This window comes from Brachionichthys hirsutus, unplaced genomic scaffold, assembly GCF_040956055.1.
Source record: "Brachionichthys hirsutus isolate HB-005 unplaced genomic scaffold, CSIRO-AGI_Bhir_v1 contig_202, whole genome shotgun sequence".
Classification (NCBI taxonomy): domain Eukaryota; kingdom Metazoa; phylum Chordata; class Actinopteri; order Lophiiformes; family Brachionichthyidae; genus Brachionichthys; species Brachionichthys hirsutus.
In genome coordinates this window covers 571463-632929 of record NW_027180319.1, presented here as the reverse complement: position 1 = coordinate 632929, position 61467 = coordinate 571463, and the positions used below count along the sequence as shown (strand labels likewise).

The 61467-nt window shown below is 43.3% G+C and overlaps 3 protein-coding genes across 3 annotated transcripts; 2 read left to right on the top strand and 1 right to left on the bottom strand.

The window, feature by feature from the left end:
* The first annotated feature begins 2010 nt into the window (after positions 1 to 2010).
* On the top strand, positions 2011 to 9275 carry LOC137912629 (tyrosyl-DNA phosphodiesterase 1-like). The gene is made up of 15 exons (XM_068756766.1): positions 2011 to 2605; positions 2991 to 3034; positions 3203 to 3258; positions 3869 to 3965; positions 4121 to 4155; positions 4930 to 5022; positions 5095 to 5265; positions 5392 to 5470; positions 5745 to 5921; positions 6392 to 6440; positions 6684 to 6750; positions 6877 to 6984; positions 7344 to 7446; positions 7627 to 7732; positions 9123 to 9275. The coding sequence occupies exons 1-15, from the start codon at positions 2011 to 2013 to the stop codon at positions 9194 to 9196; spliced, it is 1854 nt and encodes a 617-aa protein (XP_068612867.1). The 3' UTR covers positions 9197 to 9275.
* Positions 9276 to 13407: 4132 nt separating this feature from the next.
* LOC137912623 (homeobox-containing protein 1-like) lies at positions 13408 to 18862 on the top strand. The gene is made up of 9 exons (XM_068756760.1): positions 13408 to 13910; positions 14458 to 14543; positions 14629 to 14739; positions 16083 to 16239; positions 16325 to 16407; positions 16911 to 17006; positions 17331 to 17425; positions 18354 to 18437; positions 18554 to 18862. The coding sequence occupies exons 1-9, from the start codon at positions 13408 to 13410 to the stop codon at positions 18860 to 18862; spliced, it is 1524 nt and encodes a 507-aa protein (XP_068612861.1).
* A 10860-nt stretch (positions 18863 to 29722) lies between these two features.
* Positions 29723 to 57122, bottom strand: LOC137912612 (kinesin-like protein KIF13B). Its single transcript, XM_068756748.1, has 38 exons — positions 57053 to 57122; positions 52876 to 52969; positions 46216 to 46228; positions 45557 to 45617; positions 45263 to 45355; positions 44714 to 44894; positions 43832 to 43919; positions 43353 to 43487; positions 41299 to 41411; positions 39695 to 39806; positions 39368 to 39580; positions 39178 to 39288; positions 38894 to 39028; positions 38287 to 38417; positions 38107 to 38193; positions 37654 to 37844; positions 37283 to 37562; positions 36994 to 37156; positions 36743 to 36898; positions 36407 to 36556; positions 35625 to 35750; positions 35274 to 35447; positions 34991 to 35148; positions 34770 to 34902; positions 34511 to 34666; positions 34332 to 34431; positions 34114 to 34240; positions 33978 to 34033; positions 33767 to 33891; positions 33412 to 33687; positions 33158 to 33310; positions 32903 to 32980; positions 32771 to 32821; positions 32494 to 32650; positions 31633 to 31763; positions 31055 to 31114; positions 30144 to 30726; positions 29723 to 29922 (listed from the first exon to the last, which is right to left on the bottom strand). Exons 1-38 carry the CDS (start codon positions 57120 to 57122, stop codon positions 29723 to 29725), a joined length of 5421 nt encoding a protein of 1806 aa, XP_068612849.1.
* Between the last annotated feature and the right edge of the window lie 4345 nt (positions 57123 to 61467).

The following is a 61467-nucleotide window of genomic DNA, read 5'->3' as shown; positions in this document are numbered from 1 at the left end:
CTGTGTTGCTACACTAGTTTATTTTCACAATATATTTTAATGCATTCTTGTATTTTTATTCTCTTATTTTTTTTTGCACATGTTCCTTTACAATATATTCTTTATGCATATTTAAAAATATTTTTCTTTGCTTTTTATTTTTCATTTTGATTGTCATCATATCAGCATACGATATGTGGGATCTAGCCTTAACGCTGCTAGATTATTTTGTTCAGGGCATTGCTCAAGATCAGTTTTGTTATTCTCATATCTTGTAAACTATCTATTCTACATTTACTAATTTTACACACACACACACACACACGCACACGCGCGCGCACACACGTAAATTGGACAGGATATGTTGATGTGAGTTTTGCTCAGTCCCAGGGGGAAAATAATGTAGTCTAATTTTTCTCTTAAATGATATTGTAACGGTTCATGATTGATGACATATTGTTTAAAATAGCTTTAATGGTTAATTATTTTTCTTATCTTGTGGCTTTTTCTGTTAGTGGTTAATATAAATTACATATGCAGAATATTTTAACCAGCTAAATATTAAAATGAACAAAGTTATTAATATAGTACATATACAAAATATTTTAACTCTAAAATGAGGCAGCACAACGACTCCTTTATATCGGTCATTTTAATGTGCCCTTCTGTACATCGAACTTTCAAGGCCCATTTTTTAAGCCTCGATTTTGTGTGGCGCACCCCGTTGTGGCGGAACGATGAGAGGCCAAACCCGCAGTTTCAACCCGGACACGTGTCTCGTGCGCGCTTCCTGCGCCGAGTTGTTTAATTTCCGGTGAGATGGTGGTGATTGGGTTTTAGCGGTGGATTTATATCAGCCTCTGACTTCATACCAGCCTCACCCTGAGAGGGTGCTCACTCGGTAAAACGAATATCACCATCAATCGTTACGGTATCACATGAGCTTAGCTTTTCTGTTTGTAAGTTGTGGAAGAGGAATGATCTGTTTGTTCTTGTGTAACTGGATTTTAATATGCCATGTTTATTTGTTTAATGACATGTTTAATTCACAGTTTACATTTTTTACATACCGGTAGTCTACAATAGTTTGCTACAGATGTGTGCATTATACTTTTATTTAGGCTTCAGGCAGGTTTTATTACTTGAATAACGCAATTCTAGTAGCATTTATGAATCCAGATATTAACATACATTATTTGTGTTTATTACAATGAAGTTTCAATTTCCAGTGTATTCAAATTTCATGAACATAAATTTGCTTGGATTTTATTTATTTATTTCGGCTTATGAAAGTCACAATAACACAGTGTGTCTATCATTAATTAATTTTTAATTAATCAGTAATAACTACAAATGGACAGGAAAAAAACTACATACGCACCATTAATTTCTTGGTGACACAACTTTAGTACAGCACATTTAACACAATCAATCTGTGTTTTCATGAGCATGACAGTAGAAATTCTCCTCATGGACTGATGCAACCTCCAGATGCCATCCTGTGAAATCAATCAAGCGTGATCAAGCATTATATGTTGAAAATGAAAGTCTTCCATACATATTGATGTACAAACAGCTTTAAAAAAGAGAAAATGTTTTGTCAGATAAAGGTAAAAATAAATTACGTGTTTTTAAATGATTGTAGTGTGTAGCCCATTTTAAGTTTCAGTGGATACATTTTTTTTTCAGTATTGCCACTTGTGTTTTTCATCGAAGTATCCACATCTTACCAAGAATCTCTTTCTGTTGCAAATAATAAAGGTTTTAAATTACTTCAGAATTAGTTGAACTGGTTTATGCAAACCCACTTTTCATGGTTATTAGTTGATGTTGCGACACATATAAATAAAGATGGTAAGTTGTCAACACAGGTAAAATCTAAATCTAGATAAATTGTAAGATATATACATTTGTGTTTGTCTGTTTCTGTGCTGCAGCTCTCTCTCTCAGGTCAGACTGGTAACACCCAGAAAGACTGGCCAGCAGCTTTTCCCCAGCTGATATTAAATCTTTCTGTTTGTCTGGTCAGGCATGTCTCAAGACAGTCAACATGGCAAGTGGAACGTCTCTAGCAGTGATGATGACGACGATGTTCTTCCTCCTTCTGGGACAGCAACCTTTAAGCCTGCTTCCAATCTCAGCTCCCACCGGCCTTCCCCAAGTATACTGGAAACCGTGCCGGCCACTGTGGGAGTGAAACCAGCTGCTGCTGCTGCTCCTGCATCCTCACTTCTTATTGGTTCTGAGGCTAGACAGTTAGCAACAATGAACCAGTTAAATCCAGTCAAGTATGAAACTAATCCATCATTGGCGGGAAAGCGGAAGAAAGATGTGCCAGATGGCTCAGGCTGGGCTCTCTCAGATAGTGATGATGATGTTGACGGGAGTGCAAATGGAAAGAGTCTTACTAACGTACCAAAGAGGGCGCCTCCGAACCCCACAGCAAAGAAAGTGAAGGTTGAGAAAGGGCGACCTCCAAGTCCTCATGGCCGTCTCTATTACATGGACGAGCCGGAGGACTTCTTTGAATCCAGTGTTCCCTGTCTAAATGATGCCTACAGGTTTTACCTCACCAAAGTCACCGGACTGGACAGGAAGAACAACAGCGGGGCTCTGCACATCAGAGGTGAGTTTAGTGTGATCACTCACGACCTTTTTCACAGTATAATAAGCAGGAAAATTCAGAATAGAACATTGGCCAGTAGTAAATGGCTGTTTAGACTGAGAAGCTCCTGGAAGAGGTTTATGGACTAGAACTTTGTTGCCGTCTCTGAATAGAGGCGTTTTTCTTTTTTTGTAACAGTTAGAATGTGACTCTGCTTTAGGGTAGTTGTTTGAAGCCATGAGGGTCTTAGTTTTAGTCTCCACAAGCACAGTGTGTTTTTCTTACCCCCAACATTGAATCACTTTGCTTTTGATGCCACCTGTTTGAAAGGGTGATGTACAGCAACCTCCTCTTGCCATCAGTCTATTAATTTATCTAACAATCCTAACTGTTTTCTTCCATTCAGATATTCTCTCTCCCCTGTTTGGGACCCTGAAAGAATCGGTTCAGGTGAATACAGACCGAAATAACTGCTTTTTGTTTTTCAATAGAGAGTAAACTGAAATAACCCTTCTGATTTTAATCATTGCCACTATGAGGTTGAATCTTTAGTCAAATATTTGGGAAATATTGGATAACTGAAAATCTTGTTTTCGGTTATGCTCTCTTTCTCCATAGTTTAACTACTGCTTTGATATTGAATGGATGGTAAAGCAGTACCCATCAGAATTCAGGTACGTGCCTCTTTTTTTGCTGCTAGCATCATATTATTATGATCACTCCATTTTTCTTATTAGTGTCAATCTACTCATTTCTGCCTTATATAGATGCTAGCAACCTCAAGTGTGTTATGGCTTGTGCAATTCTATTGAGATATTTTCTTTTTGTAATATAATGCTGTAAAGTGTTGTGAAAAATTATCCATCTATCCATGATTTATTTTCCTCTAATTCACATTTGACAGAAGATAAAATGTACAAACGCATCTGGTAAACATTTAGGAGCGCTACGGCAAGCTGTAGGCCTAAATGTCACCAGCCGTGACTGACACACCCTTGGGACTTAAATAGCTTCAGCTGCAGACGACTTCCTGTGATCGGTGGATGAGGGCAGGAAGGATGACGCCAATCACAGGCTGACAATGCTGGAGCACGTTGGCGCGTAGTCCACGGTCCCTCCGGCTGGGACCGCTCACGAGCTGGAGATCACCTCCTGCAATTTACAAAAGCAACTCACACAAAATAGGGCCACACAGTGGGGGTAGTAACACAATGGTAAATAATAAATGTGAGTAGGGAAGAGCAATATCTGTCTTCAGACGTTTATTCTGAGTTGTGTTTACAGGGATCTTCCGGTTCTGATCGTCCATGGTGATAAGAGGGAGGCCAAGGCCCGACTCCTGCAGCAGGCTCAGCCTTTCCCACATGTTCGACTCTGCCAGGTACAAACTCCCCGCCACCACTCTACTGAAGTACCATTTGACTGATGTGAACCATGATCTATTGAATTAATTCATACGGCGACAGTTGAAGATTCGTCTTTAAGGACTCTGGATTTCCCCTTTAATTGGTCTAATGGTGTCAATTTCCCGGATAGGCCAAGCTGGATATTGCTTTTGGAACACACCACACGTAAGCATTTCCTTCTCTGCCAGGTATTTTCATTTTCCTGATATTACCTCTAGCTGAAACATACAAGTGGAGGTCCAGTGATTCTCACGGTGAAATACCAGGGTGGGTGCGTGTGACCCCAGGAAACATGCAAGATGAAACTACCGTCCGCTCCAGTAGGTGGCAGTGGTGCTTTCACGTCTACATACTGTCGTTAGCTTGCAGGAAGCGTTAGCTTCTCCTTTATGGTGTAGGGTTTGTTGCACCGAGCAATCACATCAGCACAATTTGTTTTATTCATTTTTGGTTTGTTGATTCAAATGTTTTATGTTTTGCTCCTGAGGTAAAGCTGCTGATCAATTTACTCTTATGTATTATAATTTTATTTATTTTCAGTATCAAATGGATCAATTAGTTGGATGGAAAAAGGTTTATAGTTTAAATAAAGATTACATTTTCTTGAATTTAAGGCAAATTTATGCACTTTGAGTCTTTTCTGGTTTAGACAAAAATTAAAAGGTTATTCTTTGTTATATGTTGATGTATATCTTTCTTTTCCATTTTTTTTTTGTTTTATTTAATGGTAATAAGGATAGAGGGTCACTTGTAACAATTTTATAGACACATTATACAATTTATAGTCGTGGCAGAAGGTGGGATGAGCAAAATGTTCTCTTCTTCCGAGGAGAGCTTAACAGAAAACAACTGAATCACTGCTCTAGTCTAAAATTTTAACCACGAGGTAACTTACAGGTGTCGGAGGATAGAATAAATTGTTTTGTGCCTTTTATGCAGGAAGATGATGTTGCTATGGTATGAGGAAGGCTTCAGAGTCGTCATTCTTACCTCCAACCTTATCAGAGCTGACTGGTACCAGAAAACACAAGGGTGAGTCTGGAGTTTTGCACAGTATAAGGTTTGATTATGGAAAATACCCTACATTTATTATTTCCAAACCAGGATGTGGATGAGCCCTTTGTTTCCACGGTTACCAGAGGGCAGCAGTGCGACTGCAGGCGAGTCCCCCACCTTCTTTAAGAGGGACCTGCTGAAATACCTGGCATCATACCGTGCACCAGAGCTGGAGGAGTGGATCCAGAGAATCAAAGACCATGACCTGTCTGAGACCAGGTACACGTTACACACATGTTCAGATGTTACAAAGACTTCACTGTTTGAAGTCTTCTGTGATTGGAGGTCCATGTTAGAAAATAACAAGAACGATGTGGTTTTCCTGCTCTTGTTATATTTCATCAGGGTTTATTTGGTGGGCTCAAGCCCTGGAAGATATGTCGGTCCAGAAATGGAGCACTGGGGCCATCTGAGGCTGAGGAAGGTAGGTTTCTGTTTGTCTCTTCTGTCCTCCTCTCCATAGCTTCTCCAACAAGTTAATATTTGAACAAGACAGGAAATAGGTTTCCAATAATTCCACTTTTTCTGTGTTAAATGTAGGTTTCTTTGTCATGGTTTCATTTCAGCGTAGTGTGGAAAAAAACAACTTATTATAGGTTTTCTGTTATCACCTAGTCTTCATATAAAATTCCTTGTTTACTTTTATGCGGTGAATGTCAGTGTACCGGTAATCTCTAACTCCTTTATTCTCTCATTAGCTGTTGTATGATCACACGGATCTTATGCCCAATGAGGAGAGGTGGCCTGTGATTGGACAGTTCTCCAGCATCGGCTCAATGGGACTGGACAAGACCAAATGGTTGGCAGGGGAATTTCAACGCACCATGACCACACTGGGGAAATCCGCTCTTCGCTCAGACCCCCCTCTGTACTTGGTGTGCTCCTCCGACACATTCCCAGTGTGATCTGTTGTTTGATTTGCGGCAGCATTCAAATGCTGTCAGAAAGACAATGTTTGAGAGAAGATTTAACCCCTTCCTTGCACTGATTCAGCGATCTCTTGAGTGTCTGGTGAATTGCAGAAAAGTGCTTTATGTCACTGACAATAAACCAGTTTCATATAGTAAATAATATTCAAGAATAAATAAAATGTTGAAATAACTTGCACAATAACTTGTGTTTCATTTTGAATGTTAAATACATTCTAAATGAAACACATCATCACTGGGTTCAATCCTCTGGACTGTTATACCCAGCTCATGAATGTATAGCTCTATGAGACTTGACTGACCTGACAACTCTTCTCTATTTGAGTGGTTTGCGTTAACTCTTGTTACCTCTGAGATGCTTTTCAAGATTTTAAATCTGAAATCCTAAAACAAATTTCTAATGCGTTCACTTGCAGGTCTATCCATCAGTCGAGGATGTGAGGACAAGTTTAGAAGGCTATCCTGGTGAGTAATGCGTATTTTGTTTCACAGTGAATTTAAGTGTCGTGTTCACACCATTAAAATCAACCTCGCCGGTAGATGGACGTTTGTCACAATGGGATTGCTGGAGCAGCAGAGCCATGTTTTTGCTGCCATATTGGCTGATTAAATTATCTGCTCCCAGCATCAGTGTTTGCTCGACGGGTGTAGCTTGTAAACGGTGTCTGCTTGTATTTGATTGTGACCCACATCTCTTTTGTCTTCCAGCGGGGGGGTCTCTTCCTTATAGCATCCAGACAGCTCAGAAACAACTGTGGCTCCACTCATACTTCCAGTAACTTAACATCCATTAACCAGAATCCATCTGTGTTGTCATGCATTTCATATTGTAAACATTGCTCACAGTTTAATTCTACTGACGAATTAAAATACTCTCGTTTGCACGTGTATCTTTGTGTAGCCGTTGGACGGCGAATTCAACAGGAAGGAGTCACGCCATGCCACACATCAAGACGTACATGAGGGCATCACCGGATTTCACCCAACTTGCCTGGTTCCTCGTCACAAGGTGTGTGTGTGTGTGAGAGTGTGTGTGGTGTGGTGTGTGTATTATCCACCATATATTCATTTTGTCATCTCTCACATCAATTCTTTGTAAGTTCCACTAAATTCTTCATCATAGATGAAAATCAAATTTCTTTGTTTACTCGTTTGTTCTTTCATTGCAGCCATAATACTTGGTGCTTTGTGTGTGTTTCATCAGCATGTTTATTACCAAATGTTGCAGATGGTTATGACCATTATCCTGATCAATATTGACAGATACCAATGTGAATTAATTGAAACGATAGTTACATTTTTGATTACCGGTATGTGCTGAGCTGTTTGATTTTTTTTTAGCATTAAAACTTTCATTGTGTATTTCAGTGCCAATTTGTCCAAAGCAGCGTGGGGAGCGCTGGAGAAGAACAACACTCAGCTGATGGTCCGATCGTACGAGCTGGGAGTTCTCTTCATTCCCTCTGCTTTTGTAAGAACACGCAGGGATAATGCACGAAATACATCCTAATACACGACTCTAAATGTTTTCCTCCTCCAAAAAAATTACAATTTATACTGAATAATCGTACAATATTAAAACTTGATAGACCTCATTATATTATTGTATGTTATTCTATTAATATTTGTTGTGATATTTGTCTCTTTCCAGAACATGAAGACTTTCCCTGTTAACAAAGATCCATTTCCTGCCTCCTCGTCCTCATCCGGTTTCCTCGTGCCCTTTGACCTCCCTCCCACATCCTATTCTCCCGAAGGTACCAAAGTCTGTGTCTATTAAATCTATTACATGATGGATTAATCAGATTTACTGTTCATCTCTTATTTAGCATTTGACAATATCTGAATGGAAGAATGTGAGTAGCTGTGGGTGAAATACGAATTTCTCGACATATCAGAGTTTGGGAAAGTATGTTCTTCATGCACTCAATATTTGGATGAAGGCGATCAGCCTCTGGTGCTGCCGAGGTGTTATAGAAGTGCTTTGATAATGGCACATAAAAACAGGATTACTGTATCATATTTCCACAATGAATGCCAATATAAAATAAAAAATAGTAATTCAAATTATGAATATAATATTCCATTGCTACACTTAAAAAAAAACTAAAACCGTACAGGATCTTTACACATGGCTTGTCAGCAAAAGCGACAGCAACAGGCCCTAAACCTTGGTGAAACTTAAAGCTAATCAGTTTCGTAATACTTTATATTGTGGAACATATTTTGATAAGCCACCCAAAGGGGCATACAAGATTACCCTCGTCTGGGCATTTAAAGGGCCTGACATAATTGAATGAAGATTCACACATGCTTTGTTCGTGCTCTGAAGGCATGCATCTTGTAATAGATTTCTTTAAATTGCTTAGTTAAATTTATTTTGCATATTTGAACTGTTTTTCCTGTCAGTTAGCTCACAGCCACCTACAGTATAGAGGTTATTTGCTATCCTATACCGGTATATTCTTTTGTACTGTATTGTATTGTATTTTCTGTAAATGAAGCAATGGCCCTATGAATGGATTTAAAATACTGGGAAGGTCATGCTGACTCGATCGGATGATATCAGACATTCTTTCTGCTGCTATCTTTTTGCAGTGCCACACATCAGCAAAATCGATCCGCTAAACTCCCATCATCAATCGATGTTTTAAAACTGACTTATCTGCTCTGGCCACCTGGGCTTTGTTCAGTGTGAATCACTGCACAGATTAAATAATTCTCTCAAGGAAGTTAAATTGATGAGTAATTGTTCTGAGGTAATTCACTATAGATTTCACTGTAGAGTTTAGCAACCACAGAAGCAGCAGTTGCAGACTGAAAATCTTTTGATCACTAGACATCTGCTGAGCTCATTTGTGAAATGCATCAAACATCATTTGGACATATTTAATTTATATCCTGTAATATTCATCATACAATTCTTTATTATAAGCATTTATAGAATTTCTTATGTAGACAATTTCTCAAGCTTTTGAATCCTGAAGTCTTCAGCAGTTCAGCTCATTTTTAATGGTTATTATTTTAATGGTTATTATTTATGTCAAGGGTCTATGAGACACCAGTTAAGCATTGCATGAAGAATGTAATATAATTAAATAATAAATACGGTAAATAAAATGTATTCATCCCTTTCTCTGTTCTCAGATCAGCCTTGGATATGGAACATCCCATACAGCCAGGCTCCAGACACACACGGCAACGTCTGGGTTCCCTCATGAACACAAACACACACACACACACACCTACACCTACACAGACACACACACATACACACACAAGTCCTCACTATTCCTCAAAAACGGCTGTTTGTAACTGTCACTACTATGTTTAGTCTTAATTGTCATTAACATTTCTTTATTTTTTATACCGTACGGTAGACTCGCTTGTTTTCTACCAATAAATTCAATAACGATTATCATTGTTGATGTCATCTGTCTCCATATATTTTGAAGGCACTGATAGGAAAGCCTTGAAGCACCTGCTAAGATGGTTTGGGAATTCCCCCAAGCCTCTCCTTAGTGGGCCTCTGCATCTGATCAGGGCAACTACAGCGTCATCAGCTGAAATACACGGCCCCATCGAGCCTCAGGGGCTCCAAGGACGTACTGGAAGAGGAGGCAGGCATCTAAACTAAACTAAATCAGGGTGCAAATTTGTAGATAAGGTAATCAGAGAATGGATGTTGATGTCCCTGAAGCTGCTGAGGTTGTCTGTTTAAATCAACATAGAACTGAACCTACATGAAATGAGGCAGAATGAACCTCTAGCTGGTTGTGGAAAAAGAAAGGAGCTGTAAACTGGAACAGATTGGCAGTGACTTGGCCGCCACCGCAGGCCCACAGACTGCAGTGTGCTGTCGTTGTGCTGTATACCAACTACTCTCCGTGATAATTGTCCATGAACGGGTGTTTTTATTCTGATTGGTGTATAATTATTTTTATTATACTGACAAACTTAAAAAAAAAAAATCCGATCTCACGATGAAAAGGTTGTCCACAATCTGTATTTGTCTTGAATCCAACTCATTTGTAAAAAAAAAATAAAAAAAATCTATAGCCTAAAAGATATCCCCGCACTGAATTTGATCAGCATGCAATGACAGGTTTTTGAGATATCTTGCAAAAAAAAACAGAAAACAAACAAACGGAAAACAACAACAACAACAACACAAATGTGAATGGAAGTCATCCCACTGGGTACCACATCTGGGACGGCAGCTCGTTTGATGAACTGCGTCTCCCATCGTGCTTTGCGTCGTCGTGTCAACATGGCGTCTGTCTACCGGACAAAAGGCGAATGTGTCTGACGGAGGGCTGAAACCCAATTACAGGGGAGACATTTTGGGAAAACTGTCAGTGTGTGTGCGTCGCGGTGGCCCGAGGCATTAGCTGTATGGTAAAAGAACCATCTGCGGAGGCTCGTCGTCTGGAATATTCAGGTAAGCTGATTCCTGCCAGCCCCGTACGTTACGTTTGCTTCTCCCTACGGAGAACTCCTTAAAGAATCCGAGGCGTTGAAGATTCACCTGAACTGATACTAATGTTCCGATATCAACATGTCAGCCTCCACATCACACGATCCGGGTTCACCGAGAAACACTTGATAGAACGCAATGACAACTTTTTCCTGCTTTCAGGCGAACCCGTAATAAAACGCGCTATTAACGTTGTAATAGACACGATCGCTTGTTTTGGGGGGGATGTGTCCCGAATGTTAGACGTTCCCCATCGGCTTGATTTGAGCAGCAACAATGAAAATCCATTATTTATTCTCGGTGTTTACGAGTCAAAGCTCTGCATCTGTGATCTATTGACGTTTGACAGAAGGACACCTTTGTCTCCGGACGCACCGCGCCTTCTCTCTCTGTGTGTGTGTGTGTGTGTGTGTGTGTGTGCGTGTGTGTGTGTTGCATTTCTGTTTTGAAGTTGTCCTCTGACTTCCAACCAGCCCACGCATGTGGTTTCCAAGCAGGACACTGACTTCACCAGGTTAGAAGCAAATGGAAGCAGCTATTTTCATTAGGTTTGTCCGGGATCCCTTATCTTTCCCCTTGTTCTTCTGTTTTAACATTTATTTTATTTCTTGTCATGATTCTCAACATTTGGACGTGACTGATTTATGACAGTAGTACGCCACATCCCAAAGAACCCAACTTTGAACTTGCTCTTCAAAGGCTGGCGCCCCGTGATGAACCGTTGGCTTGTACCAGAGCGCACCCAGTCGCCTGTATATGCTTCAGGATGATATGTGGAAGTTGTGCAGGTCCATGAGGAGGAGGATTACTGCTGCAGGACACACACCGAATGACTGTTGCTGTTTTCATTTCATCTCGTCTCATCCTGTTTAGTATCTGTCGAATCAAGATCATCACTGAAAGTTAGTAAGGAGCGACTGATCTTAATTCTTCTTCTCTTTAGGTTCTTTTCTAGGTCTCTGCTGCACGGGGAGGTCAGAGGTCGGGTCAAGTTTAGCTACAGAGCTTACGCAGTATCTTTCTCGAGAACACAGAGAGGATTATGGGAGTTTGAAGCACTTAACCTCTTGAGTATATGATGGAATGTGAGATTCACTGCCGAGTTGCAGATGGCGCTTTCTCCTCCATCGGGCATTTTTTATTTTTATAGTATTGGGTTAGCGGTCATTTGTAATTAGTCGAATAAAGGCGCGGTGGCTCAGGCTTTGGGCCGAAAACGGTTCAGAGGGTTGACCAAACCCTTGCGTGTTGAGAACAATCATAAAACCTGCTTTATATGGACAAACCAGAAAACCTTCTTTTCAATTCCGGCAAAAATAAATAAATACAATTTTATAGTCTTTCTGACTGTAATTAGTTCTTTCTGTGACGATAAAACAAAAACAAACAAGCAAAAAGTTCAAAGAGATGACTCATGCAGGATCTCTGTGAACGGATACAGAATAATCTACGTTGTGCATCACCAGGTCCTACCGTGCTGAAATATTACCGATAAATTATTAGTTAGCGACACACACACATCAGACGTATTATTATTGATTTGCTTTAAAGCGTGTGACTCATCTTCTGCAGCTGTGAGAGAAACGATGGATCTTAGCTGCTCGAGATGCAAATGTCTTTGGCAGTTTTCCTAAGATGCACGCACACACCCACACACACACACACACACACACACACACACATACACACTCACCTCCTCCTCTATAGAAGTCTTCTGACTGATTCTCTGCTCTGATTCACTTGGTGTCAGAGAGAAAAGCATTGCCACAGATGCATTAACTAATTCCTCTGTTTATTTATTTTTCCTCTCCTCCTGCTTTCATTCTCTGTTTGGTCTCGCCACTGTTATTATGACACATTTGTAGCATATCAAAATGCTAATTGAGCAGTGAAATGGCTTTTTCACTCATTGAGCATGTTCATGTTGTGGAAACGTGACGTTCGTCGCTGTGCTTGGTTTACATTATGTGTCACGTGTTGGAGCTGAAGATGTCCTCTATAATAAAAGCCTTACTCGCCGTGGAGGAATGCACCTCGTATCTGGAGAGCAGCTGCTGAGCTCTGATGACTTACTGTGCGTCTGTGTGACTGTGTGGATTGTAAATCTGCAGGAAGCAGAGAGATGTGGCGGTGCCTCCATTTTGTTCTGTAATTGTCTCATTTGTGTTTTTCTTTGAAGCTCAGTAGGGAGAGAACTGTAATGAGCTCAATCACAAGTAGGAAATGTGAATTGACATTATTTTTGACACCATTTATGGCTGGTAATGTATTTTTTGTGCAACGTTTTAGTCTATTTGCATTCTTTAATTGCCCGCCTGCGATGTGTCAAATAGTTCCTTTACTCATTGTTGGGGTTCGTCTTTCCCAAGTGACATTTAAATTGTGTTCTCATATGAGCAAGAGGTTCACAGAAGCAATGCAGGCGTGGATGTGATGCTCATGATGATCATTAAGCAACATCCACTGCACTGTGATTTTGTTTTTACACTTCCAGCCCACTTTTGGCAGCTGTTCTGTTGATCAGAATAATATTGACAACAGGATGTAAAACCGCCAGCTGGCAAATTACTGTTTTATCAGGACAACATTGGATCATCACTCCAATAACGAGTTTATTTTTGCAGGCATTTGTTTTCCCGTCCGTCCGTTAGCAAGATAACTCGAAACGTTATGGACGCATCTCGATCAAATGTTCAGGAAGTGTTGGGAATGTTCCCAGGAACAGATGATTCCATTTTGGTGCTGCTCCACAAGAGATCCTGAACTAAGGATCAGTTTGAAATTGTCATTAACATTGCAGTCGATGGAGCTTCAAAATGTGTTCCTCAATATCTCGGTTGATTATTGACTGATGTTTATGGAATTTGACAGTCACGTAGGATGAAAACGTCCTCCAATGAAGGACGATTGAACGCCATCTTACGTGTCCGTTAACGTCGGGATGTTTTCCTCAGGATGTTCCGGCAGTGTGAGGAGCCTCGTTTCACCATCGAGCAGATTGACCTCCTCCAGAGGTTAAGGAAGACGGGGATCTCTCAGGCCGAGGTCGTCCATGCCCTGGACACTCTTGACCATCTGGACCACAAGAATGGACGGAAGTTGACCCAGAAATCTCCCTACATGCCCCCCTCGTCATCCTTGACCTCTTCTAGCAACATCGCTGCCTCTTCCTTCATGGTTTCCATCGCAACTCAGACCAGCTTCCCTGACGCCCAACTCTCACTGTCCCCCAATAACAACTTTGACCCCACCTCCCCACCCTTACAGATTCCGGTAGTCTCACCTGTAACCATGGCTGCGGTAGCTCAGAACGGTCTAGTTGCCGTCACCAATGGGAAGCTTTCTCCACCTCGGTTTCCTCTTGGTGTGGTCAGCGGCGGCGTGGTGGCACCGGGCTACGGGTTTGACACAAGTGAAGAGGACATCGATGTTGACGACAAGGTGGAGGACTTGATGAGGTAAGACGTCCCATCGTTGTTGGGGTTCTGGTCCTCGGTGGACGTGGACCGGCACTTCTCCACTCTTCGAACCTTCTGGTTCCCAAAACAAGTCCCCGAGGACCCAAATGACGTTATGAAGAAATTGAATATTGGTTAAATTTATTGCAATTTCTATCATTTCTTTGCGGTTAAAAGTACATTTTCTAAACCTACCAGACAAAATATGCATTTGATTGCTGCTGTTCATGCAGCGGGCCTGGCCATGAACAAAACCTGCCTGCAGCTCAGTCTGCTTTGGAATATCATGCAAGGATCACTGCCTAGACACACTCGCGCTGCACACACACACATACACACACACATATACAACGGTGCCACTTGGGTGCAGTCTGCAGTCTGTCGGCAGCAATCAGAGTGGTATTGATTGAGGGCGTGTGAACGACAGAGCAGGACATGGATTCATGTTCAGATGGTTTATGTGCAGCGACGGCCATCTTGTGAATTCAGACTGTTGGAACATTAATGTACTTCGGGGGGAACGACAGATTCTCTGCTCTCCTTGTAGGAGGGATAGTGCTGTGACCAAAGAGGAGATCAAGTCCTTTTTGGCAAATAGAAGGATCTCCCAGGCCGTGGTTGCTCAGGTAACTGGTGAGTATCAACTTTGTCCCCTGCTTGGTTCAGGTCCAGTAAATCCCCCCCCACTAGATCTCACTCCTTTTCCCGCCTCCTCCAGGGATCAGCCAGAGTCGGATCTCTCACTGGCTCCTGCAGCAGGGATCGGATCTCAGCGAGCAGAAGAAACGAGCCTTCTTTCGCTGGTATCAGCTGGAGAAAACCAACCCAGGTAACGCTCCTTCTCCGTCAGGCCCGCAGTTCACGCCTAACCTCGCACTCCGACACTGGTGAAAACGTTTGGTAAAATGTCGGGATGTTTTGCGTTTCATTTGATTATATCTTCATTTTCAGAGATTAGCACTATGAGAATCATCACATGCTGCATCCCTAACAGTAAATATTTATTCAAGATGAAGACGTTCCAAGTCAGTGGCGGAAGTGAACTAGTTCATTCCTTTCTCAGTTTCACTTGACTCAAGGTGTGATCGGCTGTGAAACCTTCTGGGTTGAGATGCTCAGACGTTGTGTGTGGATGGCTTCCTTTTTTATTTGTTGTTCTTCCACTTGTTTACGTTTTAATCTTTGACACTCTGTGTCAGCTACAGTTGGGGTTTTTTTTTTTACAGTCGTTCACACTGAGTCGAGTGAAACTGATGGTGGTGCTCATGGCTCACATGATGCCTCATGAAGCAGACCAGCCACTTCTGTCTACTAATCTGTCATCTGTCAGCAACTATAGTCTGTTCTTAAATCAAATCTCCCCGTGTCCCCGCGGGTTTTCACCGGGTTCTCCGGTTTCCTCCCACCTCCAAAAATCGTCCGTAGGGTATGAGTGTGTGTGTGTGTGTGTGTGTGTGTGTGGCCTGGAAAGCGGCTCATCTACAAGACAGTGAATGGATGGATCCTTCCACACCTGTGTTTACAAGCAGATGTTTCCATCTGGACTCGCAGTCAGTTGAAGGACAAAGGCACTAAACGGCCATGATTGTGAAGACAAAAACATGCTGCATATTAATTATACGCTGATGTTCAAATAGTACTGAAGTATGTATTTTCCCTGCCATGGATTGTCTAACCTGTTTGTCAGCTGCTGTAATGCATGACAGGAACTGGTGTCTTCACAGTTTCTCATTCATTCCTTCCTCCATTTTCCTGACTGCTTTAGTGCTTTTGCCTCATAAGAAGGTCACAGGTTCAAATCCAACTTTCTGTGAAGAGTTTGCATGTTCTCCCCGTGTCTGCGTGGGTTCTCTCTGGGTTCTCTCTGGGTTCTCTCTGGGTTCTCTGGCTTCCTCCCAACACCAAAAACATGCAGCTTTGGTGAATTGGTTACAATAAATTGTCCGTAGGTGTGAATGATTGTCTCTGTGTTGCCCTGCGATGAACTGGCGGCTTGTCCAGGGTGTACCCCGCCTCTCACCCATTGACTGCTGAGATCGACCCCGAGCTTGGCCCGCGACCCGATAACGGACAAAGCGGTTGGAAAATGAATGAATGAATGAATGAATGGATGATTGAGATTCATCATTCATTCTTCCACTGATCAGAGCGGTCTTGTTTATGCTACTTCAGGCGCTACCCTGGCCATGCGAGCCGCCCCATTGGCTCTAGACGACATGATGGACTGGCAACAAAATCCGCCACAGTTTGGCTCCGCCCCCACTGGTTTCCGTCTGCGGCGGGGGAGCAGGTTCACCTGGAGGAAGGAGTGTCTAGCTGTTATGGAGAGGTGAGGAGGAGGAGGAGGAGGAGGTGTGGAACGGCTGAAGATGAAACTAAGCATGATGACTGACTGGCTTCGTGTGTCGTTGCAGCTACTTCAGTGATAACCAGTATCCTGACGAGGCCAAGAGGGAGGAGATCGCCACCGCCTGCAACGGTGTCATTCAGAAGCCGGGTAGGTAAAGGAAGGGCCCATCGTCACACAGGTCATTGAGGAGTGAACGCTGTGAATTAGATTCTGTTGAGTGATTATTGATGCTTTATTTAGACTAGATTACCATCCATTGTCTCTTACCTGCTTTATCTGAATCTGGTTTTATCCACTTGGGCAAAGTGAGGAAGGGGATGTACGAATGAGCTCTGTCTGGCCACCATGTTTAGTTTCCACACAGAACCGTGCCTTTCGCTATGTAAGGATTCTGTCATTTTAATGTTTTCATTACGTTTATTCTCATTCTGTGTGGGATTTGCCCCAAATGAGACTTTCCAGGGAAGAACTAAAAACAAACAACATTTTTCACGTAAAGTTGTAGCCGTCTCTCGTGGACTGGAGAGGGGTCGTTGAATGTTTTATTTGTTTTAAAGATGTAACTCTTTATGAGCTATGCAGTTAACGTCTTAAATTACATCGAGGGTTCTAAGAATGATCATTGAGCGTCTGTGATTTGTGTGTTGCAGGAAAGAAGCTCTCTGATCTGGAACGGGTAACGTCCCTGAAAGTCTACAACTGGTTCGCAAATCGACGCAAAGACATCAAGAGACGTGCTAACATTGGTAATGTCTACCTCTGTGCGTGTGCGTGTGCGTGTGCGTGTGTGTGTGTGTGTGTGCTGGTAGGAGTGGATTTTGTTAATGTTACACATAATATAACTGAGTGCCTCTTTTGAAACCAAAAGATCACTGACTGATTTTTTTTCTTCTTTTGAATCGACCTCATTCAACTCACCAATATCAGATCAATAATGTCTTTGATTTGGAATAAACTTCCTTAATAAGCTGCATGGTTGAACGTGGTGTTTTTTCTAGTTGTGTATTTTCAGCAGCAGGTTGAGGTTCTTCTTGGGTTGATATGTTATGAGGAGGTTTGTGTTTTTGAAGAAGCAGCCATCTTGGAGAGCCACGGCATCGAGGTTCAGAGTCCAGGAGGTCAGTCCAACAGTGACGAGGTAGATGGCAACGACTTCCCCGACCAGGTAAAGTAGCCGTGGGATTGGGGGGGGGCGGGGGCGGTGAGGGCAGAAGCCGGGTCCGTGCACACGTGTGATTGCAGACGCTTCATAGCGCAGCCACGTGAGAAAACGATACCGAAGTGGATCGAGGGAAAACTGGGACGCCGCGTACTGTGCTACATACGGGCGTGTTTTAGTTTACGGCGAGCGACCTCAGTCGATTCTGGTCAGAATAAAGTCGAGGTCTTCTTTCATTTGAAATGATTGACCGCTGAATAAATCATCCAGAATAACGAGTCGATCAATCCGACTGTTATATCGGTTCAGAGAGGAGATACTAGCATGTAAAGTAAAGTGACAAAAGCGTTGTTTTCCACAGCTAGCATTAAACATGCACAAATACAAGCCGACTCGCATCTTTATTTCTGCCAGCGTTTACTGGTCTCTAAAAAATCTCCCACAGAGTTCATTTCCAAACTCTGCTGCTCAACGATTGACGAGAACCAAGAGGAGGGAACACATTAGTCCAGTTTCAGCTGGCCTGCCCTGCCCTGGCTTCCTGTTACATTTTGGATTGATTGATCCCCTTTCTATACTATACGCTGCTCTAAATGGGCTAGCATCGAGCTACATTGGCAACTCCCTTGGTGGCCATTTGACTTCAAGAACACGGCGTTCATCTGCTGCTGGTTTATTCGAGGTTCTCAGACGTTGTATTTACGTATTCAATGAACGCTGCTTATTTAGCTGTTTTTTAATTCTTGTTCCCATTTTTTTTCTATCTTTTGTATCTTTTGCCAATATTAAGTTAATTTGTAATGGAATGGAAGTTCTTTGTTGTATTGGACATGAGCTTTATCCCTTTCACAGGGCTGTGAGGAGAATTACCTGTGTGTGTGTGTGCGTGTGTGTGTGCGCACGCGTGTGTGACCTCTGTGTTGCTCTTTCTCAGGGTTGTGAGGTGTCTTTATTTGACAAAAGGGCCTCATCCAGACACTTTGGATTCAGTCGCGCTGACCTGTCATCTCCAACCCAGGTACTAACTGACTCCACATACACACACGCACACGCACACGCACACGCACACGCACACACACATACACACACACACACATTAGTGTGTCCTGCTCCATGTCTGCTTTCCTCGCCCAGGTCCCCACTCTGCTTCCGAGCTGGTTTTCTGCCCTGGGCCGAGGAGGTTTGTCTGGGCAAAGGGCTTCATCTCTGATTAGCCGTTCCCTCTCGTCGGGGGGGGGCCCTCAGGCGGACGGTTCCAGGTTGACCGGGGTGTCTTGGTCTCCTCCATCCCCTTCCCTTCAGGATGAACCCACCATGCACATCACGCTGTCTGAGCCCCACGACCCAATCGGTGTGGAGAAGGCAGCCCCAGCCGACCAGGAGGAGGGGGCGAGGCGCAACAATGGAAGTGACATCAAGACAGAAACGCTGGAGGACGACTGAAGGAGGCTAGCGGATGTTAAAAGTGTCTGTGTAATGAGTGCAACAGGATCAGAGGTGTGTTAATATGCAAGCATATTTTATAGGAATGTAAAGTGGAAACGATGACCAAATGTCATGTAAACCCAGAGATACCTCCCAACCCTACCTCCAACCACCAACCTAATCTGCTACACTCTCCTGCTCTCAGATATTACTAGTACATTATAAGGATAAGGTGCTGCTCAGCAGGCTATGGAGCTGCATACATAAAATACATAGAAGAAAATGAAATAGAAATAGATGATAAATATTGTTCATCACATCACACGGTGTATAAAAGTGTTATCTGTTGTTTTTCTAGTTTGCTGATTTGGTTTTATTTAGACGTTTTAAAGATTCCATAGCCTGACTGTCTCAAGACAACAGCAGGACAACACTGTATTTGACGCAGGGTTCAAATAGTTTCAGGGTCTTGTACTGTGATCATCACACAACTGAACAGCCTCAGAAGAATGATACACACATTAGGCTCATTCAAGTGGTTATTTAAAATAAATAAGTGTATGTAGCTCGTTTTATTGCAGGTGATCATAGATCACGGTTCGCTGTCAGCAGAATAAGCTCAGTTTTGTCAGTCACAGCTCCGTGGATTTATTTCCGTGGGCCTAGAACGATTTCAAACTACAAAAGAGAGGGAGAGAGAGGAACAGAACGATCCCCACCTCTATCCACTGCCCTAAGAAAGGAACAAATGCAAAAATAAAACTGAATGTTTTTGTGAAATTTAAAGTGGATACATCACTGAATTGATAGAAGTGAAATAATTTTAATTTAAAAAAAATAACTAAATGGTGATGAATTCTCGAATAAGTGATTTTAACTTTTCTAATTTAACAGTTTGGATTAAAATATTGAATTGAATTTTGATCAGCAAATTCATTTAACGCGCATTGCATTTTAAAATATTGTAGTCAATATTTAAGGCTTTTAAATGATTAATTTTGATATTTCAATAAATTTAAGCCCCACATGGTTTTAAAAATAAAGCTGTCAAAGCTGTAAGCGCAGCTGTCTAATAGCTTTCACTCCAGTAGAGCACGTAGCTTCAGCAAGACTCTAAAAAAGCCTGATCCAGTATCAAACACTTCGCCTCACCGCACAGCAACTATTTAAATTCAGTGGATCTGAAATCACACTCAGATGCCAATTCCCTAAATATGCTGGTTTTCCGTTACACCAAGATCCATGCATATTCCCGGAGATTGAACATTTGTGTTTCACAGTGTCAGAGGACAAAAAAAAGCAGCCCTGGATCCGCATCTTTATCTGGAGCTGCCTCAAAAATTTCCTGGTGTCTATTCTGGTTCAGAATTGTAGATGTAGGCCTTGAAGAGCAACTCACTAGAGGTCATAGTTCATCATAGGGCAATCAGTTGCCTATAAAACTAAAATCCTCTTGGCTAGTCATCAAAATGACATTACTTTATACGAGGAGGATGAAAGGAGGCGATACACATTGTGAAAACCTCTGAACTTGGATGTGGAGGCGCTGGAGTGTTATCGGTTTGTGCCCGCATACCCAGTGGGTACTCAGGCAGAATGAATCACTGTGACACAATTTCTAATCAATAATTCAGGTGGGAGATATTTAACCACGTAAACTGTTACAGATTAAAGTATATAATGAATACATATATCATTAACACACACATTATATTATATAGGCGGCTCGGTGGCGCAGTGGTAAGCACTGTTGCCTCACAGCAAGATGGTCGCAGGTTCGTCTCCGGCTTGTGGCCATTCTGTGAGGAGTTTGCATGTTCTCCCCGTGTCTGCGTGGGTTCCCTCCGGGTTCTCCGGCTTCCTCCCACCACCAAAAACGTGCAGCCTAGGCTGATTGGTGACACTAAATTGTCCGTAGGTGTGAGTGTGTGTGTGGCTGGTTGTATGTCTCTGTGTTGCCCTGCGATGAACTGGCGGCTTGTCCGGGGTGTCCCCTGCCTCTCGCCCATTGACTGCTGGGATTGGCTCCAGCTTGGCCCGTGACCCGATAACGGAATAAGCGGTTAGAAAATGAGAAATGAATTATATTATATAAACATCGGATATATATATATATATCCATTTCTATTTACAGTATGTAGGCATATTAGCTTCAAATGACAGAATCTATTAGTGCGAGTCCTTTTTCTGTTGGTGAAATGTATGTGAAGCATTAGCCAAAGTATTAAGTTTAAATTTTGTGTATTTCCTGAGTATATAATAGTCACAGTTGGAGCTATGTATTAGAGATATGCATCAAATGTGTCAAATTATTGCAAGCAAAATGCACCCCCCCCCCCCCGCCCTGTTAGGTATAAATGTGTGTCATGTGTTCTAAACACAATGTCATGTTTAAATTGGTCTTTCAAGTTTTAATTCCATTTTATTGGATGGAAACGGTGCTCAGAGTGCTGTTGAAACGCTTCTTTGAGTGAGAATGCAACGGACTGAGGTTTAAAGCTAACGGCTAAATATTTACTGAGTTGGTAGGAAACATCCAGGAATAAGTGTTTCTCCATGAAAAAGTAACTGCTTGGTCAAAGTGAGAAATAATCTGTGAACAGCCATTGTAGAAATACAACCGATACCTGCATATTGCTTTAAAAAACATTTTTATAGCCTTTTAGAGGTGTTTATTATAAGCTATAAAACGAGCACTGACAAATGTTAGAAGCTTCCCCTCTTATTCCACCTTGCTGAACACATTCTCTTTATTCAGAGTGAATTTGGCATAATTTGGCCTCCACTGCCGGCTTAGATTTGCACGATTGACGCCACGTCATTTAAAGGAATATTTAAATGATCAACAGGCGGTTCAAAAGGAGGTGGGAATCAGTTAATTCAATTTCAATGTAAAAATAAAGTATCAGGTTTTAATCGGAAATATGAATTAAGTGCCTCCAGGCAAAGGTCAGCTCATGAAATACAGTAGTCCTGCACGGTTTAAGTTGAAGTGCCTTCTCTTGTGCAGTGTACAAACGGATGAGTAATTTCTGCAATGGCTGTACATAAAGAAATCACTCTGTTAAAAGTGATGCCAGGCGGCTGACGGGGGATCAGCTTCGTTCAAACCGGCTCGTCGTTGCTCAACGGGTGCTTTACAGGTGACGCTGGTGGTTCAAAGTCAAAAAGATGACACAATTACCTCACTTAACCCCCATGCAGCTATAAGCTCCACCCACAGGCTCCTCCACGGCTGCAACATGAATCCAAGTTTCACCAGTCGAGAGTTACGGCCTCCGACTGTAAACACAAGACGACAGAAACGTCTTTTGTCTCTTTAAAGGGAAACTCTCTCAAATTTGAGCCAAGTTTGAAAGTAAAGGGAAAATTCCACTTCAAAAAATTAATAACTTCATGTTTGTGCCGGAGGCCATAATGCTTGTATTTTTGCTCATCCGGGTGGGAATGCTAAAGTCGACTAAGTCGGAGAGGATTTCACTTTTTTTTGTTTTTGGTGGAATATTTTTATTGTACGGCAGCAGAGCTGTCCTGCCTCTTTGCTTTAAGCGCTTGTTAACTTGAGGCATCATTAGTTATGTAGCATTTATCAGCTCTTCAAATTATTTACGTCAGATACACTATCCCACCAAGTGTTAAAATATGTTTTATTTCTTTTAAATCTGCCAAGCAGAAGCCTTCCTTAAGTGAATCATTGGATTCATTGAAGATGAGTTGCTTTTGAGATTATTTCAGGGTATTTAATAGTTTTAGTTGCTGCCTTCAGGATCCTCATGAAGTTGTACTTTGGACTTCTGGAACAGCAATTCAGTGTGAAGTAAATAAGTAGTTTATTTGTGTCATTTATTTTGAAGCCAAAGTCAGAAAATATCAAGAATTAAACAGAGGAAAAAAACCTCAAAGATAACTGCACGATAGCGAGTCGTCTTCTCAGATCCTTTTTTGTTTTGTTTTATATTCCTCAATATTTGTTGTGTGTTGCCATCCATTTCAACCACTTCTGCCTCACTGTGGCTGTTTGAACACACAGAACTTCCTCATCAAATGCATAGTGGCCCTTTTATCTCAGACAAGCTTGTAGGTTCATCCTAAAACACTACCGCAACAAAATACACCCAAATCCAAGCTGAAAAGACCCAGAAAATAAATCGTTCAGATTTTCATATTGATTGGTCTTGTTTACATTTAAGTGACATGTATTTATATTCTAATCAACTTGAAATGAAATGAGCGTGTTGCCATTGGTAACTGCTGATGTGGAGGATCTGATCAGAGGTCTGCTTTGAACTGGGCTCAGGCCCTCAGCTATGGATCGTCTTTCTTCCTTTAGTCAGAGACTTGATGGAACCTCTTTGGCCATTAATGGATTCAAGATAAAATGGACGCTCCAATATTTTTGCTCTCTTATCAACGAATGACTGTAAATACTCTCATAAATAAGCATCTGTTAATCAGTTGTGTAAAAACATTTCTATTCCTGAATGATTACCTTTTCATTTTGGCAATAAACATCAATACTTCACTAATGAATGAAAAAAACAAAATCAAACCTCAGCAGGATATTCTGTTTTCTTATTTTATCCCTCTATTTCAAGATTTAGTGCCTTTTTTGGACGGTAGACTGTTCTGTAATCACTATGTAGAAAATCTACATATGCCTTTGGTTACTTTTCCATCTGTTGGATAAACCTTATGTTGTTTTTAAGGTGTGTTTTTATTGATATTCTATTTACAAGGGAATAAAAACCAATCAGACCATGTAGTATGCTTCGGTTTGTTTTGTCGGTTTTTACAGGCAGTTCAAGTCGCCCCCCCCCCCCCCTCCCCACTGGTTCCACATACATTACATTTGTATGAAGTAAAATGTTTATAGACATTACATTATTTCTATCAGGCTATAACTGGCCTGGCCTGAGGCATGTTTCACTTCTGCCGTCCAGCTGGTAAACCCTGGCCACAACCGTTCTCTTCCCTCAGTCACTATGAACAGATAAATAAAATAAAAAAACTTGTTTTTACTAAAGCATTCTTTATGAACTTGGAACTCAAATTCTGAGCTCACATCAGATCATTGTATGGCTGTAACGGATTAACGACCAAACCGTCCAACTGGTGGACTCGAGGCAGAGAGAGGTGATCATCACCAGCCATTACAAATAAAATGTTTTATTGTGTTTTTAATCCATAAATGGGGTTTTCAATGTTTAAATGTAAGCCTCCATTAGAATTAAATGGGAAACTCCTGATATTTTTGAACCCAGACAGGTTTCCGGATCGCTCTCAAAATTTGACGGGATCTAAATTAGACCAAGCCTCACCTTCAGATTTTTTCCCAGCAGTTTTTCCTGCTAACAAACAGAGAAACAGACAGATAAAACAACCTCCTTGGTGGAGGCAATACGTTGTCCTCAGCTACAGTTAGTATTGATGAGTTTATTAACTCAGACAAAGATCTTTGTTGATCTTAGATTTGAAAATCCCAAATCAAACGGTTGTTTTGATCCTTGCTAAACAAAATAATCCCCAAACAGTCACCTACATTTTTAGTAACGCAAAACTAGTTGACTCGTAACTCAAATCAGTAAAACAAATCAAATGGTCTGTTAATCGTTTTATTTTCTCTTATCAGATTATTGTTCACATGATAAAAAAAAGGAAAATGATAAAGGTATTATAATACACGTTTATTCTTTGGATTGCAGCATAGAATTCATCAAACAATTAAATTAATTAAAACCCAAACTTGTGCTCAGATCTCGCTCTTTTTTTTTATCAGTCTAAATATGCGCATATATACACACAGAAACAGATCGACCACTCTGACGGTGCACTCGCGTACAAACAAATCAAGACAAAAACCATTCCACAGAATCAACAGTAGCAACAAACATATTGGATAGTAATAATTAGTAAGGATGGTGTAATACTGACGATGCGACCGGAACCAAATGAATCCCATTCGGGGGGGGGGGGGGGGGGGGTGAGAAAGATTCCCGGGACCGGATGGGCCATTTTGCAGCGAGCACCAAGCCCTCTCCTTCAGCTCCCATTATCCTTGTAGTGACACACGGATCACTAAATGTGGAAATAGGGCTGCTTACAAAACGGGAATGCAACGTGGCATTCTGATCCCAGCTGTCTTTTTAATACACAAAATAGACAAATCTGAATTCTCCTGGCAAAGCAGGCCCGGCAGTAACAACTGAGGGTCCTTACCAAAACAAAACATACAAAGAAACGCTAAGTATTGCTTATCGGTGTGGCTTTTCACTCTAACATTTGAGAACCAACAGAGTGAACGGATGCAGATAGTTCAGTCGTAAAGAATGTCATCTGGTCTGCGAAAAGGCATCAGGGAGGAAGTTGGCAGAACCCTCCAGACAGGCAAGAAAGAGGTAGTTTAAAAAAATATGTTTTAACCTTCAACGTTAGAAGAAGTTGAAGGGCAGCGGCAGGTGAAGTCACAGGTTCGGTTTGATTTCCTGGTTGTCCATGAAGTTTCCTGCGTGTTCGGCCGTGTCTTTTCTGACTGGAGGTGTGAAAACCTCCACCAGGAGGTCGCAGGATTCCCTCCGGTCAGCCAACAAGGCAGAAAGGTTTCATCCCAAATCCGCTTCTACAAGCACTGACCTTCTGAGAGACAGCATTGCTGCCAACAGAAGATGTTAAATATGTTAAAACTTGTTTTGTTTTTTAAAAAGGGTGATTTGATGTCTTAAAACGTATTTTGGAACACCAGTTCAATGAAGCATGTTTAGAGAGAGAGAGAGAGAGAGCTGAGATTGTTCCACAGTGAAAGCCGCGTTTAAAGCGAGCGCTACGTTGCACCAGACCAATCATCCCATAATTATCACATGGAAATGCAACAGAGGCCAACGCATCAAAGATATGGGACGAAACAAAAGCACCAAACAAAAACATTTTGGATGGCTGAAGACTTGTGGAGATCAATACAGTATTTGCAGTCTGACGATGACTGGAAGGAAATCTCATCATTAAAGTAGAGCCGGGTGAAGAAACGGAGGCCAGTCAAACGACGACGAATCCATTCTAAGCAATATGAAAGCTCGGCTTCACTTTTACTGCTCCTTATGGAAACGACTCAGCGCTCAACTAATCCGTCTGGAAATATCAAGCTTTGATATTTCCACCTCTTTGAGCTCCCACTTTTAACAAGGCCATGAGTGAAGATTATAGCTGAAGAACTTTCCCCCCAAAAAACTGAAAATACTGAATTAAAAGCAGGTAAGTAAAAAACCCTTGAGTATAAAACAAAATGAATAATCAGGTTGTGTTTATAACTACATGCAAGTGTTCCAGAAAAGGTTCCTCCTGGTTCCTTCCTACGCAAGTGAACTCAAGATATGTAAACTGAGTGGTGGTGATTTCTGATGAACATCCACAAGCCTGAAGTGATCTCAAACCTCACGAGCTGTTGCCCGAGCAACGGCTAGGAAGGGAAACATGTGCAACTTGCTTTTGGCCCAATCTGACAAACATTTCTAGATTTTTCTAGGCGTTTGTGTACCAACCATACGGGGCAGTGTTTGTAATAATCCTCAACACAAAAGGCTTTTTATATTTTATGTATTGCGACACTGAGGACTCATATCCGTCGCTCCCAGCAGCACAAAGTCACTACAATGAGTTACGCTGCAGCTGGTGGGCAGACGTCAGACACAATTTAATAAAAGCCACATTTGTCCATCATTCATACAAACACACACAAACACAAGGAAGACTTGACTTCTCCTTCATTGCCACACAAACTCCTAACGAAGCATAACGTTAAGAGTCCAAACTACTAACCAGCTCACCAAACTATTAACCAGTTCACCAAACTACTAACCAGTTCACCAAACTACTAACCAGCTCACCACCTGCCAGCCAGCACCACGCCAGACCGACACCTGTAGGAACTAACCACAGGATCCTGACGACAATAATTACTACACAACTTCGTCCCCTCATCGCACACTTCAACTCCAATGATATCGCTGGTTCATCTTAAAAATAAATATCAATATGAACCACTGGAGCTTTTATTTTACGCCCACATGACCGTTTTTAGGAATTGTCCTGCTTCCCATGACAAATAAACTGGCCCCTGAACCAAAGGCCCGACTTCCCAATCTGGGATTAAGAAGCAAGTCCCCAAAATTCAATCTAGTACACAGAAAGATATATAGTTATAGAAATCGATTTAGTTCAATTTACAATGCTAACAGCAGCAATTTACAAGGAATCACTTGTGCAATATTCTTAAATACAAAAGGAGTTATCAATTTTCATGCGAAAAATGCATGTTTACAAGCATTTAAATATAAATAGTTGAGTTCACACCTTTCGAATTAGGAAGATGCACGACAGAAAGAAGAACGGATAAACGTGTGCGTGAAGTTGAACGTACGGTGCTTGAATGAATGCAGCGCTGCAGATCGCGTGTTCATCGTTACGCATCAGCCAACTTCATTAGTGTTCTCTGAACTGAACTGTTGTCATAGAAACGGTAAAGAGGCTTTCAAACAACTGTCAGTTGGCATATTCAGGTCGGGGACCTTTGCTTAGCCTTTTCAAAGCGAGACATGGTCCCGCCCCGTCACCCACCATCACTGCAGCCTATTGGTTTGTCAGTCAGCTGGAAACGGCACAAAGACAATAGACGCTCATTGATTTCTGAAAATATGGCGACTCTGAAAGAGTTGGAACAAATCCAGCAACAATCAGACTGGAGAGGAAATGCTCAGACACGCCTGAAGGGTCCGTTCCGCAGGTCAAGAAGGGTGTCCCTCAGTGTCCTGCGTTAAAGACAAACGGTTCCATCAATCATAGCAGCAGAATATTATAATATTCCAATGTCTTCAGCCGCGACAATAGCGCATATAAAATTGTTGAGCCCTCCCTTGATTTATGGACAAGCACTAGGAGCACATGTGCATCCTGTCTACATTTTTGATGGTAGACAGGACTGTGGTGTGCTGCCAATGCCCCCCCGCCCCCCATTACTCCAAATAATGAGAATAGGCTCACTGTAAAATGATCCTGCCGGAATGTGATAAATGATAAACAGAAAAAGCAAGCCTGCCACATCATCTTGTGTTTTCTTTAACAGACATGTCTGAAATAGTCAGTCAAAACTGCCATTGTGCTGAATATAAAACACGCCCCCCCCCCCCCCCCATATTCCTGTTTATTTACAGGATAAGATTAAAAACAGATAAAAACAAATACAGAGAAGCACATCAGTTCTCTTCTCTAACCCATCAGAACGTCACCTTCTCTTCCTGAACGCAGACACTTTCTTATTTCCCACCAACACAACACTGATAACCTTCCGTGTGCTTGAACAGCAGACATCCAGACGCCCCCCCCCCCACCCAGAGAATCTGCTGCACCGTGACGATAAACCTGCTCTGCTCCTACACAAATACATCTTATCCAACACCTCCAGTGCAAAATCAGCTTGGAAAGCCTCCCAGTGCGATCGGCTTGTTCCCACAGTGGCCTTGTCCCGACAAGGACCGAACTTTTCCTGCTTCCCACAGATGACCTTCGGCATCGATGCAACCACAACAGCATCGACGCCTCGTCCTTTCCCCTCCGCAGTCCCTGAGATCGCCTCACGCTGAGCTCAAGGCATTCCTTCAAACACAAACACAGCTGTCAGGAATTACACATACAGAAAAACAAACGCACACAAAGCCGTGGCGAAGGCACGTTCTGGGAGGAGCTACGTTCGCAAGAGAAGACGAGGCTCAAACAACAATGAGCCAGAGAGTGTTCGTCTGAAGACTCAGTCGGCTGGAGCAGGAGATCGTGGCTTCCAGGACTCTCTGGTGGTGAAATCATATCCAAACATCCTCGCTGACCAACAGAGACAATGCAGAACGCTTCAGTTTAAACAAATGACCTGTGACCCCCCCCCCCCCCCCCCAATGACGCGCTGCAGTCCTCTACAGAGGGACAGTAACCACCTACTGTCCACTTGTAGTAGTTCTTAGGCCAAGTTCCTCTGCTTCAGCCGTTTGAGGTAGGTACTCAGAAACAGTCAAGAGGATGAATCAGAAGGTCAAAGGTCGTTCAGTGACCACCAGAGCGCTCAGAATGTTACGAGCCATGACGAGTCTGTAGGAATGAGTCTACTGAGGGTCACAGGCAACCTTGTTGTGAACATTGGACGAGTCAGCGTTCAGCACTGCCTCAGAGGCTCATCCAGAACTCAGTGCTGTGGCCACGCCTCCTTCTCGCTCAGATGCCAAACCATGTTCTCATTCATCAGTAATACGATGCACATATTCTAGAGCGCCTCGCTAAGGCAGCAGCGTTGCCACGGAAACCTGGAACCATCAGGATGCGTATACAGTATATACTATGATTACTGAGAACACCTAATAGTTATGAACGGTAACGATAACTGGGAATCAATCAATAGAACCTCAATTCTCAGTGTTGATTGGTCTAATTTAACCTCCGCATATCAATACAGGAAATAGAAATGATTTAAAGGTGACCGTTTGCATCAGCTCCAACAAGCAGCCCGGGGCGGAACCCCTTAGAGCGCTGACAGTCTTCCCATTGGCTGCCATTCATTAAACGGTTACCTCCCAATAAAATAAATAGTCCCTCCCACGGACTGTGAGAATCTCCGTCGACTCTTCCTCATATTACACATGTCCGTTCTGAGCAGTCGCTGTCTTCATCCTACTTTCATCCACTGATAAGGAATGATGTTGTTCCAAACTGCAGGATCGGCAGTATATCCAGCTCTGATTGGTCAGCCCGTTTTGCATAGCTGGGAGGAGGAGGAGGAGGAGGAGAGGAGGAAGAAGACAGCAGTGGGGAGTTCATCTCTCCCATCCAACACCTGCTTTCCACCTCTCAACTGCTCCAGGACTTGCGGTTCTCCCCCCGGCGGGCAGCTTCTCCTCTCAGGATGGGGGCGTGAGGGGAAACGGAAAACTCTCCGGTTCGCCGACCGTTCCGATCGCGGAGAGCGAGGCGGCCCGGGCGAACAAGCACTCCGTAACCCGGTTTACAGCGGAAGTAACGATGGCCTGCCACTGAACCGTCATTTCTGCCTGTAGGACAGAATAAAGATTCAGCATCATACTGCGGTACCGGCTCGACCAATCAAAGGCATCATCTTAACAGGGGAGCCAATCACGGCTCATGTAGACACTGCAGCGCGGTAATTAATCTTAAATGACTCTTTTACTCTACAAGTATCTTGAATCTTCAGGAAATTGTTCATTTTATATTTGTGTCGTTTGGGTGAAATGACCCTTTTTAGTATACCTACCAACGGGGGTGTCCAGCTCCACCCCCGCCCACACCCCCTCAGCAAACTGCGTCACCCCGACGTAGCGCACCGTCCCAGCCTTATTGCTGCCCGCTGTGACGCGTGCGCCTTCACTGAGCCAATCGGGCAGCGCGGCGTCGTGACTGCGGTCTTCATCGTCCACGAAGATCTCCAGCCTCTCAAAGCCGTCGCCTCCTCCCCCGTCTCCGGCCGAGTCGATCGCCTCGTGTTCAGAGAAGGAATTTTCCGCAGTCACATTGTTATGATCGGCTGAGCTACGGCAAACGATGGCCGTCTCGGAGCCGCACTGGGGAGAAGAGGTCACAACATCGTTCCCGTCAGCGCCTCGAGGTTGAGGATTTGTGATTAATGTCGTCTCAGCAGCCAGGAGAGAGGAAGACGAGGAAGAGGGTTGGAGGACGTCAGACAGGGTAACCGTAGAAACACTGCTGGAGAAGTAGCCGCTTGATGACTGGCTGAGGGGGCTGAGGGGGGTAGAGTCATGCGGGTCATGCACAGGAAGAGGCGGGGCTTCTGGGAAGTCGCTTCGCTTGTCTTTGGTTGTGGGCCGTGGGACAGCGGTCTACAGCATCGGGTCCACCAACGAAGGGACAGAAGAAAACATGCAGACAAGGCGAAGCAACGAGAAACAATCAGCTATTATTATTGTGAACTTTTATAATATTGCCATAATCATTCTCTGAACCAATCAGGTGCTATAAAGTCTGATTATGAAGACGAAGGACAGAAAACGTCATCTGCTTGTTTTTTTGACATTTGCAGCCACATTCTGGTCGACTGGACAAATAAAAAGCCCTCTGGGCTGACTAAGACACAGAAATGTCACAAAACCACAGAGAGTATTTTTGATACTGCAGTTTGAGAGAGTTTGGATATAGACTCAAACTCACCGGCTCAGCCTTGACTCTGCTGTCGTCTCCTCCTGATGTCCCGATGCGAGGACCGTGCTGCTGAGTAACGATACTTAAAGTCAAAATAAGCCGGAGCTTGAAATGTACAGGATGAGCCAGCCAGGCTTAGAATAGAAACTATTGTGTATATATATTATTATTTTACTACTACTACTACTACTGTACTTCCATCTTGTCCTGTGAGGAGTCACCACATCAAATAAATGTTCTCCACTTCACCCTGTCCTTTGCATCGTCCTCCCCAACACCAGCCACTCTCATGTCCTCCCTCACTACGTCCATGTATCTTCTCTCCCAAGGAGAACCTCAGCATCTTCATCTCCACCACTTCTAGCTCCGCCTCCTGTCTCTTCCTCAGAGCCACTGTCTCTAGTCTAAGCCGTCCATCATGGCTGTCCTCACCACTGTCTTGTAGACCTTTCCCTTCATCCTTGCTGACACTGACAATATTCATTGTCCATTATTCAGCGAATCATTTCCTGCTTCACACAAACACAGTCAGATAAAGGCCAGAGCATTCAGGTCCGCACCATCTCGCCTCCATCGCCTCTGCCTACCTGCTGACTCGGCGGTGAAGGTCTCAGCTCCTTCTTGTCATCCCGAGCTGGAAACAGAGACTTGAGCAGTTTGGGCATCTGAGGGACCAGCGCCTTAACTGAAAGATAAGAGGCAGCAAGTCCTGAACGACCTGGGGAAGGGGGTGGAGAGGTGAGGGGGGAGAAGGAGCAAGAAGATGAAGAATAGAGGAAGGAAACAAGAAAGGATGAGTAGTTGTGGGAGGTAGAGAAGGCGTGGAAGATTAAGACAGGAAACTGAAAGCCAGTTCAGGATGTGGCTAAAATCGCAACGCAAGGACAGATGGAGACACCGGACGGTTTGGTCAGCTATTAGAACTCATTAAAAACATTCTATTCCATGGATTGTGATTCAGAATATAACTTAAAAAATGATTAATTCTCTTCATTTCATCAGCAGAAATACTCTAAAGCAGTGGTCCCCAACCAACGGGCCGCGGCCCGGTACTGGTCCGTGAGGTGTAATACTTGGTGTAATACTTGTTTAATAGTTATTGCAAGTGCATGATATAAATTTTATTGGTAAGATTAGATTCCTCTTTTATTTAATCCCTGGTCCGCAAAACAATTACCCGCCATGAAACTGGTCCGTGGCAGGAAAAAGGTTGGGGACCACTGCTCGAAAGCACAAGAAATAACTTTGAAATCAAGAAATAGTCAGTATTTTGACAAAATCAAACAGAAAGAGAAGGGATAGAGGGAGAGGTGAAGCAAAGCAGAAAAGTGCAACCGTCAAAATGTAAAAAGAAGTGCGTGGGAAGAAGGATGAAAGAACCGAACATGGAGGACAAAGATTATCACAAAGAAGTAGAGCAACACAGAGGAGTGAAGGAGGAGATTTACCTGGTTCTGGCTCCTGGCTCTGCAGGGGCGTGATGCCGAAAGGAGCTGGGGATGAAGAGAAGGAGGTGGAGTATGTGGATGGAGAAGAGGCGGGCCTGGGGAGGGTGCGAGGAAGCTGGGAAGGCACGAAGACATCCTGCTGACTCTCCCATCGAACCTGAGAAACAGATGAGACATTGGTTTTAAAATCTGTGCATAGTGCAATGAATATAATCAGACTAGAAATGATCCACAAATTCTAACATATTTAAAATTGCAGAAGCAAATTGTGCATTACCTTATCATCCATCAGGCAGCTTGTGGAAAGGTCCTGTCTACTTCCAGAGAGCTGAGGATGGATGAACAAGGAGAATACATCTTCATGTTGTACTTTATTGTGCAGAGTGACGGTGCTGCCTTCACGCTTTACCCGATGGACTGAGGGAGAACTTATACTCCGTCTACTGCTCTTGCTTCTGCCCATCAGTTGCTCCTTAACCGCCACCTCCTAAAATACAGAAATTACATTTCAGCTATTCGAGGAAAACACAAAACAAAATAGAACTTGTATATGTTATTTATTTTCACCAAGCTATGAAACTTCAAAGCTGTTAATTAAGACTTCATATGGACTGACTTGCCATCTACCCATCCTGTCTGTATCTCTACCAGATTCTCTATCCACCTGTCTGAGTCTGTCCAGAGTCAGAATGTTCTCCAGGCTCAGGACGCTGCGGAGGTATTTCTCGATCGCAGCCTCTTCATCAGCTGACTGGCTGTTGTGGACATTAGCAGCGAGGCGGGCCAGCATCTCCCTGTCCTCTGAACCAGGGTCGTCCTGACGGGACCAAACATCACAGAAAATGGGTGCTTAGCAACTCTTTCTGCGGAGATCTTTCTTTTGCAAAGCCGAAATATGATGCTTCCTCCAGGCTTTACCCCGGGGATGTTGGAGACCACCTCGAAGTTGACCCCAGAACCAGGTATGGTACTGCGAGTGGACATCCTCCTGAGAAAGTTGTGAGCGAAACCCTGGCGGCCCGGGTTAACGTTGACGCAGATCCTTTTTCTCAAGAAGAGCTGCATGTCGGCCGGGTGGCTGAGCTGAACCACCGCCCGAACTGTCAGGTAGACCCGTTGCTCCGGCAACGCTCCACCACGACTGAGCTGAGGATAATCGTGGACAGTAGAGTCCCACGATGCCTCTGCTTTCACCTGTGAGGTAGGACGAACCTTTAGTGAAAGTGAAACAAATAAAATGATAGTGAAGGAGCCTCCTTCTGAACACCCTCACCTCGCCATCGTAGTGTTTGACGATCTGTAAGTCAAAGAAGTCGTCCTCATCCTCCCCAGTGAGGGTCGCATCCCAACCTCCAGCCTCAGGAACCTCAAACTGGTCTTGCGAGCTGAGGTCATCAGCTGGGAAAACCAATAAAAAACGTCAAAAATCAGACTAAGCAGAACAACGCAAGAGGTTTAGATAACTTGGCGAAGAACACAAGTACGTTTGAGGTTCAGGAAGATGACAGGAATGTGAGTCTCCATGCCCGGTAAAGGAACCCTGTGAACAAACAAGCAATAAATGCTGGGCTCAACGGTCCTCTGAGGAACCATATAAAAAATAAAAATCACAGGTTGTACCATTCTGCAGGTGCTCCAGGTATTCCGCTGCCAGCAGAGGGCACCATAACAGCGTTTCTCTCCTCTGTCAGAGTCAGTCGCCACTCCAGAAGCTGGGCCTCCCTCTCCATGTCATCCTCGGTCTTCTCTGTATGCAAGATAATGCTTCAAACTTGACTAAAACCCCGAGTGTGTTCACATTTTCTTTCTAATGTGCAAACAGCGTACTTGTACGTTACCTGCTTTGCTAACCAGGCTCTGCAGGTGCTGGTCGAGGTATTCCTGTCTCTTGGTGAGAGTAGCTAACCACTGCCCCCGTAACCGTTCCAGGTCCCTCTCCTACACAACAAAGCAGCTTTAAGTCACTGCAAGACTTCTCAAAAATGGAACAGGCTATAGCTGCATTAAGCTAGTTTACCTGATAACTATCCATCTCGTCTTCTTCCTGGTCCGCTGTAATATTCCTGATTTCCACACAACCTACTGACACAGCGAGCAGCACTTCTGCTATCAGAGGCATCGTGCCCGAGTCCTGAACCGAGCGCACATCCACCTGGATTCGCCTCGACTGACCCTGAAGATGAGGAAGGACGGTGGAGTAGTTAACGGATATGACTTTAGACTTTACAGACAGGACATGCATTTCAAAACATGAAAACCGCTCAGATATTGGTTACCTGCCGAAGCTGGAAGATTCCCCCGGTCCTCACATCTCTAGCTGGAACCACCTCCACTGGAACAAAGTCTCCGTTCTCGTTTATTTCAAGGATCTGGATCCAGAGCTCCAGACGGCGCGTTACCTCACTCCACCTTCAAAAATGAACATCATCGGCACATACACTTTGGTTTTACATCAAGCTAGTCTTTCAAACAATAAGAATCAGAAAAGTGTGTCCACCTGTCTCGTAGGGTGCGTGTCTTGGCCTGAATGATGCTAAGGTCCCAAAGGGCGGGGTTCCTCCCCGAATCAGCCTGTCTGTGTCCGTACACCTCAATAGCAACTGCCCCTTCAGTCAGGTATTCAATGAAATCCTCCGTCACCGACACCGCCAGCTCCTACATGGCGAAAGAAAGATCAGTCATGCCAGCTATTTAAAACTGACAATGCACTCGGAAAATGATCTGCAAATATTTGGTTTGAAAGTAATTTTAACAGATTCAAACTCCCTCCCCAGCTTCACCTTGCAGCTATCAAACACCACCATGCAGTGCGGGTCCTTAGTGTTGGGCGAAGAAGATGAAGGATCTACTTCTGGAGCCACGATGATGGGCTCAGGCTGGTCCCAGAATGAATACTGACAGAAGACAAAGTTGGACAGATACTGTGGAAGACCGGTGGCCTGCAGGATCTTAATCTGAAGGGCAAACAAGTCGAAGGTCATGGAATCATTCAAAAGCATGTTCAAGGCATTCTTCACACCAAAATATGTATATTTGAGGTTTTCACAGACTAAGTAATAAAACTGTGCACATGGAATGCTTTTCAATTACTGCGTGAACCGCTCTGAATTAAATCGCCTTTCCCATCTCACCATGCAGACCAGTTTGCGATCCTGAAGTTCAGTGTCTTGGTTGTTGTCAGACTCATCCCCTCCAGCCATGTTGTCCTCCAACCCCCCTCCGACTCGAACCACTTCCACATGAAGACGCCCAGCCACCTGACCACAGTCAAGAGAGGGAAGACAAGACAAGACAGTCGAGTTCCACCTTGCATTCAGCTGAAATTTTCATCTTTCTCTTCAATGATACTTTATTTATGCCTATGGGCAGATTTTATTTTTGCATGTGACACCCATTTCAGAAAGACAATGAACCAGACAAAGAAGTACATGATCGAGTATCAGGAAAATAAAGTGCTCAGTGGTCCACCATACACCAATGCTGAAGCAAACTTATATAAAACAATAATAAATTAAAATATAACTTAAAACAAATGCAATAAAACACAATATGCTTAAGGAATTAAAAGCAATCTCATAAGAACTGGAACAAGAACATAAAAGGTAAGGTCAAAATAAAGAGTATTGGTATTGGTATATGTACTTGTATTTTGTTGACAAGCTAGAGGATTTTAGCAGCATTTTTACCAAGTGACCTTTATAATGAATAATTTTGTACTAAAGGTCTCATTGAGTCATTCTGGGTTTACAGAGATTACTGGAACAATTTTAAAGTCAATATAAACAGAAACTCAGACTTGAAGAAAAACCCAGAACAGACACCACAGAGATGAACTTCACGCTTATCAGGTTAACCCCTGAAGCTCTGCAAGAAGAGGATTAGTTTATCAAAGAGGTGGTCTGTAAATGCCCACCTCCCCCTTCTGGTTGATGATGGGAACAGCGTACTGCAGCTTCACGTCATAGAAGAGGCAGGACAGGAAGACGTTGGCAACGCCGATAAGGCTGTGGTTTTCCTGCTCGTCAAAGAAAGGGTCTGCACGACGGAAATATGAGAGCATCACCTGCACAAGCAAAAAAAAAAAAAAGGTAAACATGGAATAAATCTGAAGTTACTGCAAAAACACTTTCACGTCTCCTTCTTAGTTCATTCTCATTCCATCGCTCTTCTGCCAACTGAGGTCATGTCTTCATTTCCTCGTGATCTGGCAGGGTTAGACTGCACACAGCAATTTATCAAGCTAACTCACAGGGTTGTCATGGTGATGGATGTTGTAATCCTGCCACTCCTGGTACAACTCTCTCATGTCGACAAGACGGTTTTCCATCTTCTCCAAACTCCAGATCTGCTTCCCTCGACACCGACGTCGAACCTGAATCGCTGGTTCACTGAGAACCGCGTCCCTCTAGAGACACAAAGATTATTTTGAGATCTGTTTGTGTTAAAAATAGAAGACAGGAAATGAGTGCACGAACATCTACATATTTGTACGCGCCAGACCTTGCGGTTTGCGTAAAGGTTGTCTGATGGGATCTGGAGAGTGACTCTGTACTCCGTGTGACGCTCCAGCTCATCCGCGATGAAACAGGCTTCTTGTACCAGGAGGTTTGCCCTCACAATCTGCTCCCTCAGTCGCCGTAGACTCCGCAGCAGCACCGCCTCCCTGAGGAGGAGAGGAGGCGACAGACAGAGGCGAGTCAGAGGGATTTCATTTATTTTTGGACTGAGAGGGAGCTTCACAGAGCCGAGCGCATTTCCATATCTGATGCATGTACACACACACTCCCACCTGTCCTCAGTCCACTGCTTCAGTCTGCCCTGAGCACTGCTTGAATGACTCATCCCCCCCACACTGAGTCTCTCCATACTGCGGTAGTGGGACTGCTGGCCCGGACCGTGCTGGCCAGCCACCGACCCTCCGGACGGGCCGGCGGACAGACGGTCCGGGTTGAGTTTCTTGCGAAGGTGCTGCAGTTCCTGCTCATACATCTGTCTCTGGCGCTCCAGAGCAGACCGCTTCTCCTCTTCATGCTGCCTCCCCAGAGACTGAAGCACAGCTTGCATTGGGTCTAACAGGAACAAGAAGAGAGGAGACTGAACACAAGAAGCACTGAACTGTGTTCAATGTTCTATTGATGCAGAATATAGACGCCTTCTTACCATTATTACCCAAGGCTTTCATCATGACCTCTGTTTGGGCAAACTCGTAGGAAAAGCTGACTTCACTGGACACTTCACTCCCTGTGTCACCATCTGCATCCAGCTGCTCACTGCTGCCGCTGTTCTTCATCACACCGCCCTCAACTTCCTCATCCTCAGTTCCCAGAGAGCGGCGCTTAGGTAGGTTGATCCTGACAGTAATATGTCCAGTTAATTGACCACGAATTTAGCATGGCTTGGCTGATTTCCGAGTATCCAATTATATTATAACTTGACTAATTCTTGTACAGATCCTGTTTATCATCGTTATTGTAATATAGGCTGCAATAAAATATAGAACATTGAAATACATGAAGTTTAAGTACGTAAAGCTGACAAAATGAAACATTTTAAGAAATGTAAGAATAAGGCAACTAAATTAGCTAACAAAACAAATATTTGCAGTAAAATTACCTAAAGAAGTGATTGTTTCCCCACAAGATTCGGTCACCGTGGTGAAGCTGCAGACCACTGGTCACTGGAGAACCATTGACACAATTCCTTTAAAACAATACAGAGTTGCATTAACCGCTGGTCTCCAGAGGTAAAACAAACCTCAAGCCTGTACTCAGCCCATCAGCCGGTGCTTCTTACCGAGCGTTGCGGTAGGGGGTGAGGATGACAGCAGAGTCTTCGGTAATATTGATGACGCAGTGTTCGGCCTGGATACCCATCCCACACAGCTGGATATCCTGAGAGTCTGCTGATCCCACCTTCGTGTGATCCTGAGCCATAGTTCAAAATGTCACAAGATCTTTGTCAAGGTTCCTTTTGGTCGTTTTGTGGATTTTGCATAATAGATGCCAGTGGAAAGACATAAAAGTCTTTGATGCTTTCGCCATTTTAAGTCAAACAAAATATTTAAATGTAGCATTGTTTTAAATTTCGATGTTAGCTGTTCTCTCAAGTTTTACTTTTGCATGAAATCTGATTTGGGATCAGAAAAACAGTCAAATCCAGCTGATGTGTCTGTACTTGTATGTTTTTTGTATTTAGTCATTATTGTTACATGTAGCACGACTTCACCGAGAGACATTCCTAGTCTGTGAATCCTCACTGACAATGGCAATAAACACCTTCTGATTCTGATTCTGAGATGAACTCAATGTTGGTGACAATGCTGTTTTACATTCTATATGAACAGGTATAAAATATCCACTGTTCAGCAGAGCTATTGAGGAATCCGTGCGTGTTCTCCTACCTTCAGGTAGTAAACCAAAAGTTCATTAAGGGCAGGATCAGCATTAAGGTTGACAAGAAAACTTTTGTCATCTCCAACTTTAATCCCCGATGACTGGAGAGAAATACCCAGACTCTCCAACTGCTTCTGACGCTCCTATGAACACAGAAACAAAGATCGTTTTTACACGTATATGTAAACCTTAACGTGCTTGTAGAAAACCAAACTAGGATCATTTATGTACAATAGCTCAGCTCGGATTAATTTTTGGAAATGAAATTTAATGACATTCAGAACCGTCTTACTTGTGCAACCTCCTCAGTTTTCCGAAGTTTCTCCTCCCAGGTAATGGTCATCTCTTGGATCAACTTTTCAGACTCTTCGAGACGCTCTTTAAGTTCTGGAGCTTTCAAAGACTGGATCAAAAACAACAGAGGAGTCACGGAAAGCAGAAATTAAGAAATGCTGATCTCTAGCATTTCAAACATGTCTCACCTCTGCTTGAGTCAGCTGTACTTTGAGTTTCTCGACTTCCTCTCTCAGCTCCCTGATGATACGAGCGTTGGGATCTTCATTCACAACAGCATGGTTCACAATGCTCTTTGCTCGGTCTGCATAGCGCAGCGTCGAAAGGGTCTCTTCATAGCTGTCTGCTGCTGGACTCACGGTTGCGACCATCGCCGTGCGGCTGTTGCCACCCAGACAGTCCTGAAGAAATGTGTAAATATGCAACACATCCAGGTGAGGACAGACACAGCTGGGATGATAAAACAGCAGTTCTCTTCCACGTAAAGAAAATCTAATGAATATATACATGTGTACCTTTAGTAGCCATGTCAGAACAGAGTCTCTGTATGGAACAAACTTGTTCTTGTTCTTGGTTGTTCCCTGTTCAGCTAGCGCTGAGATCACCAGACCAAGAGTAGTCAGAGACCTGGCAAACAAAAAAACCCAAGGGTCACACACCTTCTATTTCGTGCCATGAATTTATTCTGTGACACATTGCAAGCTTAAGATATGCAAAATCTTTTGGTAACTTATAAATTGGAGTAAATCATTTGTCTGGTGTTATACACCTTGTATTATGTTGAAAAATAATTACGTTGTTTATGTTAGGGTCATTTTGACCCGCACTGTGTAAATCCACTCAAAACAGTAAAAAAAAAACGCGTTAAACCAATAACGTCTTCATTTTAGATTATATGAACATTTAGAAAAGAGACATACCATACATTTTTAATTCCAACACTATATTTAAGAACTATTTGAAGTTTTTTCCTCTTCATGAACACTTTTTTTTTTTCATTCGACTTGCTCCATTTCCTCAGATTTTCAATGTTCAACAGCTCTGGTGTCGCGGTTGTCAAATCGGATCACACGAGATATCATGTGAAATGTCTCCAGAGACATTGTTGCTCGAAGGATTGGCCTTCCATTCTCTTGATTCCACAGACTTGCAGTTGCTTCTCCCTTTGACCTGTAGACTCCAGCTAATACCAGAATTCCGATGTAAGCATGCAAGTCAGTCTGATCCAGTGGCTTCCATTTCTCTTGAAATACACGCCTTCCCTCCAAATTGGTCATGTCCAGTATAATCTTCTCTATTGGTGGGGATATGAAGAGCTGAAATGCTGATTGAATATCATCGACTCGTGTGACAGCAAATCTTGTAGGACCGGGAGTCCTTTTGATGACATTGGAAGATGACAGTCCACCTCGGCTTTGGTGTGGTGCTGTTGACCCTTTTATATTACCAACTTTAGATGCCCATGTCCCCTCTGTGGATGATTATTGCTGCATTCCTTGGTTTTCATCTGATGGAGAGACAATGGCAGACTCGTCCTCTGAATCCTCCTCATTGGAGGAAAATTGACAATCTGGATCATCAATAACATTGTCCCCGGTCTCTGAAATCTCTTCCTCTGCATCACTAAAGCCAAAGTAGCATCAACTGTAAACCTTCTGGAGCTCATTTTTGGTGTGTTTGTCAAAGAGATGACATGAGAACAGTGACAAGGACAAGGGAGAAAAAGTTCCTCCTCTACTCACACCTGGGTCTCTGTGTCGAAATAGCTATTCAGAGGGAGTCAAAATACAAATAATTGGGCAATCTAAATAAAGGACATAAAATACATCAGTGTTTATTTTGGATCTGAACAGCTTCTTACCCACATTAAAGTGTCCGGGTCAAAATGACCCCAACATCATATTCGTATACAAAGTCTGCACAGACATTATACTACACATCAAGGTGTCCAGATTTTACACACAAGTTCATGACCCAAGATGAGGAAAAGTCACAAAATTGTATGACAAAAAATAAAGGATAACCAGTACTTTGGTCAACACAAAAACTGAAATGGGTCAAATTGACCCTTAACATAACATAAGGGTTAAGAGAATACTACAGCAATGCTTCAGCATACTTGTTGATGTTGCTTCCTTCCTTGAGTCGTTCTCCTGCTGCTCCCGTTTTCGCTGCGCGTTCACTTCCTGCCAGGTCGACCAGACTCAACCGACTCACCTTCTCTCCAGTCGTCTAAAGAGAAAAGGGAGTCAGACAGAAGAAATTTCATCTATGAATGTTCATTCTTTCGAATAAGTTTCTTTTTTTGATAAAAAAATGTCTCCCTACGATCAAGAGAATCACTTATCTTCCAACACTATGCATTGCATTGAACTTTGGGTCATATGCCATGCACGTTATCAGGGCAATAGTTTATTACTGCCGATGTCTCCTGAGCTGGGCATGTTTCTCTCCGCGTCGGGTGGATTAATTTTCATATTTAATCTCCTCATAATGGAACCATCCTTTTTTTCTCACATTGCATATAAACGTCCCGAAGCTGCAATCTAGGAGATTTATGCGGATGTAGATCTGCTGACATTCCTGAAAGCAGAGCCATATATTATCTGGCCATCTTGACAACCTGAATGCCTCATTAATCACCATGGAGGCACAGAATTAAGACATTCCCTGCAGGCAGCTTTCGGATGGCCATTGTTGTGATCTAGGAGCATGGCCGCAACAGACAACCCAGAAATAAACAACATGATCCAATGGATCAGGAACTTTCCTCATGAACTTATAATCACATTAAAAACATTGCTCCTGCTCACCTTTGTCGCGTTTTCATGTGATTCTATCAAGCACTTCATGCAGAAATCTAGTGTTACACTTGGGTTTCTCATATTTCAGTCTATTATTGACAGTTTCCTTCAATTTCCTGCAATGTAGTGAGGATCTGGATATCACCTCGCCATCTGTGCCAGGACAGATCGACCCTGGGTCAGTGGCTGAGGAGGCTGAATGTAACACCTGATTTTCACCTGACACCTGCTGCGGAACAAAAGCAGTGCCTCGGCAGCAACAATCACCTGTGTGTGTAAAATTTAGCCTGTTCAGAAAAAAGATTAGCACTTTGTTACAAAAAGAAAGGCTCGAACAGTCAGAAAGGCAGATATCCTTTTTAATCATAGACTCATTGCATGTGTTTAGCAATCACTGCTGCTTCTGCCCTGGTTGCATGATGCTCTCGCTACTTCAAACAGGCACAGTATTTATACATAGCATTAAATGGATTCCTCTGCAGGAGTCTTCTATTTTTAGTTCCACTCCTCTGCGTCTTTAAATAAGGTCAAATATCCCTAATGACTGCCAAGCACCATAAAGCAACAAAGAGTGGAACATGAGCACAAACCTCATAATAGATACTCATCAACTAGCCAAGTAAAATGATACATTGGTCCAGAGGGGTTTGTCGTGTTTCGGGTTCATTGCGAGAATACAAACTATATTAAAAATGAGGAAATAAAAATACCAAACAGATAAGGAACAGCAGCTACAGAATGTGTTGGCTTCGTGATTCCGACCATACGTCAGCCGCTGTCTGACGAACGCTGAATGACACAGGAGGCGTCGTGAAAGCGAGCTGGCTGTATCAGCTGACAAACCCAAACGCACGCCTGTGAATTATTAACAGAATTTGCAGATGGCAAGTCATTGCGGAAATACGGGTAAGGAGCCACAGAACATTAGTGGGTCACTGAGAAAGGACAATTTGTCATTTACATCTTTAGATGGAGAATTTGCTCAGACAGCTGAGCCGACATCCTTTCTGGCTCCCTCGCCCCGACTCGCCGCAGAGGCAGTTTGACCAAAGAACTAGACTGGTCGTCAATTAAGTTCTGTTACGGAAAACATATCTGTGCTTTGCAACTATCATATGGCAATAATATGTAAAATTATTCAAATAGAAATGCGATATTGCATCCAAAAACAAATTGAGCAAATGAACCACTAGACACAGGTAGCCGTTTGTCTGCATCGAATGTAGCAGACATGTAGGATTCTAGAACAACAGAAGGTGAGACAGTCAGAAGATTTCACAACAGATGTGCACACAGTTAAAAATAAGAAAAATAAGAACGTTTGTTTGTGTCTAAATAGCACTATAAATTAATTGTGTGCTCCATTTACCCCAGACTGCAGGTCTTTGAGAGTGTGTGTGAGGATGATGTTGAAGACTGCATGCGATCGGCTACTCTCTTCATTCATATTGGTGGCTGCAACAGTTCGGGACTTATTCCCCTCAGACATCAGAGACTCAATGTCCTGTAAAAGAGACAGTGGAGATCAAACAACAAGGATCGAGCAGGAAAAGGACAACACTTCAGACTCATACAGGTGCATTATGGAGACGGCTTCAACTGGCCAAACTGCAAGCCCAGCGACGAGAAAACGATATTCATGATAACTTCTATATTCTACGATCGTCTTTCTATTTGGGACTGGTGGAACTGCTGAGCTGATGTCAGCAGCACTGCTACAGTACAGAAGCCTCGTGTTTGAAGCGAGAGCAAATGCAAGTAACGGTCTCAGATCACATATCAGCTGGATGCCGACACACTGGTAAGTAAACCTGAGAGAAATGAAACAGCAAAAAAAAAAATCGTTACCTTGTAGCTGGCAACAGCTAGTCGAGACAGACCGTCCACATAAGGACCCAAAACCTTATGTTCCCTCACCCTCAGAGTTTGTCTGCCCCTGGATGGAAAGTAAATGAATAAGGTTTAAAACGGGCAGAAAAAAAAAGGTAACTCACAGATTAACATTCATTTGACGCAGGGACACCAGTGAAAATACCGGCCAGTAGGTCATCGTCACAACTGTCCTCACTTTAGAGAGACTGTGTTTGCCCCAGCCACTTTATTCTGACTTGCTGCCCGCCCTGAGATCTTCTTCATTCTTTCAGCCCTGAGGAAATCCCATATGCCTGTCAGATGGTCCTCCTCTCTTTGTGGCCATTTAACAGAGGTCAAAAGGTCACAGAGAGAGTGAAGGTCAAAGGTTGTGCCGTCTGGAGCAGCAGAAACAAGCCTGTGGTCCTGATTTACTGCTGACCAGATGGGCATCAGTGCCTGCAGGACATTAGAGTAATCATTTTGATCTGCTGCCCACAGCAGCTGGTGGGATCAGCATGCACCAGGCATCGTCTCTGTTCAACAAGCTAAACAGAGGACAAATTCAGATGGTTGTTCACCTAAAAGGTCATTAAGGTTGGTGCTCCAGTCACAGATTATAGTGTTCCAGCCCACAACATCAGATCTGACACCTGTAATTAACTCCGTGATGAAGCTTCACACTTCAGGCCAAAATTCCATCTCTTCAGTAGAAGAATTTACTTTGAAGCAGCTTGAAGAAATACATTCTGAATTGAATACATTCTGTATTTAATATATTTTATAGCCGTTTTAAGTTGCTTAAATAGATCATAAATCCATTTCTAGCATGCTTCCTCCTTTTCATGAAAGGGTGTGAAGATTAGGCTGAAGTCGTACCCTTTTGGATCGAGCAAATCTCGGACCTTCTCATTGTAGATCTCCATGTAAGACACCTCCACAGTAAAGCTCTCCTCCTCCCGCTGCTCCTTCTGTGTTCGGTCAAACAAAGCGCTGCACAGTCGTGGAATAAGACCTGGTTGGTCCACTGAACCCATCATGGTGTACGACTTTCCAGAACCTGGCAACGAACAATTGGAACATAAAACTTAAAAAGTAAAAATGGACATATGTGCGACATATACACAGACAACATATACAACACGGTAGACAGAACGGGGCTTCATGAGATACAACTATCCAATCGAATGCGATTCAAACAGCTCCGGTATCGGTTGTTGCCCAACAGATGTTATGGTATCAAGAATAACTTGGGATTCTAAGAAACGAGCAGATTCATTTTATATTGTTTACTACTGGAATGATATTGGACTGATTCATATTTAATACATCTTATCCTAATACGCTGCTGTCACTCATGCCTGTAAATATATCTGAATAAATGACTGACTGAATACAAGACACAGATGGCTGTGGACAAGGACGTACCGGTTTGTCCATAGGCAAAGATACAGGCATTGTAGCCCTGGAAGGCGTTACGGAGAAGACTTTCCCCAAGGCACTGGAAGACCACCTCCTGACCTGGACAGACACATAGACTCATTTATAAAACCCAATATTTAACCTTTTTAAGATGACGTCTCTGTACATCATATGAAATGTTAAACATTTTAATAAGAGATAGACAAGCGATAATGTTGGACCGATTAGTTATACTAAAAAATTCATATTAATGAACCAATAAAAAAAAAAAAGAACATTTTAACTTCAGAATGAACTAACCTGCAAAATTCTCCTTATCCGTCTCATCCATGGACCAGAAGCAGTAATCATAGGCAAAGACCTGAGAAGACGGGAACAGCATGAGACGCGAATGACAGACAGGGGTGGCTTTGTCTTCTTCAAAATTAATTTTTTGTAATGAGAAGAAATGAGTTACTAATTAGTAATTTTTAATTTAAAACTTAAATCATTAAGACACAAGGTGGTGTATGATGCAAACACTAACGGAAATTAGAAAATTGAAAAGAAGACAATTATATGAAAAGAAAATACTCCACACTGGGCAGGTGCCGCAAACAAAGAAGCTTCTGGTTTTAATTCTACTTCTTTGAAACAGTACAGGGTGGCTGCAGAGACAGACGGTTCCCATGGGAACGAGAGCATTGGGCCACTGGGCCTGTAAGATCGGTGTGATGGATCCCTTCTCTACCTCGACTACTGATATCACGTGGTAAATCATACGATTATTATTCAAATTAGCTTTCAAAAGAAAAGCAACGCTTGATGCCTTTTGTCGTCACAATGACCCTGTTGGGAAATACTGATGCAAAGTAGAGGAGGCCACAGGTTTGCACTCAAGTTCCTTTAGAACAAGAATTCCTCCAGGGTTTTATAACCGAGTCAGCTCAGCATCTTTGTGTGTTTATGTGTGTTGTTACCTTGGATTGACTCCTGATGATGTCGGGAGGGTCCACAGCAGCATGCGGAGAGATAGGAAGATGACATTTGATGACGTTAATTAACTTTATCTATCCTCAGTTGCGAATTATTTTTACACTCGACATAATAAACACACATACAGGCCAGAGCGGGCGCGCACACACACACACACACACACACACACACACACAAAGGGCCTGTAGACATGCAAATAATGAAGATGGCCGAGTGATGGGCAGCCACATAGAACCCCAGTAGCAGCTACCGGTTCACAAGCCATACTTTGGTCCATGCTGGACCTGAACCGGCGACACTCCGGCCCCCAAGCCAAGTCCTTGTGGACTGAGCTACTGTCGCCCCTTTAGTGCAAACAGAGGAATATTTTAAGCAATTCAGGAGGCTGCAGTGGAATCCAAGCCTGGAATGGATGAAACCTGAAGCTTTTTTTCTTACTAATTATCATGTGTTCCTCTGAGGGGAAGAGAGTCAGACAGATAAATGAATACATGGCTGAGTGGAGACAGACAGAAAGACAAAGCAGCGCTTGAACCACCAGCCTCAGGCTTTTCTCATTTTCACAAGTTGTTTTAGCAGATATGAAGTCGGCCTTGGGAGTCTCCTTTTACATCTTGTTTGACTCAAGTTGAAGCAACTCATCAGGGAATCTGAAATGGATGCGTGCATCTATCTCTGGGCGGCTGACACTGAAGTTGGCAGAGGGTTGAGTAACCGGAATCAGAGAGTGATCGATGATCGATACAAATCCATAACTGGATCAAGATCACATTCTGAAACATCCGCACAAAATACCTTAGACAATGTCATGTTTTCATGGCCATTCCCATGATGCTTTCCACCATTTGACATTTAATTGGGGTTCGTTAATTGGTTGCACTTTTCTTTTTAGCTACGAGTTTAATTTGTTTTTAGTGCCACTGGCTGTTAAATTCAAGAGGAGTTTAATTATTGATGAGAACGCTTGGATCATTCACCACACGCCACAGCACTACTGTGGGCACAAGTTGATTAGAGATAAACTGGGGAGAGAAAGAGATAAAATAATTTTATTTTTAGTCTAGCTGAAACTGAAACGCTTTTTCAGGATTGTGAAGACAGTTGCCATGACGCCATTAACGTCATTCAGCAGGCACTCCAATCTCAACTGCTAGTGAAACGTGACAGCAGCATTAGGCAGGCCGTCCCTGCAGGCATTTAATCCACGGGGAGCGCTCTGATGAATATTTTTAATGCATTTATCCTACTTCTAAAATCATCACTCGTTGGGTGTTTCTAAAAAAAGCCTTTTTCGCGCCAGTCTAAGAAGTTCTCTATTTCCTTTCTCCCTTTTGCTCACGACAGGAGATGATTCATCTTCTATCTCCAGCTGTGCGGCGCTGGCGCTGCCGTCAGTCACAGAGCAAAGTCTCGTTTGATAACTAGGTCAGGAGGAAGACATTGCTTGCGGTGTACACCAGTGGTCCCCAACCACCGGGCCGTGAGGCAGTTATTACCGGGTCGCACAGAAAGAAGAACTCATTTATAACATTTCCGTTGTATTATTAGCGTCTAAAAAGGAGTTTTATTTTGAAAAACAACCAGATTTTCTTCAACGCAACATTCGCCTGTGAATTTTCTTGGTCCCGTGATATATAACTTAAAAAAACAGCCGTAAACTAGCAAAAATTAATAAAAACGTCTTTGGAGAACTTCTTTTAACAGACAAACCAGGAGTCAGACTTAAAATACGGGTTTATCTACAACAGCTGATTAGCTTCGTTAACGAGGCAATAAAAGGGTCAAAACTGTTTGGCACAGAGAGACCAGAACCTGGATTAAAAGACAAGAACCCTGGAATAAAAGATAAGAATGTGGAATTTATTCAACAAAAACGTGACCATGAAGGACAGAAGCAATTATTGAGGCCACATCTAATGATGAGTAGATATTGGTGCAATACTTGTTTAATAGTTATTGCAAGTGCATAATATGAAGTTTATTGTAAGATTATAGTCCTATTTTTTTTATTTAATTACCCCACCGGTCCGCAAAACAATTGCCCGGCATGAAACCGGTCCGTGGCAGGAAAAAGGTTGGGGACCGCTGGACTACACAACAACAAACACACATGTACACAAACTGAGTGTGATTCATTAATACTGACCATCCATGACCAACACCAGATCAAACCTCGACCCTCAAAACATTAAAATTCCTCAAACCTGCTTCAGTAAATATGGAACACAGACACCGGTCCTGCTCATAAATGCTTCATGCACATACCAACCAGCATACAATCCCAGCTGTAATAATCCACGTTTCACTGATGTTTACACAGCTGACATTCAGCATTCAGAATGAAAGGATTTTCTTTTTGCTACAGAAAAGTAGCTCAGTCGCTTTTCAGACCAGGCTCAAGTTAAGGATCCCTACACGGCACTGACATTTATTAAAAGCGCTGTGATTTCCCGGTATTTGTGGTTCTCTGAATGCTCCTCCTACATATATCATATCTTGGAGCACTTTAGAGCTGAAATTGGCACGGTTTGGATGGACGCAGTGATGACGGCTGCATGGCGAGCAGGGCTACCCATGTCTTGTTCACAAACATGCATTAACAGAGCAAGGCGGCCCCCCCACGAGTGGGAAGAATGAGAGAGAGGAGAGCAGCGAGCCCACCGCCTGCAGTCCTTGAACACATCTCTTCATCCCACCTCCCTTCAGCATACTCCTCCACTCTGATTACCATCATTTAAAAAATAACATCATGCATGGTTGGTCAACCCACCCATTTTCTTTCTCTGCTATTCTTGTGTTGTGTTTTTTTCTCTCTTGGACTGTACCACTCGTGACTTTGTAGGGAGGGATGATGAATGGAGGATGGGAAGGAGGCTGAAGGTAGCAGGCGGGGGGTTAGGTACAGTGAGTGAAGAGGCTGGGTCTGAGACTGGAGCGTTAAACTGAAGCAGAAATGGCACCATGACAGAACAGCAGGACACGGCTGATAATTGAGCTCGCTGACATCATGACTAACAATGAATAGGACAACAGTTTCCCACAGTGAACACTAGACCCTCCCATTTAAACTAATGACACGGTCTGGGGACACAAAAATAAACTCAATGTCCAGGATTACTGTACTCCTCTCCAAGAAGGCCATGTTACATCTTACCGCCCAATGATTGCTTTATTCACAATGTTCAGGGATTTATTGATGAGTTCATGATATATATATATACACACACATATACAACACAGAGTATTTACTGGGTTAATTCAAAAGCCAGGTTTGCGCTCTCCTAGAGCTTTTCTAGTTATTTATATGGCACACATTAACTGGAGAACTGGATAGTTCTGCAGTCTAATGTTCATATTCTTCACAGGAATGTAATAAAGCTGAATGAGGAGCCACAGGGCTAATGTTCGGCATTTCAGATGCCGCTGGAAAAAATGAGTAGGTAGTCTTCAACCTGAGGATGGGATGTGAACTCGCTTTTTATGCTATTCAAGTGTGGAAATAAGCATTAAAGTAGTCTAGAATGGGCTTTTATTCAAACTTCAGCCAGGCACTGACTCTTAGCGGTCCAAATTGAACCATAAAACACACCATGATTTCTTGTCCTTCGCCAGACTGGAGACTGATGCTAATAACATGCACTCAAACCATCTCACTCAGCCAGGATTCATTCAGGCTCTTGGAAAATCCACTTATTTGGATACGCAACCGCTGTCTGAATATCCAGGGTTGGAAAAGCACACAACGTGGACAGGGGCGAGTCCGGCAGCTTCCTAGTGTGTGACTTGTGAGAAGGACCACAAACACACTTCTCTCTGGAGAAGGTGAAAAACTGTTCATCTCTCCTCTTCACTCCTGAGCTCGTGAGGCAGAATGCTCATGCCAATGTTCTTCACATGGACATTGTGTTAGGATCACGGCCAAGTTGAGCAACCACTCCCTACAGCCACGACAAATTCAGTTTCGTTTATGGTGATGAATTTATTGGAAATAAAGTCCACTATGTAATTCAACTGATTGCAATACCATAGCAAGCAGTAGGTGTCCAACTTCCTACTCGTGCTAGGCTAAGACTCTGAAATCAGTAACGTATTAGTGTAAACCTGGCCTTTACGATGCTTGGACCAACTAGCTCGACGCAACATTACTAAATTCAAAGCAGGAAGAATTTGATATTGGTGGGCTTTTAGGAACTCCCACAATCACATGGTTGATTAAAATTGTAGTTAAAGCAACCGACTTTACTCTGAACACAGACGGCACCTTTCTAAAGTGACTAATAATTAGTGAGCACTGGGGGCAAACAATAAAACTATAACACAGTATTTCAGGGAATTTTGACAATAACGATTTATCGAGCTTGCGCATGCACGCGCGCACACACACACAAACACAAACACACACGCACGCCTTGTACTGGATCATGCAAATCCTAAAATAACCACATTATTTGAGGATACGAGCCACCGTGGACAATATTGTTTAACAAACCGAGTTGCTTGTATTTGTCTCACTGATATCTGTGACAGCTTCAGGCTATGATGCAAATGTGCTGTTTGTTCACAAAGCCACTGGCAGGCTAGCTGCCTGCTTATCGGAATCATTATCAGAGTGGCCTGACTGCATTTAACACTCTGGATGCTAACGCACAACAAAATATATGCTCAATTCTAACATTAAGGCAACAAAGTGTAAAATAAATAAAAAGTGTTTAGAAAACACAGAAGGCCAATACATCATCACATGTTCATTTCCTTGATGATCCCCTACGAGGAGAGCTTAAAGAAAGTCCTCAAGCCGCAGTGAGTCACTGAGTGGCAGCATGAGGAGCTCCACAGTGGCCTCACCAGTGAGTGTCACTGGTGGAAAAACTGAATTGGACACATAAGCAGAACACACAACTAACGAGTGGCCAAAAATACTGTAAAGCACAGGATGTAAAGTCACGATGAAAGTTAAGACACTTTTAAAGCTTTGCTGAAAAACGAATTTATTAAACTATACTGATTCATTAGTAGCTCCAATGCGAGGTACATAAGGGTGGCAGAAAAACTCAACCAATCATTTATTCCCCAGTGCCTGAATGGCTAGATGCTCTCTGTTAAAACAGGATCCAGAGCAATTTGGCTCCTGCAACAGACCTGATCCACTCCAGACATGCATTTTACCTAGAAGAATCAGAGGAATCAATGCAGCCTCTGTAAAACGGCTAAGAATACATCAAGCAACTACGTTTACAGCATACTACCTCTATGCATCAAAGATCATTTCTCTTCCCTATTTAACAAGTGAAGAATTATTAAACAGCATCTACATGCTCCGAGCAGCAGTCGTTCGGCCCATCCTCCTGCCACTGCCTCCTCGCTCCTTTGTCTTAGACAGACAGCAACGACAGCTCTGCTCCTTTGGTGCTCCATAAGTCACTGCATGGGGGAACTTTATGGTCGGCAGATGCTCAAGAAAATGAGGCTTTTGCCCCTCTTCCATCATCTACTCACTCCACGAAAAGACTTCACGGTCACTAAAAGCAACGCAGCGTTACACCCCCCTCGCCCCCCGCCCCACCAATGTCGCCAGGGAAACAGAAGAACAGAGGAAAAAGGGAGGAAGCCAGGCGGTGGGGAGTTATGACCTGACGAAATGAGGCACAAGAGCAGTGGAGTCTGCTTTTTTTTTACGTCTGTCCCTGCCTTGATCGTACCGTTGTCCCGCTTCCAGCCACGTCTCAGACAGAGGCAGAAAAACACTTCTCTGCCCAACGCATCTAAATCCAACACCTCCTTCATCGCAGGGCTTCAGATTAGATCGAAACTCTTGGCTGACAGGATAAGTAGCGTAAAAAGCCAACAGAGGGGAAACAAGCGACCATTGATATCCGTTCAAGCGCTCCCGTCTCTAGGAGACCCATCGGTGGGTTTGTCCAAAAACATCATGGCAAAGAAATATTACAAACAAGGCAGGCACACGCTGCTTAAAAAGCAGTGATCATTTAAAAGACAGGGGTAACTTCCATTAACATAAATATCATTTAGTGAGGAGACAATGGCTATGAATATAAGCAACAGTGAAGGCAACAGGCTCACAACATTAAATATATTCATAAGTAGTCCATTTTAGCTAACGACTGTGATACACCTAAATTTGATCAGTTGTATCCCTCTATTATTGTTCAGGTGTAATCACGGTGCAGTACAACAAAGACACTAGAATAAGAGTAGGAAAACGTCAGCACCACTTTCCCCTCCTGAGGCGCTGGACGTTTATCGAAATTTCTTCTAGGCCGGCCTGTGCCTGTCGGGTGCCTCCAGAGTCCCATTAGTCTGGGGCGTGTGGGATGCTTCGGGAGTACGAAGCCTGATCCCTCTACCTGCCGAAGCAGGATCTTGATTGGTAAACAAATAATCAAAACTAGCCCGGACACATCCTTTTCCTGAACAGTGTTAAAACATGGACTCATTAACTTGATGTGAACTGCCTAACTTTTCCTACGGACGTAACTGTGTTCCGTAGTACACAGTTATGATAAGAGGGGGGAAAAAGAGTGAACACCTATTACTTTGTGGCCATCAACCTGTTGAATTAGAGACTTTTGAGGACAATAAATAATAGTTAATTTGTAAATGAGTCAAGCTACAGGTAAACGTACCTGGAGTCTCCTTTGCCCAGATTACCAGCGGCAGGATTAAGGATTGTCTGGTTCTTCACCATATCCACAACAACTTTAGTGTTCAATTCCTTTTCTGTGGATGAAAAAACAGACAGCGTTATAGACAAAGCCATGAACCTCAAAACACAAACATGCCAAAGTTTCTACCGTTTCAACACCGGCACACTATCATTGTAAATTTCATGACAAAATAGGATTGAAAATGTGCCATAATCATCTGAAAAACAAGCGTTTTCCAACATGTTGGGCTACACCAGAATAAAGATCCTAAGATTAACAAGATGCCCTGAAATCTTTGGCCCATTTACCAGCTAATTTGATGTTAGAATACAGATTAAATTAATAATGGGAAGGAAAAAAAAATATGTATATTTTGCATCCTGTAGAACAGATTAATTTACTGACATGGAAACATAAATCTGATGGTCATTTGTTGGGCCTATGGTGCTGTAAAAACAACAACAACAACTTTAAAACAGCGGAATACTTAAAATGTTTGCCGTGAAACATCAAGTTCAAGCTCGTGAGCAGGCTGTGAAACAACTCCGAAAATGACCTTTTACCTTCGAGTGAGCATTGACCTAATCAATAAAGCAGACGTATTCCAACACACGACTCAGGCCCGCCCACAGTGGCCCTGGCCCCTCATGGTCCAGCACCAGCTGGCCAAATACAAGCCAACATACAATACAAGTCCTATTGCTGATCATCTTAATTCAGAATATTATCACCTACTAAGGCAACCTGATTAACATTTTCTCAAAATCCAAGAGTTTGGATTAGTACTAAAATGCAAATAGCAAACATTTGATCATTTATTGACATATTTTAAAGCAGACAGGGTTTATATCGCGAGCGCATTCTTTCAGTATAACCCTCTCAGAGAAGGCCTTGCTGTGAAAGTCACCAGTCAAACCACTGGGAAAGGAGCCGCAGTGGAAATTCATGACACTGGATGGTTTCTGCATTCATCCATGCTACCAATGAGACCTGGTGATGGTTGCACTACCAGCATGTCCTACCTAGGCAACCAAATGTTTGGTAGAACTGCCCATTTAAAGAACAAACTTACGTGTAGAGCAGCCTTATTTAACAGTAGCAGGATACCTTTTTTTCCCCACATTAGTAAAAAAAACTAAATGAGCTAAAATCCTTTTTTCATTCATTCATTTTCCAACCGCTTAGTCCGTTATCGGGTCGCGAGCCAAGCTGGAGCCGATCTCAGCAGCCAATGGGCGAGAGGCGGTGTACACCCTGGACAAGCCGCCAGTTCATCGCAGGGAAACACAGAGACAGCCACACACACACACTCACACCTACGGGCAGTTTAAGGTCACCGATCCGCCTAAGATGCATGTTTTTGGTGGTGGGAGGAAGCCGGAGAACCTGGAGAGAACCCACGCAGACACGGGGAGAACATGCAAACTCCTCACAGAAAGGCCAGAAGTCGGATTCGAACTCGCGAGCTCCTCGTTGTGAGGCAACAGCGCTTACCACTGCGCCACCGGGACGCCCGAGCTGAAATTGTTACACTCATTCAAAGCAAAATATTGCAACAGGCCCAAGTCATGACTGATACGCCATTATATTTTTACAGTTGCTAAATGTCTTACCACCTTAAATTCTGCTATTTCATTATAGGTAAAGTGAGCATTTGTCTAATGAGGACAACAGGAACATTATCCCTGCATGATGTGCAATTACGTGAACACATAATTTCATTGTTGTGTGTTGTGTCCAGCATTCCATTAACAATAGGCTTTTTTCTCTTTGTGTCGTCTTATTGTACTATGTTTGGAAGATATGTCTTCAACCTCTTTGTACCAGGAATCTTCATGACTGCAGATCCAGCAGAAAAAAGGGTTTTGAGGATAAATGGCCTGTTTAAATGGCCTCAATCTTACCACTCCTGTCCGGAACACGGGGTAATGGACTAGGAATGGAATAGAATGCGCCTTGGAAACTTCGTGTCAGAGGTTAGAGCACCTGAATCACTGTCCCAGTCTTCTGTTGTCAAGGAAACCACAAAGTGCAAAAAGCTAAAAAATAAAAGGCAAAGCAAGTTATTAGGCATCGAGTGAAAAAGACACGGCGCAAAAGCACAAACTTAAGCAAGGAAAATGGAACATAAATAGAGAGGTTGAGCAAGAAATCTTTATGTTCTGTGCTCTCTTCCTCTGCTGTGGCCTACATTACCCATGTGCCCTTTGTGAAGCAGCTGAACTTCCTGAATAGGAGAAGGGAAAGTGTGATGTGGTGGGGTTGGGTTGGGAGAATAAATGTACCCATTGTTATCTGTCTCTCCACGCTCCATAACCAGCTCCCACCTTCCGCTGACTTTCTCTCTGGTTTTTCACTGGGTTACCGGTGCTGAGGTTCGGCGCAACCAACAGGCCTGAGACCAGCCAGCAAGCTGGTCTCAGGCCTTGCTCCGCTTGGCCTTGCTCTGCTCTTCGAAGGCCAGAGCCATGGGAACATGAAGCGTTACGCAATGTTAGCAAATATTCATTCAGACTCCCTTCCTGCCTTTGTCCGCATCTGCAGCTGGACCACCAGTCCCCCTCAGGAACGGTGGCGTGAGGGTTAAAACAAAGCACACTTGTTCTGTCAATGTCACAGGTGTGAATCACTGCACCATCTTAGGAAGACGTGCGTGAGGAGAGTGATTGTGGCTCATATGCCCTTCCATTATTGCTGCTATAAGTGCCCTGAAGCAGTTCTGTTGCTTTTGGTTTAGTCTTTGAGGTTTACCACAAGATGGGTGAATGAGAACCAACAATGGTCTACTCCATTACAACAGGGATAAGTGGAAACATAGGACTGCTGGTTCAAACCCATTTTCACAAAGGAAAATCACACCACAAGCCCACAGCATTACCAATGCTTCAAAATAATGATGATGCGTTAAAAAAATCTAACTGGAAAATAATGGGTTTAAAGCTTTGATTTCCGAAAGAAATTCCACGTCTCCTACTGAATCATGCAGCAGAGTTCACATCAATAAAAGGAAGGAGACTCGAGTGACATAGGAAGTATAGGATAACAGAGGTCACCATTAAAAAATATAAATTATGTACATGCACGTAATGTGATAATCGAGAGGTCTATACATCTATTTATTATATGAAGTCACAGCACTGATTAATTGCCAAACATCCCATGACAAATTTCTCAAAAACACATGGGATGGTAGCATGTCCACCATAAAAGTTTAAACTTGTTGATAGATAGCAATCTCTGTAACATGACCCTGGCGGCTCTCGGTTCTCCATGTTACAGTTCATGCTAAACACCTGCCTCGGGGAACCGTCTGACAACCCACTGCCTTGGTCTTGTGACCGATTTTTCTGGCTCAGAGAGGAGAGCGAGAGAGAGAGGCATATGATTCACTAGGCTACCGTCACGGCAGCTCTCCTCCTCCTCCTCCTCCTCCTCCTCCTCCACATGGGACACATGATTCCCAACACCAAAAAACAGACTTGGCAATTGACTTTGAAACGTCAAGTGTCTCCTCCTTTGTTACACAAAAAAAGTTGACATTTTGAAACATGCAGTTTGTGTAGCAATGCCTTTGTTCGGCATGCTTACTTTTAATAAAGGATAGGATGTAGTGTTGTAGAATAGTGGAAACCTGAGGACCAAGTCAGAGAAGCAGTAATGCAAGTATCAGAAAAGCCTCTTTTCAGAGAACGCAACTATTAGTCTGAAACAGCATGCGCCGATGATCCCAATAGTGTTTGAGGATGCAACTATCATATTATTAAACTGTATACTATTAAAACGATAGAGTACATTTCACCCAGCAGCTCCGGTTCATCTTCTAGCTGGATGAGAGGCATCCGTGACGAAAGCCCTTTGGCAGCACTGTGCAATCCAGACCAGCCACACAACAGCTTCCATTAATCTGCAGAAGCTCATTTAATTAATGAGTGTTGATCTCTAAAAGGCAGCCCATTCCCGAGCAGCCTAGCGTGGAGGCGTGTCGTTGGTCTGTTGAATTGGGCTGGGGAAGCTTTTGCCCCGCATGAAGACGAGATCATCTGATTTTATAGCATTCACGACATGATACTCATTTTTTCCTCTCATATTAGCATGAGACAATGTAGACAGATGTAGCCTTCGTATGCCAAATGACTTGAGGCTAAAGCACTCTCACCTCGTCTGTTCATGGGCCGTAGACGTACAGCCACCTTGACGTTGGAGTCGTCCAGGATGGGTTCCCCCATGCTGAAGCCTTACCCAAGGAGGAGGGGGGGTAACGCTGATCCAAAATAAATCCGCTATTCAGCCAAGGGGCTGGAAATGTTGCGCTAGCCGGAATGTCGGCCAGCTAGCTTCGCTCAGCCTTGCTCCATAGACTAGGCACGTCCACGGGGGGGGAACCCCCCCCTAAAAACTAAAGAACGAGGGCACTATCCGGCAGGAACCCGCCCGCCGGCCCTTATCTTCTTTTTTTGCTCATATTCCAGGCTTATTCAAATCCACAGAGGCGGGGGAAGCTGGAAAGGAAAGGAGAAATGCAAATGAAGTAGGCCGCACATATTACAGCAGCTGGTGGGTGCGAGTGAACAAATATATGCTAACTTATCGGCAAGGCAAAATAAGGGGCTAGCCGGCTAGTTTGTCAGGCAAAGTAACGACCAGCAGCGGCAGGAAGCGAGCATGGTTTGTCCATATGCTCGCATAACATCCCCAGACACTGCCCAAAGCCGGAGCTACATACCTCAGCGGACTCATGCCGGGGTGACACCCGCTAACCTCTCCGTGCAGCCCGTGACAGACCTCGTAGGAACCGCCTGGAGACGGTCTTACCAGCGGAATCCTCCCTCTGTCGTGCTACAAGCAGCTACAAGCAGCCAGCAGCATCCGCTTCTTCCGCCCAAATGCTTCGCCTTCAAATTAAAAATTAAAATTGTTTTAATGTTTGAGTATCTTTTTTTTTTCCACCCATTTATTTGTCTATCTTTTTGACTATATTTAAGCAAATTCAGCATTCCACATTATTGTGTTGCTTCTAGCATTCTACATGGATGGCTGTCAAATGAAGGCAAACTGTGAAGATACACAACACTACTTTCACAGTAAAAATTATTTTTAAAATATTTCTTCATGGAGGTTAGAAATACTAAGATATAAAAGTGTGTACTGCTTAATAACATTGTATGAAACAACCTTTTGGAAATGTTTATTCTTCCTCAAAGGGCAGGCTTCATAGAACATCAATGTGCTAAAAATTCCTTAAGAGAACATTTAATCATTATTTCTTAAAAGAGCAAATAAAAAAAGCTTTGTCATATAAGGAATCTTCTTTTATTTATTTACTTATTTATTCAAAATATGTCTTCAGGACAAATGTCGTTACCCCAGGTGCCCTTTGACAGGAGGAGAGCGGTTCCAACCACTAGAGGGCAGTGGAAGCTCAGTTTGGATCCACCATGGAAAGCAATCAGCTGTTAGAAATCATAAACATTCTGGAGGTCATGATTTTATCTCTTCATTCATTATTTTCAGACCTACTCCATCATATATAAAGCAATTTACTTTTTTTTGCACCGTGTCTGCAGCAGTGACTGGAGGGACAGACCATTTTAAGTCTCGTCTTCACAGTGTCACAAGCATAGGGAGACAGTAGAAACATCAAGACAGAAATTGCACCCTCCGTCTTTTTTTAGGACACAGGTTATGTTGCAGGTTTTGGGACTGTGGGGAGAAGCTGGACAACCAAGCAACCTACCAGGACCTTCAAAGCTAAGGATGTATGCTATATGTGTAACATAGCATGCAGCATGGTGGCGCTGTGGCACTGTTGCTTCACAACAAAGAAGATCCTTGATTTGATACCACCTGGGGCTTTTCTGTGCAGAGTTTGCATAGCCTCCCAGTGCCTGCTTGGGTTCTCATCGAGTTCACCGGTTTCCTTCCGCCTCCAGCGGCGCTGCGATGAACTGGCAACTTGTCCAGGGTGTACCCTCCCTCCCAGCTGAGATCGGCTCCAGCTTAAACCTGTGACTCAGATTCGGAAAAAGCGACTGAAGACAAGAAGATTCTTGCTTGTCTTGGCTTCAAGAATTTAAATGAATGAATGAATAACTACTGGTATGTGAAACAGATGTCAAACACTTTTTGAAATGCACAATATCTGATACATAGGAGAGCAGAAAATAGCTGGTTTAAACAGAAGATGTGGGCCACAGCATGAAAAGAAGAGAGATGTCACAACTTTCACAATGACATATTTTATCTGGATAAAAAATTAAAGTACGCCACACATCCCTGTTTGCTTTCTTTCAAGCATTTTAATGAAAAGCAAATGTTTGCATCTCATTAAGGAAGGAATCCTGGAGTGTTGAGAGTGATTACGACTCCCAAGGGGTTTTCCTTTGCAAAGGGCAGGGTCTTTGAAGAATATTAAGAGCACTCCTACCTTATTCACTTTCAGTCAACATCTTCCACTCAGGATAATTAGGTACTTTCATCTTGTTATCTCCTCCACACAGATTCACACAGCAAATACATATCAAGTGAAAGATCAGAAGTCATCAAGGTGAAGCACTGTTGAAGGGCGTCCAAACAACAGTTAAATTGAAACTTCACCTTCAAATTCTAAAGAAGTTCTGGCATGATTAAAAATGCATCAGAGGAGAGGAACAACATAATGCATTATCTCTCCCAAAGTCAACTGGGATAAGCTCCAGTAACACACGTAACGCAACGTGGATAAAGTGGCAGTAGACTAGACGATTGAGGTTGTCTCCTCTACAAGACAATGCATGGATGGATGGATCAACAGGCAAGTTGGCAAGAATACAAAAAGATGGCCTTATTATTGAAATCACCACTCTGGTGAAATATATCACTATTAGTACTAACAAATCATGATAAAACGATCAAAAAATATCTGTATTTCAAAAATATATAAGCAACAATCTACAACCATGTGAACACATCAAGTTGTACAAAGGCATATTATAAGCTACAAAACGAAACGTTAGTATGGCAACATGGTCACAGTCACTGCTAGAAAAAAACAACAATGTTTTTTAACTTAAAGATAGTGGTTCACCAAAGTTTTTGCATGATTATTAATATCCGGGTTAAATTTCATGACAATACATTCAATAGATCCTGAATTATTTCACGATAAAATATTGTTAATTGCCAGTTTCATGGTGGTATTTGAGAAAAGGTTAGTGGATCAAATCATAACGCTGCATTCTCTCAGGATATTGAAGTATTTAAATTCCAACCAAGTGAACTGATCAACAGACGCTGCTCCTTGAAAAATATTTTAGGTTGTATGAGTGATATATTATATATATATACCTTATATATATACATTATCTTTTGGATTGCACATAAGATTACAAGTTGTGATTTGCCTCCTCCTCTTACTCAGCTGGATAACAAATAGAGAGTGAGCAAACAGTAAATACAGAGGCATGGTCAAAAAAAGCAATTAATCGGAGAGTTATAAAGTCATTTCATGGTTGCTTCAGTATAGTTGCAATCTAATACACAAATAAGAATGCCGAAACCACAAATCAATGACACAGGACAGTGACATTACTGGAGGTTGGGCATTTACAGACAGCGTTCCTGTCTCCATCTCTTTCTGCTGCTTTGTCTGCATTATGGATGTACAAAGAGATGCAGCTGTGTGTTTTACAGTGACGTCAACTGGTCGCTATATTTTTAGCCTTTAATGCGACCTCCCACCCTTTTTCATTCATTCATTTATTTGATAGGGACAGTGCACATTAATGAACATCCATCCATCCATCCATTTTCTTCCGCTTATCCGGGGCCGGGTCGCGGGGGCAGCAGCCTAAGCAGGGAAACCCAGACTTCCCTCTCCCCGGCCACTTCTTCTAGCTCTTCCGGGGGGATCCCGAGGCGTTCCCAGGCCAGCCGAGAGACATAGTCTCTCCAGCGTGTCCTGGGTCTTCCCCGTGGTCTCCTCCCGGTGGGACGTGCCCTGAACACCTCACCAGGGAGGCGTTCAGGAGGCATCCTGAATAGATGTCCGAGCCACCTCATCTGGCCCCTCTCAACGCGGAGGAGCAGCGGCTCTACTCCGAGCTCCTCCCGGATGACTGAGCTTCTCACCCTATCTCTAAGGGAGAGCCCAGCCACCCTACGGAGGAAGCTCATTTCAGCCGCTTGTACCCGGGATCTCGTTCTTTCGGTCACTACCCAAAGCTCGTGACCATAGGTGAGGGTAGGAACGAAGATCGACCGGTAAATCGAGAGCTTCGCCTTTCGGCTCAGCTCTCTCTTCACCATGACGGATCTGTGCAGAGTCCGCATCACTGCAGACGCTGCACCAATCCGTCTGTCGATCTCTCGCTCCATTTTTCCCTCACTCGTGAACAAGACCCCGAGGTACTTGAACTCCTCCACTTGGAGCAGGATCTCCTCCCCGACCTGGAGGGTGCACTCCACCCTTGCAATGTTGCAGAGTCGTGTCAACCATGACAGCCCTACAACATCCAGAGCCTTAAGGGACTCCGGGCGGATCTCATCCACCCCCGGGGCCCTGCCACCGAGGAGCTTTTTGACTACCTCGGCAAC

What these genes read in the sequence shown, in the direction of transcription:
- LOC137912623 (XM_068756760.1), top strand. Translation starts at nt 13,408, where the DNA reads ATGTTCCGGCAGTGTGAGGAGCCTCGTTTCACCATCGAGCAGATTGAC. An exon ending in AAGGTGGAGGACTTGATGAG is followed by an intron (nt 13,911 to 14,457) that starts GTAAGACGTCCC and finishes CTCTCCTTGTAG; the next exon opens with GAGGGATAGTGCTGTGACCA. An exon ending in GCTGGAGAAAACCAACCCAG is followed by an intron (nt 14,740 to 16,082) that starts GTAACGCTCCTT and finishes ATGCTACTTCAG; the next exon opens with GCGCTACCCTGGCCATGCGA.
- LOC137912612 (XM_068756748.1), bottom strand. Translation starts at nt 57,122, where the DNA reads ATGGGGGAACCCATCCTGGACGACTCCAACGTCAAGGTGGCTGTACGT. An exon ending in ATCGCAAACTGGTCTGCATG is followed by an intron (nt 35,448 to 35,624) that starts GTGAGATGGGAA and finishes TTTGCCCTTCAG; the next exon opens with ATTAAGATCCTGCAGGCCAC. An exon ending in GAGCCTGGTTAGCAAAGCAG is followed by an intron (nt 34,241 to 34,331) that starts GTAACGTACAAG and finishes TCTTGCATACAG; the next exon opens with AGAAGACCGAGGATGACATG.
- LOC137912629 (XM_068756766.1), top strand. Translation starts at nt 2,011, where the DNA reads ATGTCTCAAGACAGTCAACATGGCAAGTGGAACGTCTCTAGCAGTGAT. An exon ending in CATGACCTGTCTGAGACCAG is followed by an intron (nt 5,266 to 5,391) that starts GTACACGTTACA and finishes ATATTTCATCAG; the next exon opens with GGTTTATTTGGTGGGCTCAA. An exon ending in AAGTTTAGAAGGCTATCCTG is followed by an intron (nt 6,441 to 6,683) that starts GTGAGTAATGCG and finishes TTTGTCTTCCAG; the next exon opens with CGGGGGGGTCTCTTCCTTAT.